Source organism: Nicotiana attenuata, chromosome 6 (assembly GCF_001879085.1).
Source record: "Nicotiana attenuata strain UT chromosome 6, NIATTr2, whole genome shotgun sequence".
Lineage (NCBI taxonomy): Eukaryota > Viridiplantae > Streptophyta > Magnoliopsida > Solanales > Solanaceae > Nicotiana > Nicotiana attenuata.
The window spans coordinates 85,852,445-85,924,533 of NC_031994.1; the positions used below are offsets into that span (position 1 = coordinate 85,852,445).

At 37.6% G+C, this 72,089-nt stretch overlaps 4 protein-coding genes across 4 annotated transcripts in view; 3 read left to right on the forward strand and 1 right to left on the reverse strand.

The window, feature by feature from the left end:
- LOC109227373 (N-alpha-acetyltransferase 16, NatA auxiliary subunit-like) overlaps positions 1-1,261 on the forward strand; it is a 17,383-nt gene extending 16,122 nt beyond the window's left edge. Inside the window, exon 26 of the mRNA XM_019392511.1 lies at positions 470-1,261. Coding sequence (XP_019248056.1) covers positions 470-666 — 197 coding nt within the window. The 3' untranslated portion in view covers positions 667-1,261. The remainder of the gene's footprint in view (positions 1-469) is intronic.
- LOC109227374 (auxin-induced protein 22C-like) lies at positions 15,237-19,488 on the forward strand. Its single transcript, XM_019392513.1, has 3 exons — positions 15,237-15,705; positions 16,788-16,880; positions 19,122-19,488. Exons 1-3 carry the CDS (start codon positions 15,380-15,382, stop codon positions 19,228-19,230), a joined length of 528 nt encoding a protein of 175 aa, XP_019248058.1. The 5' UTR covers positions 15,237-15,379; the 3' UTR covers positions 19,231-19,488.
- LOC109228063 (uncharacterized mitochondrial protein AtMg00810-like) lies at positions 40,409-41,364 on the reverse strand. The gene is made up of 3 exons (XM_019393245.1): positions 41,242-41,364; positions 41,016-41,114; positions 40,409-40,651 (listed from the first exon to the last, which is right to left on the reverse strand). Exons 1-3 carry the CDS (start codon positions 41,362-41,364, stop codon positions 40,409-40,411), a joined length of 465 nt encoding a protein of 154 aa, XP_019248790.1.
- On the forward strand, positions 45,291-48,302 carry LOC109227375 (auxin-responsive protein IAA1-like). The gene is made up of 5 exons (XM_019392514.1): positions 45,291-45,719; positions 46,645-46,835; positions 46,961-47,072; positions 47,848-47,909; positions 48,043-48,302. Exons 1-5 carry the CDS (start codon positions 45,463-45,465, stop codon positions 48,087-48,089), a joined length of 669 nt encoding a protein of 222 aa, XP_019248059.1. The 5' UTR covers positions 45,291-45,462; the 3' UTR covers positions 48,090-48,302.

A 72,089-nucleotide genomic window follows, 5' to 3' on the forward strand; every position in this document is an offset into this window, starting at 1 on the left:
GCCTTTTTTTTTCTGCTTGTTTTCTCTGATTGATTTTAGGTATTTATAAGCAATTACCCAAAGAGAAAAATAGGTAACTATCCCATTCCCATTAAGTGCGACACCTACAGGAAATGACTTTTAGCTGTAGTCGCAACTTCTTCAAGCCTTTATTCTACACACTGTTGTCTGAAGTTTAAGTGCTTCCTTGTTACTTTACCAAAAGAGAGAAAATTAAGTAGAATACATGCTTATTCTTGTTTTTCATTCTCTGTGTCTTTTAGTAATAGTATGTCCCTTCATCATTTTATGCCATTTTCATTAGGGTGTATGGGTCCTGAGTGTGATAGTTCGGTTATGCTACTTACCTATATGTGCTGACATTTTTTAGCAAAACGGATACCCAAAATCCTCATTTATGTTTGACAGACAATTACATTTGATAGTTAATAATTCTCTGGAGAGTGATGTGTTTGACACACTCATGTAGGATGGAAAGCTCGCTGTGCTGAATACTTCCCGTTCTCAACATATTTTGAAGGCATTTGTAGCTCAGTTGCTACACATCAGACACAGAAAACCCCTGAAAATGGAGTCGTCATCTTGAATTCTGGTGAAAATTGTGCTTTGCCTTCGCCAAATGGGAGATTAGATAAGCTGGACAAACTGAAGGATCTACACATCTAATTGTATTTCATGCTGAAGTAAGTTGTCCACAAGAGTACTGGAGAAGCTAACTGGAACCGCATGTTTAACCTCTGAGCGTCTACACACCAATGCGAAGGTTCCAGTTGAATATATAAGGTCCTACCAGGGCTGTGGGACGTCAGATGATTTTTTGCTTTGGATGGACTTCCTTTTGCAGCAGTTCTCCACCCCTGGCTTCAATTTTGTTGGCTTATGTGTATATTTGATCGGATATTGTTACGATGGTATAACATTATCTGGTTGCTCGTGGTCTGGTCAGATACCAGAAAAAGAGTTTCTTTGGCATAGTGCAATGCGATTTCAACAACTTATAGATTGAAGTGAGCTCTCCGGAGCTATTTCAAGTTTGATCTTGTATACCACTAGCAAAGACGTCTGCAAAGGCGTGTGTATTTTTCCATTTTGTCGAGCATTATTTCATGTATAAACGTTCTATGTGAATTTTTTCGCGTTATTACTCAGAGAAGATGACAAATTGATAGAGTTGCTGGGATGATGTTCCGTGATTTATTGGACAAGTCGAAGGTCATATGTCTGTCTATGCGAAGCTTTAACTAGACCTAAGTTGTTCTCCCTTTCTTGTTTTTTTTTTTTTTTTTTTTAAGCCTGTTTTATGCGGTGTTTAGGTGGCTTGACCAGAAGCGCTCCTTTTATTATTATTTTTTTGGTAATAAGGGAAGATATTTATATTTTATATATAAGAGAAATAAGAAAGATTATTACAAACTGGGATTTTCTAGCTCCTAGAGTTCTCGAACATTCCTTATTGAAAGCATGTAAAGCATAGGGTGGGGGAGCTATAAATGGTTGTTCAAGCCAAACGTTGCCGGAGTATCTGCCACATTGTTTGGGATGCAATCAAGAATGATGTATGAGTAAAGATCATTTCCATTTTCTAACATATAGAACACATTGCCTGAGGATTAGTTTCTTATTACGGAATTAAATTTTGTGCCTTAGCTATCTGTAGCCTTGCAAAGTGCATGAACACGACCACTTGAATCTGATGAGCAGTGCGCGGAGGGTCCTGGAAAATGGAACGATAAGAACAGAGCAACTTCCAAATCTGGGCAAATTCAAAATTTAAACTTAGTAGATTCAAGTTTCAAGTTTTTTGAAAATATGGGTTCAGTAATTAATATGGTGGATTTAATTGGTCTCATACTTGACATTCTAAATCCGCCACGTTCTCTACTTTATAATGAGTGGAGAAGTTGTAAACCTATTTGATTTCTACTATCAATTATAACCAGCACAACGGTAGAAGACAAGCAGAGATCTCAAGAATATCAATCTTTTCGTACGTACTATATATGCATGTCTCGCAACACAACAAATCCATGCAAGTTTAAGTACTAGACGCTTCGTGAATCATCTGTAAAACTATAATTAACGTTATGTCGTCATTATGTACGTGGATTTCAGTGAAAACGAAAGGAGATTTTACTATTTTCTATGGACGTACTGTGAAACCTATAGAAGTTACGTGAATGGACTCAGTTCTACCTCAACTTTTGTTTGTCACAATTTTAAAGTGATTTCTCTTCCTATAACCACAAGCTTCTTTTGACATATTGCTAACAGCTAAAGGCTAAAGCAAACCCCATGAGAAAACCTCCATTATTTCAATAGCTACTTATTTGAACGCATGCCCCACCGCCCACGTACACACTCAATAAGGCATGCAATGCAAGGGTACCTCCTCACGTGCTATGAGGGCCTAATAACTTGACTTCCCAACATTATCTTAGCCACACATTTCATATACTCCTTTCGTTCGCAATTTATGTATTACTGTTTGATGAGGTATGGAGTTTATAAAAATAAATTAAGAATGATTTCTGAAATTTATGGTTTGCGATAAGCCTTAAATATTTGTGTGGCAATAAATTATTTTATTAAAAATAAAAAGTATAAAAATTAAATTATTTTTAAATACAAAAATATTACTATTCGTTTTGGAAAAACTAAAAAGGAAACTGTGCTACATAAGATTGGGACCGAGGAAGTAATAAATTAATTGATGGTCTGAACTGAAATCGAAAGAAGAGGTTAACTTCCCACAGTGTGATATATTATTCTATATGTAGCAAATTACGCAGCGTTGGTGAACTAATATCTGGGTTGAATCCAATTTGGATGAATGGAGAAGAAGATGAGATAAGAAGAAACAGATAGAGAGGGCGATAGAAACTAAGAGAGAAAGTAGTGATTCTTATTATCTGAATGAATTACATAGAGGTGTATATCTATATACATATAGGTAGCTTACTAATTAACCATTAACAACTAATTATAAGCTATTAACTAACTAACTAACATTAGGAATGGTTGTTAGTAACAACCTCACCAACTAATATGCAATTACTAGACTGGCCTTTCTAGACTATGTTATATCTTTCTCTACACTCCCCTCAAGCTAGGTGCTGAAAATACATTAAGAACACCTAGCTTGGAGGAAAGATATTCATGCTGCACCTTGTTGAGCCCTTCGATTAAAATATCTGCTGGTTGCTCTTTTGTTGATATGTAGGTTGTTTTGATAAGGCCTTGTATAACTTTTATCCTGATGAAGTGGCAATCAATCTCTATGTGCTTTGTTCTTTCGTGATACATCACTAAATACTTCAACTGGTAACTTGATATCAACTCCCACTTCTCTTAGTAATCCAATTAACAAAATAAGTTCTACCACAGTTGTTGCAAGACTTCTATACTCAGCTTCTGGAAATAGTAGTTGCTTTTTTGACTTCCACGAAATTAAAGAATCTCCAAATTTAACCAATAACCTGAAACAGACTTCCATGAAAAGGGACAGGCAGCCCAGTCTGCATCACAATAAGCTGAAAGGTTGTTGTTATCTTTGCTGGAGAGTAGAATTCTTTGCCTTGGACTGTTTTTGATATATTTGACAATCCTTAGAGCTGCTTCCATATGAGACTTCTTTGGTCTTTGTAGGAACTGACTTAGTGTTTGAACACAAAATGAAATATCTGGTCTTGTCATTGTTAGATATAAGAGTTTTCCTATCAGTCTTTGGTAGGAATTTATATCTGCCAATTCTTCATTCATCAAGGCAGTAAACTTAGTTTTATGTTCATCATATTCTGTAGTTGTAAGCTTCATGTTTACATCAAGAGGTGTTATTGCTGGTTTAGCAGCTGCAATACCTGTCTCAGAAATCAATTCTAGTGCATATTTTCTCTGGTGCATGAGAATGCCTTATTTTGATCTAGCAAATTCTATACCTAGAAAATACTTTAATTCCCCTAGGTCTTTCATCTTAAAGGATTGTTGTAGATGTGATTTAGTTTCCTTTATTAGTTCCAGGGAATCACCAGTTATAAGCATGCAATCTACATATATTAGTACCATTGTGATACCTTCTGCAATTTTCTTAAAGAACAAGGACTGATCATATTGACTTTGCTGAAATTGAGACTTTGGAAGAGCTTCTGTTAGTTTAGCATTCCATTGCCTAGGAGCTTGTTTCAATCCATATAAGGATTTGACAAGTCTGCATACTTTATTCTCCCCCTGACTTGTGAGTCCTCGGGGCAGATCCATATATATCTCATCTAATAAATCTCCCTGTAAGAATGCATTATACACATCCATTTGATGTATATGCCAGTGTTTTGTAGCAGCTATAGCTTATATAGTTCTGACAGTTTTCATTTTGATAACTGGAGAGAAGGTTTCTTGATAATCTATCCCTTCCTTTTGACTGAATCCCTTAGCTACTAGTCTAGCTTTAAATCTTTCTATTTCACCAGATGCCTTATATTTGATTTTGTATATCCACTTACAACCTATAGGAGTCTTACTAGTAGGCAGAGTTACTATGTCCCATGTGTGATTATTTTGAAGGGCTTCAATCTCAGCCTTCATAGCATCTATCCACTTAGGATCCTTTATAGCTTCAGAATATAGAGTTCGTTCAGTAGTATTTGAGGTTTCTGTTAAGTAGGCTTGATATGTAGGACTTAAGTGTTCATAGGTTAAGTACTTTGGTATTGCATATGGTTCATTCTGTTTTGCAGTTAATGACACAAAATCTTTCATCCATATAGGTGGTTTCTTTCCTCTGCCTGACTTTCTTATGTTTAATTGACTAGTACGTTGATCTGTTTGTTGTATGACTGAGATTTGTTGATTGTTAGTCTGTACAACTTCTGTAGAGTTGGGTTCAAAGTATTGTGTGAACTTTTGTGTAATTTCAGGTGTAATTGAATCTTCTTGTTGATTTGAATACATGTGACCTTCTAGAGTTGTAGTTTGTGGTATTTGATCTATTATATGTAAGAGTATGTCTGTTAAGTTTGGTTGAATAAACACAGATTTGTTATTTTCCTGTTTGTTTTTAAAAGGAAATATGTCTTTTCTAAACTGAACATCTCTGTTTACAAAGAATCTTTTATCTATTAGATCATATAACACATATCCTTTTTGATCTGTAGCATATCCCATGCGAACAGAAGGTTTTGCTCTAGGCATTAGTTTATCATTCTGATTAACCAATTTTGCATAGCATAAACAGCCTATAACCTTAAGATGTTGTAGTGTAGGTTTTCTATTATATAGTCTTTCATAAGGACTCTTATTATCAATTACAGAACTAGGTAGTCTGTTAATAATATATACTGCAGCAAGTACACAATATCCCCAGAGTTTGATTGGTATATTTGCTTGAAACCTTATAGCTCTAGTGAGTTCTAAGATATGTCTATGCTTTCTCTCAGCTACTCCATTTTGCTGAGGAGTATAAGGACATGTCTTTTGATGAATCACTCCTAGATTCTTAAAGAAATTCTCACAAATTGAATTAACAAACTCTGTGCCATTATCAGTTCTGACTGTTTTAACAATTGCGCCAAACTGTGTTTTCACAAAGGTAAAAAATTCTTGTACAACCATACACACATCAGATTTCAATTTAAACAAGAAAATCCATGTCATCCTAGAAAAATCATCTACTACAGTTAGAAAGAATCTATTACCATCAACAGTAGGGATTCTGTAAGGACCCCATAAATCCATATGAACTAACTCAAAAATAGTAGAAGTTCTTATGTTACTGATAGGAAAAGGATTTCTAGTTTGCTTTGCACAAGGACAAGTAGTACATAGATCTAATCTTAGCAGATATGTCTTTTGCATTTGCAGATAGTAGCTTCTTGAGAACAGTAGCAGATACATGTCCAAGTCTCCTATGCCAAAGATCAATGTCATTTGAATTAACTTCTTTACTGATTTCTGTCTCCTTAGTGTTTAAACTAATTGCATTATTTCCTGGTAATTTTTGTCTACTGAGAATGTATAAACCACTGTCTTCTCTACCAATCGCTTTCACCCTCCCACTGAAGAGTTCCTGAAATATACAAAAATCAGGGAAGAAAGCAACTGAACATTTCAGTTCTTTTGAAACTTTAGAGACAGATAAGAGATTATACTTAAACTGAGGGATGTAGAACACATTAGTTATAGTGTCCTGTTATGTTAATTCACTAGTTCCAATATGAGTAACTTGAGTAGTTTCTCCATTAGGCGAGTGTACTTTCTTTTGCTGATTTGTTTGTATTAAGGATGCCTTATTTAACAATTCTAAATCCGATACCATATGATTTGTAGCTCCTGTATTTATACTCCATTCTTAAAGATTATTAGAGGCTAATAGAGCACAAGGAATACCTGCTGCATTAGCTGCTGGTGTTGCTGTAGTAGAAGTAGAAGTTGAATTATCTTTGTTGAGTAGTTGCACAATGTGATCATACTGTTCTTTAGTGAAAGTGCAATTTGCCATCCAAGGAGTATTGGTTACTTGTCCAATGTTCTGAGGATTGTTAACACTCATTGCACCGCTTGTTAGTTGAGAATTCTGAGAACTGTTCTCATTCCAATTGCTGCTAGACACCTGATTACCCTGTATACCAATATCAGATAACACATTGTAAGCACTGTGTGTATTTGTGTTCCTTTTACTTGACCTATATTCAGGAGGATAGCCTACAACTTTGTAGTAATTTTCTTTAGAATGTCCTCTCATTTTGCATACTTCACAGAACAGATTGAAAATTTTCCTAGTTAGTCTCTGATTATTTCCACCAGTCTTGGTATACATGGCTACATCATATTGATTAGTTCTAGACGGAGGATTTGCTCCCAGTAAGCCAGCATTATTAGCAACTGATTTTTGGCTCTCATCACTAATCACCATCGCATATGCTTGATTAACTGATGGCATTGGACTCATCAGCAGAATCTGGCTCCTAGCTTGACCATAGGAATCATTTAATCCCATCAAGAACTGAAACAGTTTTAATTTTTGCAAGTGAACCACAAATTCTCTTGATTTTGGACAGTCACACCCAGGTGCAGAGACCAATGCCTCAAGTTCCTCCCATAGATCTTCTAGTCTTGAGAAATATGCAGAGACAGACGCTGTTCCTTGACTCAGTGTTGCAATTTCTTTATGCAAATTATACGATCTTGAGCCATCAACTTTGTCAAATCTCTCATGCAAATCATTCCATATAGCCTGTGCACTTGAGGCATACATTATACCTCCCAGCAACCCACTACTAACAGAATTCATCAACCAAGAAAGTACTATGGCATTCACTCGTTCCCAATGATTCCACAAATTTTCTGGGTGACTTTCTTTGGTACAAGACCCATCAACTAATACCAACTTATTCCTTCCTAACAAAGCCATTCTCATAGATCTAAACCACAAGGAATAGTTCTCAATCCCAGTTAGTTGAAACGATATGATTTGAATGCCACTAACATCAGATGGACTTAAAAACAGCGGATGATTATAATCAAGTACATGCAAACCTCCTTGACTAGAAATTGAAGTAGGAACTCCAGGAGGAACAGTCGGAACTCCAATAGAAATATTTTGTTGTTCATTTCCAGCCATAGCGATCAAGAATTTTCAAGGATTGAAATGATGAAGAAGTGGATTTCAGAACTGTTTCGATTTGTGAATCAAGAAGTTGAATCGAGGTTTCAGCTACTGAATTAGCTGACCTCACTCTGATACCATGAACTAATATCTGGGTTGACCCCAATTTGGATGAATGGAGAAGAAGATGAGATAAGAAGAAACAGATAGAGAGGGTGATAGAAACTAAGAGAGAAAGTAGTGATTCAAAATATTATTTGAATGAATTACATAGAGGTGTATACCTATATATATAGGTAGCTTACTAATTAACTATTAACAACTAATTATAAGCTATTAACTAACTAACTAACATTAGGAATGGTTGTTAGTAACAACCTAACCAACTAATATGAAATTACTAGACTGGCCTTTCTAGACTATGTTATATCTTTCTCTACAGTTGGGCACGTCAAAGGTTTTAAGTAATTTAATTAAAAGTTTAACCAAATGTAAAGAATATTTACACAGCCAGTAGATTTGAAACGGGTATAGAAGAATATAAAATGCACTGTTTAAGTTACCAACTTAAGATTACTATACATATTGTTATAGCTCAGATTTACTTGAACGTGCATGTAAAAAACTATACATTGTCTGCCCAGAAGTTAAACTCTTTAATTGACTCTGGTAGTCGAGCAGGGGCCTCAAGTGACAGAATGGGATGTGATTGACTTGGAGTGATCACAAAAAATATTATGATTTGGGTCAATGTGTTGGGGACAAACTCTATATTACATGCGTCCTTATGTAGGACGACGTTATTAGTCTGTTTCAATTTTCATTGCCTTGTCCAATCCTAAGGAAGAGTATGCTAGTTCCGGTAATTCTAAAATGGAAAATAGTTCACTTTTCGTAAAAAAACCCGAATGGAACGTTGGCGTAATCGGTATGTCAAAACTATCCACAGGGAAGCCATTAGAGATCTCCAAGCTGTTAGTGAAGAAGAAGAATCTAGAGAGAAAATAAAATGGGAGATTCTCATTCAGACTCAAAACGTATGTACAGTGACTATGTATTTATACTAATACACTTAACTAACTAACTAACAATTATACATGTGCTAATTAACTATTCTAACTATTTCTAGAAGTGTACAAGTTAAATAGCTTGCTGTACAAGCACTAGTCTCTACACTCCCCCTCAAGTTGATAATGAAAAAATATTTTTCATTCCCAACTTGGAAACCAAAAATGCATGTTGGCGATGTCCCAATGCTTTTGTCAAAATATCAGCCGGTTGTTCTTGGGTGGCTATATGTGCTGTCCTTATTAGCCCTTCCTGTATCTTTTCTCTAATGAAATGGCAATCAATGTCAATATGTTTTGTTCTTTCATGATATATGGGGTTAGCAGCAATCTGTAGAGCTGCTTTATTATCACAATAGAGGTCCATGGGTAGCTCCACACTAACTCCCAATTCTTTCAGTAATCCATCCAACCATGTTAGCTCAGCTACAGTATGTGCCATGCTTCTGTATTCTGCTTCAGCTGAACTTCTAGATATAGTACTCTGCTTCTTTTCCTTCCATGAGATCAATGAGGATCCCAGCTTGACACAGAAGCCTGTTATTGACTTCCTGGACATTGGACAAGAGGCCCAATCAGAGTCACAAAATGCTTCTATCTTCTCTCCACCTTTGCTTGACATTAGTAGTCCAAGGCCTGGTTGTTTCTTAACATATCTCACTATGTGCAAAGCAGCCTCATAGTGTGATGTCTTTGGTACATATATGAATTGGCTTAGACATTGCACTGCATATGCAATATCTGGCCTGGTGATGGTTAAGTACAACAGTTTGCCAATGAGTCTCTGAAAGGTGTTTTTGTCTTGCAATGGTTCATCCGCATCAACTTTCTGCACACACTCATCATACTCTGTGCTTGTTAGCTTCAAGTTTTGCTCCATAGGTGTGTCTCTAGGCTTTGCTCCTGACAGCCCTGCTTCTGATATCATCTCCAGAGCATATTTCCTTTGGGACATTAGAATGCCTTCTTCAGATCTGGAAAACTCCATTCCCAAAAAATACCTAAGTTCTCCAAGATCCTTCAATTTGAACCTTTTATGAAGGGCAGTTTTAGCTTGATGTATTTCTTCCAAGTCATTACCTGTGACAAGCAAGTCATCTACATACACAAGGGTAAGCACAAATTTGTTATTAGTGATCCTAGTGAACAGGGAATAATCATGTTTGCTCTGCTGAAAGCCTGAAGACAATAAAGCCCGTGTCAGCTTCACATTCCTCTGTCTAGAGGCTTGTTTTAAGCCATATAAGGATTTGAGTAGTCTGCACACCTTATACTCCCCTTGACTACTAAATCCTTGAGGCAGAGTCATATACACTTCCTCAGTAAGATCTCCATTGAGAAAAGCATTATGCACATCCATTTGGTACAGAGGCCAATGTCTAAGGGCAACAACTGCTATAACAGTCCTCACAGTGGTCATCTTAGCCACAAGAGAAAAAGTATCATGAAAGTCAATTCCTTCCTGTTGGGTGTATCCCTTAGCAACTAGCCTAGCTTTAAATCTTTCTACAGAACCATCAGCATTATACTTGATTTTATATACCCATTTACAACCTATGGGGACCTTACCAGGAGGTAAGTCAACCACATCCCAAGTATGATTATGTTCTAAGGCTTCAATCTCAAGATTCATTGCCTGAATCCATCTATCATCTTTAATAGCTTATGAGTAAGAGGTAGGTTCAATATCAGCTGAGAAGGATGTAAGAAAAAACTGGAAGTGAGCAGGAAGATGAGAGTAAGAAACAAAGTGATTGATAGGATAGAGACAAGCATTAGAAGTGGAAGGTAGAGGAGGGTGAATGTAGTCAGTCAACCAAATAGAGGGTTTAAGGGTTCTGTCAGACTTTCTGGGTAGTAAGGAATCATTAGGAGGATTAGAAGGAGTATGAGATGGCAGGGAAGTAGCAGGTGAAGCATTAGGAGGATTAGAAGGAGTATTAGATGGCAGGGAAGTAGCAGGTGAATCATTAGTAGATAAATCAGGAGAAGGAATGGGTGGATTATTGGATAAAGCATTGCCATCAGGAGGATTAATGCTGTTATCAGGTGAATAGTGGGATTCTGGAAGTGGTGTAGGAGCAGAATTAGGAAAGAGAGGGGAAGAAATAGAAGATGGATCAGAAGTAGCAAGAAATTTGGTTCCGGGATGTTTGAATGGGTATTGGTCTTCATGAAATACAACATCCCTACTAATTATGAACTTTTGTGCTTCAATATCATATATTATGTATCCCTTTTGAGTAGTAGCATAGCCCATGAAGACACCAGGAATAGATTTAGGAGTAAATTTGTCATGAAAATCAGGTTTGGTGGCATAACATAGGCATCCTAAGGTTCTAATGTGAGAGAAAACAGGAGGTTTACCATGAAAAATCTCATATGGTGACTTTCCATACAGCACAACACTTGGTAGCCTTTTGATGATGTAAGTGGCAGTAAGAATGCAATCCCCCCAGAATTTCAAAGGTATATTGGCCTGAAATCTTAAGGCCCTTCCTACTTCTAGGATATGTCTGTGTTTCCTCTCCACAACACCATTTTGTTGTAGAGTGTGAACACAACTACTCTGATGAATGATACCTTTGGTTTTGAAAAGATTAGAGCTGAGGGTGTTAAAGAACTCATGGCCATTATCTGATCTAAAAGCTTTAACAGAGGTTGAGAATTGATTTTCAACAAGATGCAGAAATTCAGTCAAAATGACATACACATCACTCTTTAATCTCAATAGAAAAGTCCAAGTCATTCTTGAATAGTCATCAACAAGGGTAAGAAAGTACTTGAAACCATTGTAAGTACAGACTCTATATGGACCCCACACATCCATATGTACAAGTTGAAAAACACAGCTAGATTTGGAAGTACTAATAGGAAAAGGTAACCTAGTTTGTTTAGCTAGTGGGCATACAGGACAATGACAAGTAGAGATGCAAGATAACTGTTTATTCAAATCGGGGATTTTTTTCAACACTACAATAGGGGCATGACCCAACCTTTGGTGCCACAATACACTGGAATTTGATTGAACTAAAGCAGACACATGATTAGAAGCAGAAGTAGTAGCAGGTGTTGAGGGGTTGAGAATGTAAAGACCACCTTTGAGTCTACCAATCCCCTTCACCATGCAACTGAAGAGGTCCTGAAAGACACAAAAATCAGGGTAGAAATGAACTGAGCTCTTTAACTCTTTTGTATATCTAGAAACAGAGAGTAGATTAAAATGAAATTCAGGAACATAGAGGACATCATAAAGAATTTCTGAATTGGGCAAGGTACATGGTCTAGTATGGGTGACTTTAGTATTATTTCCATTTGGTAATTGTACAGTAGGTGATTTAAGTTCAGGTACAGGGTATACTGATGATAGTAGATGCAAGGCAGAAACTATGTGATTAGAAGCCCCAGTATCTATAATCCAAGGACCTTGGTCAGTAGTAGAATTACCTGCCATATTGGCTGAGTCTGTATGTCCCTTCTCCTTGTTCAGCAGATTGATAATTTGCTGATATTGTTCAGCAGTGAAAGGCTGGACAATTGGTACAACATTCCTATGAAGCCCAGTGTTAATCTCTTCTCCAACAATCACATTATGTGCTGCAGCTGTTGACTGTTCATATGGTCCTTTTCTCCTGTTGTTGAACTTGAATCCAGGAGGATATCCAATCAACTTGTAGCAACCTTCCTTTGAGTGACCCCTCATGTTGCAGTAATCACAGTACATCCCAGCATTTCTTTTAGTTTTAACATTGAAAGCATTAGCAGAAGTTTGTGCAGCATGGTCAACATCCATAGGAGCACTCCCTAATATCCCATTTTGTATTGTTAAACCATTGTTCTTCCTCTGGCTTTCCTCCTGAATAATCATGGAGTAGGCTTGATCAAGAGTAGGAGTTGGATGCATCATGAGAATCTGGCTTCTTTGTGGTGCATAAGTATCATTTAATCCCATCAAAAATTTCATGAGTTTCTGTTGGCGTAAAAATTCAACAAATGGCCCTGACTTATCACAATCACAAGGCTCCGGAATCAAGGACTCAAATTCATCCCACAAATCATTTAGGTTTGAGAAATACACAAACACATTAGAAACTCCCTGTACCAACGAGCTTATCTCCATGTTCATATGATAAATCTTTGTTGCATTTACCTTATCAAATCTAGTTTTCAATATAATCCAGACTTTCTGTGCATTTGAAGAGAATACAATACCTTTTCTAAGTTCCTTTGCCACTGAACTCATTATCCACGATTGAACAATTGCGTTGCATCGATCCCACTGGCGCAATTGAAAGGCATTGTTGGTGTACAGGTCTCTGGTACATGTTCCATCAATAAAACCTAATTTGTTCTTCCCAAGGAGTGACATCTTCATAGATCGACTCCATTCCGAGTAATTCTCAGTTCGTATGAGCAATTGTGGAACGATCTGCAAGCCAGGTGTGTCTGAGGGATGTACATACAAAGGATCATTACAATCGATGTTTTGACTGTTTGCATGTGATGTTCCAGCTGTGTTTTCCACTGTATCATTCGCCATTGAAGACAATTTTCGAACTTTTAGGGCTCAAATTTGAGCTTGAGATGCAGATCTAAGTGAGTTTGAAGAAGGAAAAAGGGAATTGAGTTTGGGAGATAAGTCTGAGAGGAATCGAAGAAGAAGAGGAGAGATTTTGAAGATCGGAGTCTCTCAATCAGAATCGCTGAGCACCATGCTCTGATACCATGTCAAAACTATCCACAGGGAAGCCATTAGAGATCTCCAAGCTGTTAGTGAAGAAGAAGAATCTAGAGAGAGAGTAAAATGGGAGATTCTCATTCAGACTCAAAACGTATGTACAGTGACTATGTATTTATACTAATACACTTAACTAACTAACTAACAATTATACATGTGCTAATTAACTATTCTAACTATTTCTAGAAGTGTACAAGTTAAATTGCTTGCTGTACAAGCACTAGTCTCTACACGGTAAAGTTGATGTCATGTGATCAGGAGGTTACGGAGTTCGAGCCGTGGAAACAATCTCTTGCAAAAATGCAGGGTAAGACTGTGTACGATAGACCCTTATGATCCGACCTTCCCGGACCCCATACATAGCGGGAACTTAGTGCACCAGGCTGTCCTTTTTCCCCGTAAAAACCCTAGTATTAGTACCTGTGCAATATACGAACATTATAATTAATGGGAAAAAAGTTATCTTATTCTCTCGTTCTATTTTTCTAAGGTAGACACAATGCTTGGGTATCTTCCCAGAAAAAAGAAAAAAAAAAAAGATGCACGAGGATCATGATTAGAAGTAATCAACATTAGAGGTTTAATGCCCCCTTTTTCTAGCTTTTTTTCTCTTTTGGAAGGAAGAAGGTCAAATTTTTCATTAATTTGCATAAGTCCTACTACTACATCATAGCTAAATAATAGACTAATTTGAGCAATTATGTGGATTCAAGGATATATTATTCAATGCATGATTTTATGTAACAATAGCGGTGGCAGATTCTCAACGAAATAGCTTTTCTAATTTTTTTTTAAAACAGAATTGCATGATATTCTAATTGTTCTTTGACATAAATATTTTGCCTCCTATTTTAGAGATACTATGGTTTCTGAATTTTGGTTGTCGCTGTTCTTTGATAGGATATTGTTGAAAATGTTCATACAGATTTGTACTCGCCACAAGAAGCAATATTCCATAAGTTGCATTTAAACTTCAATTAATTTGAATATGTCAATGTGACTAGGAAATGATAATGTAAGGCCTAAAACTATAATAACTTCTATAAGTTGCATTCCTATCCTCTCAAAAGTATATACTCTATGATATATCACATCATGTGTTGAAACAACCTACTTTTAATTTTTGATACATCTCTTTTAGTGCTTATTGGGTATTTTCATTTCCTTTTGCATTCGAATTCTTTATGATCTCCAAAACCAAACGGTTCACTATATAATTTTCGGTTAAATATTACAAATGGTCATATAACTATGATTATTTTTCACCAAGGTCATATACTATTATGTTTTCTCACACAAATATCATAGAACTTTCAATAACTCAGAAAAAAATTATGGTGACCGAAAAATACAACATTCCAGTAGTATCCAGTAGTATTTTCGAAAATAAGAAATACTAATAAAATCTAGAATAAGAAAATACTACCGAAAAGTTGTATTTTTCGGTCACTACGATATTTGTGTGAGTTAGTTAAAATTTTATGATTTTTGTGTGAGAAAATATAGTTATATGACTTTGGTGAAAAAAATCATAGTTATATGACCATTTATGAAAATTACCCGATATTTTCCATGAATTTTCTCCCAGTCTCACTTTACACTTGTAATAATTACACATTTATTTTGCAGATATATACACGCATGTGTGTGTCTAAATATATGCATATAAATTGGCGAACCCTTCAATCAGGGAGATCACATGGCATGTTTTCTATTTAAAAATATCAAACACTACTCACTAAATCTCCAATATTTATATAACCCAACGTACGATTTTGCTCCCATATAAAATTAGGAAGTTGCCGGTCCATATTAGTGTTTTAGGTAACATATAGTTCCCTACCATTTTTATCTCATGTGACCGACCATTTAGCCTTCATTGACCTGGCATTGCTCCTCTCTATACTATAAATTAAAACTACTACCCTTTTACTACTAACTCAAAAAATTGACTCTTCAAAAAGAGCAAAAGAAATAATGGCGACAGAGCTTGTTATTACTGAGCTAAGATTGGGAATTCCAGGGGAAAAGAAAAGGGTATTTTCAGAGATTGACAGTGATCGAAATAGCAGCAACGTTAACGACGATGATGATGTCAAGTGTCACAACAAGAACCGAGTTGTTGGTTGGCCGCCGGTTTGTGCTTATCGGAGAAAGAATTATAATAGCTCTAAATTAATGTACGTGAAAGTTAGCATGGATGGTGTTCCTTTTCTTAGAAAAGTTGATTTGGGGACTCAAAAGGATTACTCTGAATTTGTCATGAATCTTGAAAAGCTCTTTGGTTGCTATGGCATTTGTAAGTTTGTTGTTTCTTCAGTTTATTAATTATGCCATGCAGAATTGCAAAACAAAAATTTACTTGATTAAGAAATATTAGACTATCAGAAACGTTAGTTCTAATTAAGTATCTTTTTATAGCAAATTAAATGTCAATTGATAACTTGTAAAACATTATAGATGACCTATTACAACTGAAATTATACTGTTAGTAAAAAAAAAAAAAAAACTTTTTGTACTATTTATGTACAATAACAACATACGCAGTGTGATCCTACAAGTAGGGTTTGGGGAGGGCAGGGAGTACGCAGATCTTACCTCTAACGCGTGTGAGGCAGGGAAGTTATTTTTAATAGACTCTCGACTCAAGAAAATCATTTTCAAAACAGGTTTGAAAAATACAGAAGTAAAAAACTATCATGAAAATGCAGAAGGGAAGGGAAGTATAAATTAGAATTAAAAATTAAAATAAGGAAAATTGAAAAGGTGATAGTGAAATTAGTACATTACTACTACAATATTTTATACTCCATTTGTTCACTTTTACTTGTCCACTATGGACTTTGCATTCCCCTTAAAAAATAATAAATAAAGTGCATAATTTATCATGATACCCATATTAATTGATGCATATTATTAATGGATTTGAAAAAATAATTTGAAATGAGTAATTAATACTATGAGTATAACAAGAAAAAAGTAATTGTCTTCTCTTTATATGCTAAAACTGACTCCCTCTGTCACTTTTACTTGTCCACTATGGACTTTGCATTCCCCTTAAAAAATAATAAATGAAGTGTATAATTTATCATGATACCCATATTAATTGGTGTATATTGTTAATGGATTTGAAAAATGATTTGGAATGAATAATTATGCTAAAGGTAAAATAGAAAATAAATTATTTCTCTTTGATATGCAAAGTGAACAAGTAAAAAAAAAAAATCTACTTTTAGAATAATGAACAGGTAAAAATAAATAGAGGAAATAAAAGTAAAAATCTATTTTCAGAATACTAGATAAGTAACGAAGGGAGTATAATAAAGAAGATATAGAAAGTGAGACAAAGGGAATAATAAATGAGATTGGTGGGAAATGTGGACAGGCGAAGTGTGAAAGAAGGAGACAGTTCAGAGTACATTCCAATATACGAGGACAAAGATGGAGACTGGATGCTTCTCGGCGACGTTCCCTGGGAGTAAGTTCACTTCTCTACCGCTTTACTAGTCAAACATATCAAAAATAGTTTGTTTTTTTACTTCTTATTTTGCGACAATTAAAATGCGAATGCAGAATGAAGGTATCTAGTTTATAAATCTAGTATTTTTAGCGCGAAATATATATTATATAATGTAAAAATAGTAGATATAGAACAATTACTTTAAAACTATAGTGGGTTCTATACTAAAAATCTTAAGATTAAATGACTCATAGTGCTTAAATACGGGTAAATTTTACAAATGGTCTACAATAATGTTTTTATTTACCACAGTCATATAACTTTGTTTTCTCACGAAAATTATAAATTTTTTACTAACTCACACAAAAATCATAGTAACCGAAAAATACAACTTTTCAGTATATTTTCTTATTTCACATTTCTTTTGGTTTTTTTTGTTTTCTATCTAATAAATAATAAACCAATTTAAATAGGAATAAACCCAAACCGTTCCACCCGACCTAATATCCATATATATAAAATTAATAATACTCAAAGTGAATCTTTCAAACACAATACCTCTATTTTTTCTTTTTCCTTTTCAAGATTTCATTCAAATTTATAGAATTTTTGTTTCAAATGCTCTCTAGTTATACCTCTTTTTTTTTTTATTAGCAGAATCTCGTACATTCCTAACTAAGTTTTTTTTTTTGTGTGGAAAGGATTAAATTTTATATTTATTTTAAATAATGTATATGGGTATTGGACCGGGTTGAGTTGGGTCATTCCTATTTAAAAAAAAAAATATAAATATGACTAGTTGACCGAAACTAATTGCATTCGCTAAACGAAAAAATATATAGAATATGTATATTACTATATGAATATAATACATACGCACATACATAATGTATATTATATATATATATATATATATATATATATATATATATATATATATATATATATATTATTTTTTTGGAGTGGCTTAAAATATATGTTTCTCCTATTTTAATTGAATTATTATTTATTAAATTGAAAATAAAAAGTAGAAAATCTTAAAATAAGAAAATACTACCAAAAAATTATTTTTCTCGTTTACTATGATTTTTATGTGAATAAGTGAAAATTTTATGATATTAACGTAAGAAAACAAAGTTATTTGATTTTAATGAAAAAAAGCTATAGTTATATAACTATTTTGGAAAATTATCCGCTTAAATCTTAGATCCGCCTTTGCTGACTTGAATATTACGACTAAACTTGTTAGAGAGAGAAGAATTGATTTAAATGACTAAAGGTTATATTTTTTCTTTTTACCAAAGAAACCCCAAATTTTGGGAAGAAATCCCTGAATTATAGGAGCAATTTTTTAAAACTGAAGCAACAAAATATTCAACCATGTATGATAAGTCCGATCCTACCAAGTTAAACTACTTAGCATAAATCAAACTCATTGATTTAAAAAATTCCAAAAATATATTCGAAGACAAAAGACTGGAAGTCTAAAGTATCCCCACATAAAAGTGAAAGGACAGTGGGAAACTGAGTTTGTACAATGATTTTCAACGGCCACATGAGTTTCTTCTCCAGAAGTCAGAAATTGCCGACAAACACGTATTTTTTCATGAAATTGTTGAATCAGACAAGAATGTCCCATAGGACAATGTATTAAGCAGGTCAAGCACTAATTATCACATTAAAAGCTTTTCTGGAGCACGTTTTCTCTTGGACTATCATTAACTCTTAGACAACTTTGCCATCTCGTCCTAGTACACAATCAATTATATTTTGAATAATTCTTACTCTCTCTTTTCTTTCTTGTGTGTATTATTTTCCTTTTATCTGATCTTTTGGTATTACTGGAAGGAGTGGAGTAACGATAAAATTGTGTCTGTGTGCATGGGGCGTAGCTAGCCCATCAGCTATGGGTTCGGTTGAAGCCAGTAGCTTTGGTTCAAACCTTGTATTTGTCTTATGAAATTTATTGAATATGTACTACTTCAATTATTAATCTAGAGCCCGATAATTTAAAAAGATTAGAACTCCGAACCCATAACCTTTAAATCCTGGCTACGCCTTTATATCTGTGTGACCTATAGGTCACGGGTTTGAGCGTTGAAGCAATTACTAATGCTTGTCTAGTATTAGAATAGACCGTCTGCATCACACCCTTAGGGTGCGGTTCTTTTCCGAACCCCGCGTTAATGCGCCTGGTCTTAATCTTTTGGTGGGGAAAAGGTAGAAAATCTAATGAATATATTAAACCGTGATTTTCAGGATGTTTACTGAATCATGCAAAAGGCTGAGGATCATGAAGAGATCTGATGCAAAGGTGATAGGGATTCGAACAAAGGACTTTCTCAAGGGAATGTCCAAAGAGAAATGAGGCTTTTGAATCACTGGATTAGTGAGAACTAGAGTGATTGACCACTGGACGAGTGGCCTCTCATTCAATCAATTACGTTACTGTTTTATGTTCGTATGTTTGTTTTGAGATATACACTACAACAAATGTAGCTGTAATTTTAGTGTTGTATAAGTATATGGTTTCCCTGTTCTAGCACCTTGTTATGAGACGATTTTATTTTTGTTGCTCTATTATTGTTATACTTTTAATCGAGAATGTGCTTAAAGCTCGCAGCTATTGTGTATTAGCTTTTAGGACATGTAACTTCTCTCCTCTCTCTCTTTTTATTTTTTTTATTTTTTTTATTTTTTTGTTTCTTTTCGTTTTTGTCACATTATATATTACTCCCTCTGTCTCATATTATCTGTCATGATTCTCTTGTACACGCCCCTTAAGAAAAATTAATTAGGATGAGATGTTGACTAATTTACCCTTATTCATCTCTTAATATTTAATCTTTTTTCATTGGTATTTGAACAAAATTAGGTGTTGGTAGTCTTCAAGGATAATTATTACTAAGGATAAAAAAAGAAAAAGATAATTAATCTTGTCTTGAACTTCTAAAGTGACAAATAATTTGAGACAATTATTTTTAGTAACCACGACTGATAATATGAGACGAAGAGAGTAGTGGTAACTTTTTTTTTTTTTTTTGGTACTAAAGATAAATATTATATATAACTAAACATGCGTACAGAGTAGTTGGTGCGGATATTGCAGCATATTACAAACCACATTTCTTGTAGTAGCACTAGGCATAGAGCCTAGTAAGTTAGGAGTACTATTAGATATTATATTACAAATACTAGGATTAGAGTTGTCCCTACGTAACCCTCCAACACTGCTTGAAATAAGATTAGGGGTGTTCACGGTTTGACGGAAAACCGAATCAAACCGATTAAGTAAACCGATATTTTTTTTGATTTGGATTGGTTTTGGTTTTAAATTTTAAAAATCGATAATATTTGGTTTGGTTTTGGTTCTATTTTAAAAAACCGAAAAATAAACCGAACCAAACCGATTAATTATATACAAAATTTAATAATTATTTATATACAATATAATATCTTTTTGTTAATAATTTTAATTGTTATTTTGAATTTTGGTTTATCCTATTATATCTTAAAAGATTGCCTAAGCCCAAAACAATAGGATTCGACCAATTTTCTTTTCATTAATAGACTCTAATTCTCTAACCCTCCGCACATACTTTTGCCTAAAAGAAGAGGTAAAAAAAAAACCACCACGAGAGTAAAGAAAGCACATTCAAATTGCAAGACAACAATGGCTAAAGCTTTAGAAAGCAACCTTATAGTTTGTTTTTTGTTCATTCTTTTCATATAAACATGTAAATAAACTTTCAGTTCTCAAAGAAATATATAAAAAGCATAAATTTGGCAAATTATTTTCAGATTGTTGTCTAGCATTGTTTTAATATTATCGACTTATCATTAGCTTACTAAGAACCGAAAAACCGAACCAAACCGAACCAAACCAAGAACAATCAAACCGATGGTTTGTATTTAATTTGGTTTAGTTTTAATTTTAAAATTTTAAGAACCGATTAAATTGGTTTGGTTTTGATTTTAATAAAAAACCGACCAAACCGAACCGTGAACACCCCTAAATAAAACTATAGGGGTTCCTTGCATGTGCTGTAGTTGTTCGCTCTTGACCATCATCTACGTTCTGTGGAATCAAATACAACGTCGAATATGTTGGGCTTAATGTGCAGGTTTCCCAGCCCTCATATTTGAAACTTTAATCTGCATCACAACTGTTTAAAAATATAGAGAGTTTTATAGTTTTTGTTGGGTTTTTAAGGTATTTAATTAATATATTAAATACTTAAAAGAGGGTGAATGGGAAATGGAGGGAAATGAAATTTTTGAGTGAAATTTTAAGTTCCCCCTCCCCTGGCAAATGGGCATTGTCCCATATTGGAAGAGGAAGAAGTTTTTTATGGGTATATAAGCAATTGCTCTTCTTCTAGCTCTTAAAGAGTTGAGAAGAAGGCAAGCCTCGCGTCGTCGTCGTCGCTCGCTCGGCTCGGCTTCGGCTTCGGCTTCGGTCAAATCATTGATTGATTAACTTTTTGGACCAAATTTATTTGTTAATAGTAAAAGTAACTACCCTCTTTAATTTTCCCTCTTTATTTTCCCTCTTTATTATTGAGTAAATGGCCATTTATGTAATGGCATTTATGTTGTGGGCGTTTTGCATAAACAGCCATTCTGAAGAGACCCAACTTTGGCTATAAATACAACACTATTCTGCTCAGAATTTTAACTACAATTTTCTGAGTTTCCTCTCCTTCTTCTGCATACTTTTAGCATCAAAACAAAGCAAAAAGTAAGTGTGATTTGCTACCGAACTTTGTGTTCGCTGAAACACTGGGGTTTGAAGTACCACTACACCAGTGTGTAATTCGTTCTATCCTGGGAGGAAATAATCCATAACCTTGGGTACTAGGAGGGGATTAAATTCCTTAAGGAAACACTGTGAATTCAGTGGGCTCGAATTGGTTTATGTCATTTCTGTTTATATTCATTACTGTTTATATTCATTTATATTTTCAGAATTTATTTTACAAATACAGTGTAATAACAGTTTTACCCATAAATATTAATTAATTATCCTTGCCTACTTATTTATTTTTCTACCCATCAAACTAATTACCGTTCATACCCATTGTAGTATTTGTGGGTAATTGCCTCTTTTTTCTCCTTTTCTTTTTTCTCGTTTTTCTTTATTCTTTGCTCTCTTTTTTTTCTCCTTTTATGTTTATTTTTCAATCATATTATTTTTTATTTTCTTTTTCCATCATAATCTGATTCCTTGCTCAATTTTGGCTTTTCCAATATTTTTCCTTTTATTTATTTCTTGTTCCTTTTCTAATTTCATTTAATTTTTTTCAGTTTATTTCCTTTTTTCTGCATGATCTAATTTTATTCACTGTTTTTGCTCCTTTTCTTTATTTTTTTTCCGTGCAATAATAAAAAGATAATTAATATAGCAAATATTTGTTCAGCTTTTTTAATATCATTGATATAATATATAAGTCTTACTTTTCCCTTCTTTTTTTTTTTTTTTTTCTGTAGATCAGTTATAAGAACACTTATACATTATACATGTTTTCTCTTCTCCTTTTTTCCTTTTTTTCTTCTTTTTTTCTTTTCTAATTTCATTTATTATTATTTTCAGATTATTTTTTCTTTTAAATTTATTTCATAATGTAATTATGCACGTCTTTTTTACTCCTTTATTTTTGTTCCTTTTTATTTTTTTCTCTATTTTTTCACTATATCAACAAATTATAATTGATATTATATATTTTTAATTTATTTTATTTTTATGTATTAATTATTAAAAAATAACTTATTGTAGCATATAGTATACCAAAAATAATATATTACTCAAGTATATTATTGCAACATACTATGACACCCATAAAGTATATATCATATACTGACAGGGTATTATAGAGGACTAGTCATTTCTTCACCAAACAAAATACTCATCAGTCCTGTATGATATCCACATGATATATGTCAAATACTAACATAGTATCATATAGGTCTGGTTCACTACTTCCAGAAAGACACCCAATCCTCTATGATACCAACCTGATATATATCATACACTGACGCGGTATCATAGAGGATTTGTTCATTCTTTAAAAAAATCATCAGTCCTTTATGATACCCATATGGTATATATCATATACTGTCAAGGTATCATATAGTACTAGTTTATTCTTTCAAGAAAATTAGCAGTGTATTGTTATAATTAATGATANCGTCGTCGTTCGATCAAGGAGTATAACATGTTTGTATACAATACAACTTTATCTTCTTTGCTAGTTCTACTTAATTTTGGCCCAAATTCACAAAATCTACTCCGAAAATCTCCACCAAACTTACTCAAAATGTAGCCATAGCCTTCAATCAACATTTCGAACATGACTCGGTAAAAATTTAATCAAAATAACTATAGAGTGAGATTTTTCCTATTATTTTATGCGAACATTGACCCGCAATAAGTAGCACCTGCTGGTGGTCATTAAGCAAATAGCTAATGTTTAAAATAGATAATTTTGATTAAGTTTGGCTAAGTTCGTTCTCTTGTTTATCTGTTCAACATGATGAAAGCTTGGATCAATCAAACCCCTAGAATCCAGTGAAAAGTTTACAATGTCACATGGTATTGGCCTAGAAGAGCTAACAAATGAATATATAAAAAACGAAGTAGTATATATATATATATATATATATAGGTTCATGCATATCGGGTAAAATGGCAAGGTTCCTGTATATCAATCCAACTCATTCCCATGCATTATGTATCTTTCTCTTGGGAATATGAAATACAGATGAACAATGAAAGTTTCCACTATAAGCATAACTTAATTTAACGCTTACATGCATGCCCAGACTTCTAATGCAATCCAAAAATTTATCAGTCAAACATTCATTTTTGAATAAGTAATAGTAGTTACTCAGTCCCAATTTATGTGATGTATTTTTCTTTTTAGTTTATTTTTAATATTCCTATATTTAAAAATAATTTAATTTCAAACTTCTTATTTTATATTTAAAAAGATGATATATAATCACATAAATATCTATGGATTATTCTAGACCATAAGTTTCAATTTTTTTTTCTTTGGGATAAATTTTATGTCCAATCAAAGTGCATCACATAAGATGAAACAAACAAAAGTAATTATTTCTAAAGGACTCGAGAAACCATGGGAAACTTGTAAACCATGTTCTCAGGTCAAGTTTTCAGTTCTCATGCATGTCCAACGTGAATTAGGGGTGTAATACATTATAAAAGTTGAAACAGATAATCAAGAATATAATATTAATTATTCAGTAGAATAATGTAATCAAGAATATTATGGGGTATTCAGTTTATTGCTAAGATCGATTTAGGTTCTTCAGTAGATGCATAATTTAGTAGTAACGTGTACTATTCTAAATATATACCAACCAACTAAACTGCCATCCATTATCTCCTCACAAATACGTCCGACAGAAGGCATTCTTGTGATTAATGTTTAGGGAATAACATGCTTTTAATAATGCTTTTTTTTTTGTTAATCTTAAATGGGATTCGGTTAATTGATCCATAATCACATGATTAAGACTATGTTCTGCTAGAAACTGTGAATTGTGTAATTTGCACTCATTCTCTTTTTCTTCAACTGCAATAAGTACTTCTTGCCTATTTGCATATAATGGTATCTGTCGGGTTTGACTTCATCTCCCTGCAAAGACTTCTCAAAGTGCAAATTCTGTATCATGATATGGAGCTTTTGATCCATGTCAAATCCCCCATCATAATGGAAGATGAAAGCCTGGGTGAATGATATAATAAATAAATATAAAAAAAGAAGTATCATGATAATTCACTAATTAAAAAAATAATATACTAAATCAATGTTCTCATCTATAATCATTTTCTAAACTTTTATTTATTAAAAAATAGTATTATTTAAATGAATTTATAAACCTGCACTAGTAATTTAATTTTGCTCTTTCAAGCTAAAAGATACATGCAAGTTGATCCAAACAAAACAATTATTAAAAAATAGAACTAGAAAGAGATACAACATCTAGTTTAATATCTTTCAGATTTTTGCCTACATATATTTGTGAGTAGTATTAATTACTGAAGTAGATTGTACACGAAGTCTAGACAGCGCATGTGGTTTTATTGTTGTAGGTCTAAATATCACAAGTTCTTGGCCTTTGCAATTGATTCTAACCAATGAGTACGTAGTCTCTGTCCTGTCTGTAATTTTTATAATGAAATTCTTGCCATTTCCAAAAATAACTTACCCACGCACGAGAAAAGTTGATATAATCATCGCCCCTTTTTATGAGAGGTCAATTTAAGTATGCATTCCTTCAGAAAATGGATGATACCATCTAACTGCCAAAATATGCAATGTTCAATCAATTCAAGAAAAATAACCTTAAATGTTGAAACACATCAAGAAGACAGGTCCACGCCTACTGTCCATCCCCCAAAACTCACTTTAATATTTTTTCATGTTCAAATATTAAATGAAGAGTATCTCCACTAGGCCACTACTGAAATTATTATAGGTACTCATGTTTAACCGTAAAGCTACGGATTATATATGACTACATATGCATTAATATATGTGTTCAACCTAAATATGGAGTCATGTGTGGCATGTGCTATTAGTCACATTGTTTTAGACAGTACGAACAAGTACCAAATTACAATTTACGTACAGTTCATAAAAATTTGAGATTAATAATAACTTAAAAAGGGACAGATAGGTACTTTTAGGGACGACCTCAGGATTTTTATGTGACGGGGCACATTATTCTGCTCAGTCAAAACCTCCTAAAGGCTTTGAGTGTTAAGGGTGTCAAGCGCTTTAAATTTACCATTTTCAAGGCATATAGATATACATATACACAGTGGCGGATCCAGAATTTTAAAGTTGTGGGTGCTCGCCGATTAAAATTCTAAAAGAAGAGAAAAAAAGAGTTTAGTTGTGGGTGCTCACTCAATTTTTATCTAAATATTTTTATAGTTGCCTATGCAAATTTACTAAATATGGTCAAAGTTAATGGGTGCTTAAGCACCCATAAATGCCTAAGTAGATCCGCCACTGCATATACAAGATTCCTGCTGAAACTAATGGAGTCCGGTGACCCTTCACTATAACACACAAGTCTGCCTCTAGTAATGTTGACCTAATGCCCAATAAAAGGGAGACTGCGGTACCAATCAAAAAGACAACTGTAGCTACTGGACAGCGAAATGAATTTATTACTTGATATTATATGTAAAAATTCATTAAGAAAGTGAAAATTTTTATATTAGCGGTCTTTATAAGTTAATTTCATTCAATTACTCCATCATAAATTTAGTACTCTAGTATAGTACTAAGTGTTGACGAGAAGTGTTATTTTGTGACTTGAATTATTTCCTTATATTTTTGGAAACTCATAATCCCTATAGATTTAGGAAAACCCATTGTCCTAATAGATTTGAGAAAGGAAAACTTATAGTCCTTGTCAAATTGGGAAACCTTTCTCTTATAGATTGGGACTATTTGGTACCTATATATAGAGGTTGTAGTTGGGGATTCTATAGATTGTATTGTGATTATCTTCTCATTCATAGTGAAAAACTCTCTCTGCTTCTGCCCTGAGGATTAGGCTTAGCTGAACCTCGTTAAATCCTTGTGTTATTTTTATTCTTTATTTGCTATGTGTTTGATTGTGTGCTAGTTAACCCACGATATCTCACAATAATTGGTATCAGAGCAAGGTTCAGATTTCTACATATAATCTAGGGTTAAGATGTCTTCGTCAACTTCAACAAAGTACGAAGTAGAGAAATTTGACGGGGGTTCTAGCTCCAGCCTATGAAAGATTAGGATGAAATCGTCTCTGATGTTACAAGGATTATGGAAGGCAATTGATGAAGATTTTCCTGAAGAGATGAAAGAGACAGAGAAGGCTGACCTGAAGGAGAGGGCTTTGAGTGCGATCTTCATGAGCGTTATAGATAGAGTTCTTCAGGAAATTGTTGAAGAAACCTCTGCAGCAATGGCATGGAAGAAGCTGGAAGATCTGTATTCTAAGAAATCGCTCACAAACCGCCTCTACCTGAAAAAGAGGTTATACAATCTCCGTATGAACGAAGGTACACCTGTTAGAACTCACCTTGATGAGTTTAATTCAATTATAATGGATCTGAAGAACGTGGATATCAAAATTGAGAGTGAGGATCCGACCTTGATTGTATTATGTTCTTTACCACCATCTTATGATACTTTTGTCGATACACTGCTAGTTGGGAAAGATAGTATTTTACTAGAAAATGTTAGTAATGCACTAAAATATAAAGAGTTGAAAAAGAGCTTTCCGGACAGCAGAATTGAGGGTGAGGGTCTCATGAGTAGAGGAAGAACACAACAAAATAATTTTAACAGAAAAAAGTCAACCGCCAGATCAAAGTCTAGAGCAAGGAAGCAAAACTGTTATGAGCGCGGGGAGTAAGGTCACTACAAGAGGGATTATCCTGAGCTGAAAGAGAAAAGAGGAAAGTAAAAAGTAGATAATTCGGCAAATATTGTTGACACTGGCAATAATTCTGATGATAGTGATTATGTAGGGGAAGTCTGTGACGTGAGTTCTAGTCATGGGCGGAATCCCTGGGTTCTTGATTCTGGTGCTATTTTCTACATGTGTCTCCACAAGAATTGATTTGCAACTTACAGGCAGATCAGTGGGACTGTCCACATGGGAGATGACAATCCATTACCAGTAGAGGGGATTGGTAACATCATATTGAGAATGTTCGATGGAATTATCAGAAACAATGAGTGTTGGCATGTTCCTTGAATAAAGAGATTTTTGATTTCTCTTTCGACTTTGGATGATCAGGGATATAAGTTTCACTCCGAGATGGAATACTTAAAGTGTGTAAAGGCTCCATGGTACTCATGAAGGGTAAACTGTATTCTAAATTGCATCATCTTCAAGCCAGTGTAGGTGAAGGGGAAACTGTTGTAGCTTCTAGGAAAAGTGATCTGAATCAGTCTCAGTTGTGGCACTTGCGACTTGGTTATATGAGTGATAAAGGGGTGTCGCGCCCTGTTTTCTCGCGAAAACGGGTTTCGACATTGACAACTCTTTTAAAGGAAGGGTTAAAAGAGAAGCGTTAGGGCACCTATTTGCAGATAACTCTGTTTGACTAGTCAACGCTACCAAAGATCGGGTAAGGGCTCAAACTACCTCAAAGAGAAGGTGTTAGGCACTCATCGAGGTCCACAACTGTGGGTCCTGACCGAACTTGAATTATATGGATTAGTCTAATAAATAAAGAGAGGGAGAGTACAAAGTTTGGGAATTTTATTATAGAAAGGTACATCGACTTGATTCAAATAGAAGAGAAAAGCCTAATGGATCACCCCGTGCAACATAAATAATACTTCGTAACTCCCTCAAGATGGGGTGTTACTCATATTATTCAGCGGGCACAAACTATCATCTCCTGCTACCCGAATACTATGTTAAAGTTGTTACCTTAAAGCATTCTAATTCAATTATAGGTCGTACCCTATGCGTGCACTACCCGTCCCATACCTATGGTCCAGGAGGTATTGGATCTCTATTTGGGTGGTTCTAGACCTCACTTAGGCAGCTCAAAAATGCAAAAAAGCTAGGCGACAATCAAAACATGTAAAGACTTCACCTAAAAAAGCAATAAGGGCTCACATTGACCTTCACACTTAAGTAGCAAGTGCACGCAAACACATATCAATTAGGCATTGGCAGAATCCAGAACTATAAGCCTATGTACATGCTTTCTAGGTGATCAAAGTATGCATGTAAATTTCGGATGCAGGATATTGTTTATAGGCAGAATTATGCAGGATTACAAGCTGATTATTAGCAATTTTAAGTTACCAATCCTATATTTGTTATGACTAGGTGATCTATGCAGTTGAGCATCACAGAATCTGCTGGGAAAAATCCCAGACTTATCCAGATTTTCCTAACAGTGTCGCTCAGGAACAGTGTTTAAGTAGTCTAATATTAACCAATTAACAAACAATTATTTCCTATAGGCAGGATCTCTAATAGTTGATGATTAGAACTCGCTTTATTTATACTTAGTCCTATAAACAAGATTTCCACTGAACAATGTGATACAATAGCAAATGAAGTGATCAAAATCCCATAGGCATGATTTCTAGGGAATAACTGAAGTAAATTGAAGGAAAATTCATTAACACACGTTCCTATAGGCAGGTTTCTAATGCATTTGATAGTAGTCATGCAAATTGAAGGAGTGCTCACTTCCTATAGGCATGCTGTCTATAAACACATATCAGTATTGCACTCATGTTTAATGGTAGACAAGTAGTGTGTGTGTGCTTCTTCTAATGTCATGATCTCTACAGTGCACATATGATCGAACAACACAAATAGCAAACATATTACCCGGTCCTATAGGCATGTTATCTACCCATTGCATATAGGTATTAAATTCTACCCATTCTCTTTTTACTAATACCCCAACTGTTTATATAGAAGATTATTACAAGCCTAATAATGAGTGGAAAGTACAAATGTTACATAACAGTGAACAGGCCTACAGTAGGCCCAAATAAAATAACTAAATACCCAGCATTGTTGGGCCTTCAATATCTCTTACATAGCATACCCAGGCCTTCAACAAAAAAGCCACATTCAATACACGACCCAAAGGTTCATAGAAGAGACCAAACCATTTATGTAACCACAACACCAAGTGTTGCACCACTTAGAACAACCAATATAGATACACAATACATGACGTGAAAATAGGATAGTAGGAACTCTTTTGGAGGTTGAGGGAGTGACTAGGACCAAGCCCCAGTGTGTCAGAGTTCACAAGGGCCTCAATTGGACCCCGAACAGAGCTCATACTAGGGAGGCCAACAATAGAACCTAGATAGCCTTGGCTTTCAGCCGGATAGTGATAGAGGAACATGAATCGAGTAATACACCAAATTGAGCATACAGAGCAACTAGTCAAGCATTCCAATAGATTAATCAAAGTATACATAACAAAGTACCACATAGACAACCTTATATTGAAGGAATTAGGAGAAGAAATAGGTTTACAAGCATACATAAATTGTCATGTACAAATGCAAAGAGTTAAACTAGTTGAGACCTAAAGATCCCGATTAAGCTAAGTACACATCCTAGAGCTATGTTAATCAGTATTTAGACATGATGGGGGACACACATGGTGATAATCACTGAAGGGACAGGTTAACAAATAAACCAAAACATATTAGCATAGGAACAAAGTCACAGTTGATAGAAAAATAGAGGGTTTATCTTAAAAATCAGGACAACAAGGAAACATGTTTAGAGCAAATTTTAAAACAGTATTCTGTAGAGTTGGGATTAATACACAAAGGTCAGTCAAGTGGACACATGACTCATCACTTAAAGGATTCATTCAAGATGGGGGGGGGGGGTTCTATAGAGTTGTAGTGATATCTAAAGCAAAACATGAAGAAATTTAATAACTAATAATATATAGCCACAGTAGTCAGATTCATATCAAAATAGACTTGCATTGAAGCTCAAAACTGAACATATTCAGATGCTAGAGGTACAAAACTCATTCCAGAAAAACAAGGAATCACAGAAGTGCAAATCAAACAGTAAACTATCTCATGGGTTCAATTATCACATAATGACAAAGATTATTGAGCATTATCATAGTTAAATCATGCTCATGCAATTCAAACACATATAGGTATGCATAAAGAAAGAAGGAAATTGAACATTGTAAAAGTTTAAAACTCTAACCAGTAGCAGAATCAAAAGTGTGAATAGCGTAATAGCAAAAACCCCAGGTCTTTGATGCTTCAGAGTTCACAAGAGCCTCGAGAATGGGCTCCGAGCAGTACTTTCAGCGGAGAAGGTCGTTCAATGGCCTTGGCTTTCAGTCAGCCCGGAATTCAGTAATTTTGGAGAGTGTTCGAGTGTAACAGTGAATGAGTGAGTGATAGAGGAGAGTATTGAGAACAATAGCAGTGATTAGGCGATTCAAAAGTCTGTTGAAGGGGATTTAGGAAAGGGGTTTATATAGTAGTAGATTCAACACATAAAATAAGGAAATACGGTAGATTAAACACAGAATAAGGAAAATATAGCATGCGAGAATCAATTAGAATTAATTTTAGGGAAAATAACACATAAAATAAGGAAGTACAGTAGATTAAACAGAAAATAAGGAAGAATTCATTAGTCAAACACAAGTAAGGGAAGAATATCACATGCAATCGAGAATCAGAAGGAAAAGGGAAAATCTCAAACCCTAGTTGGGACTAACGGCCTTGAATCGAACCAATAATGCAAGAATCGTTCATTATAGCGTGTATATAGACGAAAGATCGTCCAGATCTTCACAAAATCAAAGTAAATTGGCGCTGTTCTTGAGACGTAGTTCTTGCCAAAAATAGGGCAAGAACTAAGTAACACCATAGGCATGCGTATAATAGCCGAGTATCACAAAATAGGTAAGTAAATCATGGATTGATTCCATATTTGAGACGGATTTGGAGAGTTTTAGGAAGGCGGCTAGGTTTTCACGGAGAGGAGAGGAGAGTATATAGGGGCGGCGTCTCAGGGGTAATGGGGGTTAGGGTTTCTAGGTTGGATAATTAAAAAGGGGGATTGATTGTGGGCCGTTGATCTCTTAAGATCAACGGCCAAGATTAAAAAGAGGCTGGGGCGGGTCGCTTGAAATGGGTCGCGACCAAGTTTATTAAAGGGATGTTTGGCTTGGGCTTCTGATGAGTGAAGTGGGGTGGGCCAAAGATTTGGGCTTAATTTGGTCCAGAAATAGCCTTATATTGGGCTATAAAATAAATATGCGAAATTAGTTTTTAAAATAATTCATAAAATATATTAATAAATAATATAAACACTATTCATGCAGTAAAATGATTTAGAATACTTGCTTGACATTATAAAAATATAAGTAAAATTGTTTTTTTAGCACAAATAATACAATAAAATGTAATTATGCATAGAATAAATGCTATTCTTTGCAAAATTATGCAAATAGTTTAAAAAAATACAAACATAATTATATAAAATAAAGTAAAATATTATGAAGCATATATAAGGATGCAGAATAATAATTTGGATGATTGAGTCATTATAAAAATAATTTAAAGGATAATTTATAAATATTGAATGATTTAAATGCAAGGAAAATTGATTTTGAAGTTTTAAAATTATAAAAACTATGGGAAAATGTTTGAATAAATCTTGTAAATGAAATAATAGTGCAAAATGATATTTGAAAGTATATATATATTTAAAACAATATGAGTGCAAAATTAGGTATCAACAAGGGGTTGTCTTTGTTGAGTAAGCAGATTATGCTGAATGGGTACAAATATCAAGTTTTGAATTTTTGTGAGCATTTTGTGTTTGGTAAATAGACAAGGGTAAAGTTCAACAAGAAGGCCGAGCACAAGACCGGAGACAAATTAGATTATATACATTCATACTTGTGGGGTCCAAACAGAGTTCCCTCCAAGAGTGGTGTCAGGTATTTTATGACTTTGATTGATGATTACTCAAGGATGGTGTGGGTGTATTTTCTGAAAATAAAAGATGAGGCATTTTCGATATTAGTTAAATGGAAGATGATGATTGAGAGGCAGACGGAAAGAAAAGTTAAGCGTCTTCGAACTGACAATAGGTTGGAATTTTGCAATTCCGAGTTCGATAATTTCTGCAGCAGGGAGGAAATAGTGAGACACCGCACTTGTGTCCGAACACCAAAACAAAATGGTGTTGTATAACGTATGAATAGAATGCTTTGCGATAGGGCACGAAGCATGCTTTCACATAATGTGTTAGTAAGGATTTTTGGGCTGAAGAAATCAATACCGCTTATTATTTGGTCAACTGATCTCCATCCAGAGCTATTGAGTTCAAAACTCCTTTTGAGGTCTGGTCCGGTTCGCCTGCTCATTATTCAAATTTAAGGATATTTAGTTATCCTGCTTATGCTCATGTGAGGGATAAAAAACTTGAGTCGAGGTCAAAGAAGTGCATATTTCTAGGGTATGCAACTGGAGTGAAAGGTTATAGGTTGTGGTGCACAGATCAAAAGACTCCGGGGCTAATTATCAGTAAGGATGTAACATTCAATGAATCTGCCTCAATGGACAATCAGAGGGAGAAGGCAATAGCAGAATCAAATTGTGGTGTCAGTGACCGCATAGAGCTAGAAATTGAATCTCCACTAGCTCAATCCAGTAGTTCTAAGGTAGAGGAAGTGGAGGAGGTGCAAAATATTGATCAAGATGATAATGTTGATGCACCTGCGCAACAACAACCATATAGCATTGCAACAGACAGAGAGAAGAGTGATCAATCTACCATAAAGGTTTGCAAACGTAGTTGACGGGAATCTTCTTGGATACACGAATCCTATGGGATTTTCTTTGGCAGTTGCAGAGACCGTTGATGAGTTTGAGCGTTATAGCTATCCAAAAGCTATTCCAAATACAGAACCAAATCGACGGATTAGTGCTATGGCTGAAGAGATTGAGTCTCTTAACACGTTTAGGCGTTGCCTAGACTTGGTTGATGTGTGCGGCAATGGGTAAAGCCCTGGAGAGGGCTAAGGGCAAGGTAGAGAGACGTTGTTCCTGTTGATGAATAGAATTCAAGCCAAGGGGAAGATTTGTTATTTTGTGGCTTAAATTATTTCCTTGTATTTTTAGGAAACTCATAATCCCTATAGGTTTAGGAAAACTCATTGTCCTAATAGATTTGGAAAAGGAAAACATATAGTCCTTGTCAAATTGGGAAACCTTTCTCTTATAGGTTTGGGACTATTTGGGATCTATATCGGGGTTGTAGTGGGTATCTATAGATTATATTGTGCTTTTCTTCTCATTCACAGTAGAAAACTTTCTCTGCTTCTGCCCCGAAGCTTAGGCTTAGCCGAACCTTGTTAAATCCTTGTGTTGATTTTGTTTGACTCAAAAAAATATAGAATCTTTTTTGGACAAATCAATCAAAGATGAAGGGGTAAATCCTAGTTAAGGATAATTAACTCTAGATCCGAGATGAATAATATGAATTAAAAAAATATAGCCAAATATAAATGTTGACGGCGATTATGACCAGATTTAATGGCATAAAGAAAGATGCATTAAGTAATAAAAATATGAATAAAGAAAAAGATTCACCCGATCTTCAGTGAGACGGATCTTCTTTCTTTTAATAAAGACGAATGATAGACAAATACAAGAACCTTATGACCCATTTTTGGATCTGATGAAGGTATGGGATCACAGATCCTCTCATTTATTTGGAGAGGTGTGTTTACATATTTTCTAGAAAGGGGGAGAGGGAGAGAGAGAGAGCCCCCCTTTTGGGAAGTCCTCTCTTCCTATTTATAAGGGGTTTTCCTAAAAAAACCCTAAAAGAAAAGGTAAATATTCCTTTTGAGGATTCCAAAGCAGACTGGTTGTTTCATCACTGCCCGACCTCGGCCTGTCCGACCTCGGCCTTATTGATGACGGTCTGACCTCGGCCTTATTGATGACGGTCCAACCTCGGCCTGTCCGACCTCGGCCTTATTGATGACGGTCTGACCCACATTAGTCCCTCCGCATATCCAGGTCGTCTCTTGGTCGAGCTCGGTGAGCGGACTTCATTAATCGTAGTTCGAGAAATCCGGATGGGGAGGTTGACATGGCATGTGATGAGCCTGATATTCTGATCCATTTCCGAAGGGTTCATAAAAAGACCAAGACCCCAAGTTTTCCAATGCTCATCATACGATTTGAAAGCTTGTTGCATCAAATCAAGATATATACCATCATGGTTACAAGTACTGAAAATATTTAGGCCACTATAATTAACTGCTCCACTTATTTGTTTCTCCACGTATTTCACCATTAATGGTGGTGGTGAATCTGATCCAGGTTTCATGGATGCAAGTTCTTGCAATATTTCTGCAACATCAGTTGGCTGAGTGACTAGATCAGTATTTAGTTTTGCTTCCAAGATTCTAGAACATACGTCCAGAGCAGAAACAACATAAAAAAAGTACATTTCGGTATTTGGTATGGCAATAACACCTTGAACTACTCAAGACATGAGAATGTCATGAATGACAACAACTCTCTTGACTTTATCTGCCGCAGACAAATTCTTAACAAGATCTGCCACTGGTTTGTCAAAACTCCATAGCAGCGTAGAAAGAGGGTATTAAATTTGATGGGTAAAAGCCGTTGCTATCAGGGGGAATGTTGACGAGAATAGTGTGACCACTAAAATTATATAGGTGCGTTGGGTCATGGGATCAAATTGTAGGTGAGACCAGAACTTGTCTCACTCTCATTTTCTTGTATTCCTAATGTAATTCGGATGCTAGCAGTTATTATCGTTTTATTTTCAAGTTGCCTTATTAAATTCGAACGAGGCCTAGTTGTGAATCAAGTTTGAGCTAGTCGAATGAGATTTAAATTCGAGTGAAGTCGAATTATTCCTTTTGGCGATGGCCTTTAGCCGTAGGGGTGTTATTTCGGGCAAAATCCGGAATGTTAACCCGTTGTGATTCGAGCAAGGTCGAATTCTTCTTTTTAGCAATGGCCTTGGCCGTAGGGGTGTTATTTCGAGCTAAGGCCGAAATGTTGTAATTCGAGCGAGGTCGAATTATTCTTTTTGGCGATGGCCCTTGGCCGTAGGGGTCTTATTTCGAGCTAAGGCCGAAATGTTAACCCGTTGTAATTCGAGCGAGGTCGAATTCTTCTTTTTGGCGATGGCCTTTGGCTGTAGGGGTGTTATTTCGGGCAAAGGCCGGAATGTTAACCCGTTGTGGTTCGAGCAAGGTCTAATTCTTCTTTTTAGCAATGGCCCTTAGCCGTAGGGGTGTTATTTCGAGCTAAGGCCGAAATGTTAACCCGTTGTAATTCGAGCGAGGTCGAATTCTTCTTTTTGGCGATGGCCCTTGGCCGCAAGGGTGTTATTTTGAGCTAAGGCCGAAATGTTAACCCGTTGTAATTCGAGCGAGGTCGAATTCTTCTTTTTTGGCGAAGGCCTTTGGCCTTAAAAGGTGTTATTTTTAACTTATCAAAATGTTAACCCATCGTCGTTCGATCAAGGTCGAACTCTTCTTCTTCTTTGGCGAAGGCCCTTGGCCTTAAAGGGTGTTATTTCGAACTTATCAAAATGTTAACCCATCGTCGTTCGATCATGGTCGAACTCTTCTTCTTTGGTGAAGGCCCTTGGCCTTAAAGAGTGTTATTTCGAACTTATCAAAATGTTAACCCGTCATCGTTCGATCAAGGTCGAACTCTTCTTCTTCTTTGGCAAAGGCCCTTGGCCTTAAAGGGTGTTATTTCGAACTTATCGAAATGTTAACCCGTCGTCGTTCGATCAAGGTCGAACTCTTCTTCTTTGGCGAAGGCCCTTGGCCTTAAAGGGTGTTATTTCGAACTTATCGAAATGTTAACCCGTCGTCGTTCGATCAAGGTCGAACTCTTCTTCTTCTTTGGCGAAGGCCCTTGGCCTTAAAGGGTGTTATTTCAAACTTATCGAAATGTTAACCCGTCGTCGTTCGATCAAGGTCGAACTCTTATTCTTCTTTGGCGAAGGCCTTGGCCGTAAGGTCGACCTCCTCTTTTTTGGTGACGGCCCTTGGCCGTTGGGGTGTTCCCCGGGGGAGTCCCAATTTGGTTAATTTTGCTTGCATTGGAGAGTAGGACGTATTTCTTGGGGGAGTCCCAGTTTGCTTAATTTTGCTTGCATTGGAGAATATGATGTGTTTCCAGGGGGAGTCCTAGTTTGCTTAATTTTGCTTGCATTGGAGAATATGATGTATTTCCTGGGTGATTGCTCCTGCTTCTATTTCACTTAGAGAAATAGTCAGTTAAAACAAAATAAAAGCGTTCGTTACCTCGATTTGATCGGTCGACGAGTGGAGAGGAGTGACCATATTCCCTTCTCCGGTTATGCTTTCAGTGGCCACTACCAATTTTGGCGCGGCTGTCCGCTTTAGTAAAGTTTTTTTTTGTTGTACAGATAACATATTATCTGATAGAGGAACAGTTGGGGAAGAAGAGGGCACCAGATGACCATATCTCTTTTGTGTGCCTTCTTGCAGATCCACGCTATTGTCTCGTATTTTTGGGAGGCTGAGCAAAGCAATCATGGAAATGAAGGCGAAGTAAACCGGCAGCTTGGCCAACATCATCCTTGATCTGTTTTCAAGCCTCTTCCTAATAATGGATTCAAGCTGAGGGCAACTAGTTTCATAAAATTTCCATGAAACACCCTTAACTGGAGCAGGTATCTGAGCTTCTGTTACAAACAATGAAGAAGAAACAAGAAGAAGAAGTAGAAAACTTGAAGTAGTTGACACCGTAGCTGCTGTCTCTTTCTATATTGGTTAGCTAATATTGATACAAAAACAGCAGGACCAAGGGTCACAATTTATAGCCATATAAAGTTATCCACTTGTATATTTTTTGTTCCATGGTTTAGACTTTAAGAGGAATCACGAAATTTTCTACAGTTGAAATATATAATCAAATTTATCCAATGATAAGAAACGCCTTTGATTTGGCATTTAAAGAACACAGAAGTTGTACGAATATTCTCTTATATGGAGAGTATATTAAAAATTTGAAGCTGCAGAAGCGAAAGAGAGTTTAAGAAAGCTATTTCGTCTTTCCATGTTATGGTAGACAGCCGTACTAGGAAATATCTACCATGAATAGAACGTGGAACTGGAATTGAATTCCAGATCTAGAGGAAACTAAAATTTTAACAAGAAAATCCCCACAGACGGCGCCAAATTGTTTGACTCAAAAAAATATAGAATCTTTGTTGGACAAATCAATCAAAGATGAAGGGGTAAATCCTAGTTAAGGATAATTAACTCTAGATCCGAGATGAATAATATGAATTAAAAAACATAGCCGAATATAAATGTTGACGGCGATTATGACCAGATTTAATGGCATAAAAAAGATGCATTAACTAACAAAAATATGAATAAAGGAAAAGATTCACCCGATCTTCAGTGAGACGGATCTTCTTTCTTTTAATAAAGACGAATGATAGACAAATACAAGAACCTTATGACCCTTTTTTGGATCTGATGAAGGTATGGGATCACAGATCCTCTCATTTATTTGGAGAGGTGTGTTTACATATTTTCTAGAAAGGGGGAGGGGGAGAGGGAGAGAGAGAGAGAGAGCACCCCTTTTGGGAAGTCCTCTCTTCCTATTTATAAGGGGTTTTCCTATAAAAACCCTAAAAGAAAAGGTACAATTAGAGGGAATATTCAGTAGAATATTCCTTTTGAGGATTCCAAAGCAGACTGGTTGTTTCATCACTGCCCGACCTCGGCCTGTCCGACCTCGGCCTTATTGATGACAGTCCGACCTTGGCCTTATTGATGACGGTCGGACCTCGGCCTGTCCGACCTCGGCCTTATTGATGACGGTCCGACCTCGGCCTTATTGACGATGCTCCGACCTCGGCCTTGTTGATGACGGTCCGACCTCGGCCTTATTGATGACGGTCCGACCTCAGACTTATTGATGACGGTCCGACCTCGACCTTATTGATGACGGTCCGACCTCGGCCTTATTGATGATGGTCCGACCTCGGCCTATCCGACCTCGGCCTTATTGATGACGGTCCGACCTCGGCCTTATTGATGACGGTCCGACCTCGGCCTGTCTGACCTCGGCCTTATTGATGACGGTCCGACCTCGGCCTGTCCGACCTCGGCCTTATTGATGACGGTCCGACCTCGACCTGTCCGACCTCGGCCTATCCGACCTCGGCCTTATGTCTCCCTCCGCGTGCTGAATTTCTCTGATCTAATTTTGACCCATACAGATTTTATTCTTTATTTGTTTTGTGTATGATTGTGTGCTAGTTAACCCATGATATTCCGCAACTAAAAGAATACTACGTACTGCATAATAATTAGTTCTATTTCAATTTGATTGAGTTTTTGTAGAATAAATGGTAGACAAAAGTAAACATACAATAAAGAGTGGACGTGTCGGTTGGCGTGATAAAGGTTGTCATAAGTCAAAACCCGACAAAGCAACAGGGTCACATGATTATCCTTTGTGGGACCCTTTTTTCTTTCTTAATTTGAGTTTGGGTATTGCACATGGACTCTTCTAGATTGACCTGTTCCCTAAAGTACCCCAGACATGTAGAGCCCACCATCTCTTTCATCACCCTTCTGTACACACGAGTGCCATTGTTTTGCTTCATTCAATCACTTGTTCGTGCAGTGAGTTGGGATATAGAATTCTTGAACTAAAAAATGTACTATTATACATTTTTGTTCTAGAAAATTTTGGACATGTAGCGTTATATCATTTTAAGACTGGAGCTTTGGTAAGACAAAGTATAAATACGAAATGAATTGCTAAGCAAAAAGATAGGAGAGGAGTATTATAGTATGCGCCACAAATTATTTATTTATATATATTTGGCTATTATTTTGAGAGCGACCATGCAATGTTATTTTCCCAAAAAGAGATATGTATTGACCAAAAACGTAAGGAAGAGCAAAATTGAATAATTTTGAAGACAAATTTGATTTTTTCCCTCTATTATTTAACAAATATCCAGCAAGAATCATGATTAGGCGAACAAATAAATTTTGGACATCTAATATGATTAGATAAAAAGAATCTCTTTTTCCAATAATGACTAAACAGCGCAAGCAAAGACATGGGCTCATATAATCCCAGTCGTTTTCAATTTGGTTAATAGACGATTTTTTCTCAATAAGTTCCACCATGTTCGTTATAGAGCTTTCAATAATTACAGAGTATCACCTCACTATTTTTTTAAGAATTAGATTTAGCATAATTCTATTGTAAGTCTGTTTATAGAATTAGCCACTTTATTGCCAGAGTAGCTGTTAATTTGTAGAATCCTTAGCTAAGCTGATCGAGCAGCATGCAGACTAGATGAGCACCGTTACTATCTAGGGCACTGATTCTGTAAGAAGAAGAGAAGAGAGAAAGAAAGGAAGATAGATCATATATTTTAGGCAAAATTAAGTGTTAGTTACATTTTTGGTACTTAATAGTGCTTTTATAATAGAATCTGCACTGTTAAGAAACAACCTTAACTAACTAGTCCTTCTAGCTTTCTAAGTTGCTAAATGACCCCTAACTACACAAGGCATCATTCTTGCATTTCAATGTACTTCAATACTCCCCCTCAAGCCGGAGAGTGGAAGACATCTAACGCTCCCAGCTTGGACAATAACAGATGATGCTGAGCAGCTCCTAATGTAACCCTTTGGTCATCAAATCTGCTAAATGCTATTTGTTGGATACATATTCAGTAGTAATAAGCCCCGTCTTGATCCTTTCCCTCACAAAATGACAATTAATCTTTGTGTGCTTGGTTCTCTCATGAAATATGGGATTGGCTACTAGTTGCAAAGCAGCTTTGCTGTCACAGTATATATGCGCTGGTTTGATCACATTGTTACCCAGTTCTTCTAGCAATCCAATCATCCAAACTGCCTCTGCAACTGGTGCAGCCATGCTTTTATATTCTGCTTATGCTAAGCTTCTGCTGCTTGTTTGTTGCTTCTTGGACTTCCAGGACAACAAGAAGTCTCCTAGTTTGACAATGTATCCTATGGTCGACCTTCTAGTATTTGTGAAAACTGCCCAATCTGAGTCACAAAACACTGTTAAGTTGTTTGTCTCACCTTTCTTCAGCAATATACCTAAGCATGGAGATCCCTTGTTGTATCTCACCTCCCTCAAGACTGCATCCAAATGTGATTGTTTAGGATTCTGCATAAATTGACTCAACGCTTGCACAACAAAACTTATATCTAGTCTTGTGATGGTCAAATAAAGCAGCTTTCCTATCAACTTTTGGTAGCTTCCAGCGTCCTCAATAGCTTATCTCCTGTGTTCCCAACATGGTTATCATAATCTACAGTAGTTAGCTTATGATTGAGTTCCATTGGAGTTGTAATTGGCCTGCATCCACTCAAACCTGCCTTTGAAATAAGCTCTATGGCATATATTCTCTGGTTCAATACAATTCCTCCTTGTGATCTCAAGATCTCTATTCCAAGAAAATATCTAAGTTCCCCTAAATCTTTCACTATGAAATTGTGGTGAAGAGTCTGCTTGACTTCTGTAATCATACTGTGAGAATTCCCAATTTCAACAAATCATCCACATACACCAGGATGATCACAATGTTCTTGCCATATTTCTTGGTAAAGAGTGAATGATCATGTGAGCTCTGAGAGTATCCAGCTTGCAGCAAAGCATTTGTAATCTTAATATTCCATTGCCTCGAGGCTTATTTCAAACCATAGAGGGATTTCAACAATCGACACACCTTATACTCCCCCTGTTTGTGAAATTACAGAGGTAAATCCATATAGACTTTCAGTGAGGTCACCTTGGAGATAGGCCTTATTGACATCCATTTGAAACAATGGCCAACCCTTGGAAGCAGCAACATTGATAACAATTCTCACTGTAACCATTTTAGCTACATGTGAGAAAGTTTCATGGTAATCCAATCCATCTTGTTGTGTGTAACCTTTAGTTACCAATCTAGCTTTGAACCTGTCCACCTCTCCATTTGCCTTGTATTTTATTTTGTAGACCCATTTTCAGCCTATGGCTTGCTTCCCAATGGGCAGGTCTACAATCTCCCACGTGTGATTGTCTTCTAGTGCTTGTATCTCCTGTTCCATTGCTTTTATCCACTGTGGATCCTGTGTTGCTTCTTTGAAGGCTCTAGGTTCCACTAGGACTGAAAAGACTTGTAAATAAATAGACTTGATATGTTGTGGTAAGATGATCATATCCAACACGATTTGAGATTGGAAACCTACAGTTCCCAGACAACTTTGAAGAAGTCACATAGTCTTTCATCCATATGAGAGGAATTGTCTTTCTGGGTTCTCTTAGAGCTGGTTGTGCAGGTAAGTCAGTTGTAGTTGGTGCAGGCACTGGCTCAACAAGAAGAGCCTCTTCTGACACCTCACTTAATGCTGAACCTTGAGTGTCTGTGAAGTCCAACTGCTCCAGTGTTATAGAGATTGGCTCTACTTCTTCTGATTCCAAGTCTGTGGGAGCATCATCACCTGCAGGGGAATCAATGTCATCTTAATTCACAGGTAAATTAGTGTCTTTGACTCACAACTTGTATAGGTGGTGAATTAGGAATATGCTCTTGTGCTGAAATGGGCTGTTGAATGAACATATCATCTGCTTCAACTCCTGTATCCTTGAAAGGAAATCTACGTTCTTGAAACACTACATCCCTGCTTACAAAAAATGATTTTTTTTTCAAGATCATACAGTCTATAGCCCTTTTGTGTTTCTAATTATCCATTGAACACTCTCTTCCTAGCTATGGGTGCAAACTTATCTCCCTTGGGCAAGATTGTTGCTTGGCATTACAACTAAATACCCTTAGGTGATCTACCTTCGGCTCTTTCCCATACAATAACTCGTAGGGAGTTCTTCCTTTCAGAGCTGGTGTAGGTAGCCTATTGATCACATAGACTGCAGTCTTAATACAATCAACCCAAAATCTTACAGGAACTCCACTTTGAAATTTCAAAGCTCTGGCCACCTCTAAGATGTGCCTGTAATTATTTCTACAGTTCCATTTTGCTGCAGTGCATAGGGACAACTAGTTTGATGAATAATACTATAAGAAGCCAACAAGCTATCACACTGTGTATTACAATATTCCGTTCCATTGTTAGATCTTAAGTACTTGATATGACGCCAAAATGATTGTTTATTATCAAAAGAAAGTTTTTCAAAACTACACACACTTCACACTTTGACTGTATTAGACATACCCAGGTGTATCTACTGTAATCATCTACTATTGTAACAAAATAGCATTTCTTGTCATAGGTTGGAACCTTGTATGCCCCCAAACATCTAAATGAAGAAGAGGAAACATAGCAGCTGAGTTTGAAACATTAGTTGGAAATTGTAGCCTACATTGTTTTGCAAGAGGGCATACATCACAATTTCCTATTTCTATACTACTGATTTTATTCTTCAAGGATGACAAGTGCTTCAAAGATCTTATTGAAGTATGCCCCATTCTGTAATGCCATAAGACCGTTTCTGCACTTTCCTCTGTAATTGTTCCTGCCACCAATGCTTTGTTTTCTGTTTCCCTTTGCTTTATTGTGTACAATCCCTCATGTTCTCCACTAATCCCCAATACCTTGCTACTGTAAAGTCCCCGCAACACACAAAAATCAGAGAAAAAGGAGACTAAACAGCTGAGGTTTTTGGTGAGTTTTGACACTGATAGCAAGTTAAATTTATAATCTGGTACATGGAGCACATTCTTCACTTTCTGATTTCCTAGAATCTTTGCATTTCCTGTATGTGTAATGTTTGAAGTCTTCCCTGTTGGTAATTGTACACTTCTGTATCCATCAATGATCTTAAGTCTATCTAGTAAATCCTTATTACAGGTTATAGGATGAGTAGCACCTGTATCCACTATCCAATCCTTTTCTGTGGCATTGGACATTAATGAAACAATACCGGCCATGTTTGTAGAACACTCTGCACCTGTAGGTTTGTTCAGCAATCCTACCAGTTGCTGGTACTGCTCATGTGTCAGGTAATGTCCTTGTGGTTGACCCTCAGTGTTGCTGGTATCTTTTGCATTTGCTTTTCTAGCAAATGTCCTGCCTCCTCCTACAACATGGGTCTTCTTCTTGCTCTTAAAATCTGCTCGATATCCTACTATTTTATAGCAAGTTTCCTTCAAGTGACCCTTATACCCACAATGTTCACGTATCGTTCCTATCTTCTTAGGTTTGTTATATTGAGGCCTTCCTGCCATCATAGTCAGTGGACCTTTGCTCACATCAACTACTCCTAGAGCCCTTTGCCTCTTTTCCTGAGTCACTATGGCATAGGCTTCATTTACACTGATTACAGGACTTTTCATCAACACATTACTCCTCACATTACTATAGCTTTTATTTAGGCCCATAAGAAATTACAACAAACGCTGCTGTGATAGATGTTCAAGAGACGGCCTAGATTCCTCACAATCACATCCTGGTTTTGGTGCTAGTATGTTTAATTCATTCCATAAATCATTCATTTTCGAATAGTATGTGGTTACAGAATTCGTACCTTGTCTTAGTGATGCAATTTCTGTCCATAAATGATAGATCCTTGTAAGACTGCATCTTTAAAAACTTTTCTTAAAGTCACTCCACACCTTCTTTGCACTCGATGCGAACATGATACTTGGTATCAATTCATTCGCAACTGTACTGCCTATCCATGACTACACAATCGTATTACACTTCTCCCATTGCTCTACTAATTTACCTTTATACACGCTTTTCACACAACTTCCGTCTACAAAACCAAGCTTGCTCTTTCCCCTAAGGGCTAGCTTCATTGCCCTGTTCCACAGTGCATAATTTTCTGGCCTTGTTAGCTTAATTGGCACTAGAACTAGTCCCGAAGCATCTGACGCTTGGAGAAACAGCAGGTGGTTGTGTTCCAGCTGCGTTACTTCATTTTCTGTCATTTTTATAGGTTTCGAGTTTCGTCACTGTCAATTTACCAGTAATTCTATCGATTCACCGGAATCTCGCCGTGAACTCGCAGGAGAACACTATAATTTCAGGAGCGCCGCTCTGATACCATGTTAATTTTGTAGAATCCTTAGCAAAGTTGATCGAGCAACATGAAGACTAGATAAGCACCATTGCTATCTACGGCACCGATTCTGTAAAAAGAAGAGAAGAGAGAAAGAGAGGAAGAAGAGATCGTGTATTTTAGGCAAAATTAAGTGTTAGTTAAGGTTGTTAGTTACCAGTGATTTTATGACAGAATCTGCACTGTTAAGTAACAACCTTAACTAACTAGTCCTTCTAACTTTCTAAATTGCTAAATGACCCCTAACTACACAAGGCATCATTCTTGCATTTCAATGCACTTCAATAGTGTTCACTTATACTCGAAATACAAGTAAACACTAATCTGCATTAAAATTTGAAGCAAATTTATAGTGCGAAATATTTTTATGCGGTAAGTGGAGTAAAGAGTAAACTCTTTTTCAATAAGAAAAATGTTACTTTACTATGTCTCAATTCATGTGTTATTTTTTTATTTTTCGAGATTCAAATTTCTTAATTTTGACCATATATTTAAACATTGAATCTTTTAATTTTTCGAAATAAAATTTTATATTTTTAGAAACTATAAAAGAATATTATAAATTACAATAATTGATAATTTAAAATATAAAAAAAATATAGTAAAAAGATAACTCGTTTGATTCTCGAAATTTGAATACGATCCTATAACAAAGAAAATGATTCACATGGGACCCAAGGTGTGGAAGTAATCAAATCGGAGAGAACCCATAATTAATCATGAACCAAACGGAACTGCATGCCCATCTGCCTAAACGTGTTGAGAGGAGAATGGTTAATTAAAATGATAGCCTCCTTCCACATTCCCAAGCTTATATAGTAGCCAAACATCAGACCCAAACACTTCTCGTAATCCATTTTCAATTAGTAGCCACTTTTTAACACCTTGTAGCCTACAGAAGTAGAAGTAAAAAAATGTCATCGGAGAAAACAAAAACAAAGGACTTGTCGGAATCCGATGTGTCCAGTCTTAGTTTCGAGGAAACTGAACTCACTCTTGGGTTACGCCGAGATTCGGAAAAACAAATCTGTGGTGCGAAACGTGGACTCTCATCTGAAGCTGTTGAGTTGAGCCTAGGAAGCTTTACTTCCAGAAATCCTCAAGATCAAAACTACGAAGATGATCATTATTGCAACAATGAAATCTCTACCGCAACCAAACCTTCGGCAAAGTAAGTTCCCTAATTAAAACATAAAGCTCAACTCCTATACTCTTATACTTTTAACTACGTGTAACTAGTTACCTGCAAAATAAAATAGGTTAGCTCCTACAATACACAATATACAGTACATTTTTACACTGCCATATGTATAAGTTAATCCATTTCGAAAAAAGTCTATTTTCCTTTTTTATTTTTTTGTATGTTCTTTTTGTAGTATTTTCTTTTTAATTTGTTGGTTAATCACATAAAGTTAAGGCGAACGGATTAAGAAGTACTCCCTCTGTTTCAGTTTATGTGAACCTATTTTCTTTTTGATCCGTTCCAAAAAGAATGATCCCTTTCTAAATTTGGAAACAATTTAGCTTAAACTTACAATTCTACCCTTAATAAGAAGCTTTTATAACCACACAAATACTCTGGGCCCCTTTTTGACTTGTTTAGGATCACAAATTCCAAAAGTCCGTACCCAGTCAAACAGGTTCACATAAATTTGAACGGAGGGACTACTACTTAATCACAGTGGCAAAACCAGAAATTTTGCAAAGAGTATTCAAAATTTAATATAGATATATAAAAAGTGATTTTTGATTTATATGCAGTATAAATTTTTTTATACACAATATAATTTTTCGATAAAGTATGTTCAGTAAACCACACTCAATTATATGTGGCTACAACACTGCTTAATCATAGATGGTTGTATTTAGGGTTCAGGGTATTTTTTTTTCCAATTACATTGGGGGAAAGGAAACGAGATGCTACGCTATTTATGGGGTTTGAATCCCCCACTTGTGGAAAACAGGAAGCTCACCGAATGAGTTGGTCATTTATAAACCTCTAGATGGTTTGTTTTATTAATCATAATTGTAGATTTTTTTTGTTGTTGTATTTTTAGTGCACTAAAGTTTGGCAAAATTTTGAAAAATAATATTAGGGCACAAGTAGTTGGATGGCCACCAGTGAAATCAAACAGGAAGAAGATGGGAGTAGTAAAGAAGTGCAAATACGTGAAGGTGGCAGTAGATGGAGCTCCTTACTTGAGAAAAGTTGACTTGGAGATGTACAGCAGCTATGACCAGCTGCTAATTGCTTTGGAAAACATGTTTACTTGCCTAACAACTATCTGTAAGTACACAATCTTTCATATAGAGTTTCTCAATTTCTTTTAAGAGAGATATTAAAATAAACAGTGTCCTAGCTCCTTCGGTATAATCATTATGTTTGACGTAATAATTAATATGGGGTTTCAGGTAACTTTGTAAATGAGAGGAAGCTTATGGACCCTACAAATGGTGTGGAATACTTGCCAACTTATGAAGACAAAGATGGGGACTGGATGCTTGTTGGAGACGTTCCATGGAAGTAAGTTTTACAACAATTTCCCTCGTATAAATATTGCAGCATGGTGCATTAAGCTCCCGCTATGCACGAGTTTGGGAAGGGTCGGGCCACAAAGGTCTATTGTACGCAGTCTTACTCTGTATTTTTGCAATAAGTTGTTTTCACGGTTCGAACCCGTAATCTCCTGATCACATTACAACTACTTTACCAGTTACGCTAAGACTCCCCTTCACAGAGGGTAGTCCGGCACACTAAGAAAATTTCCCTCTTCATATCCACCTAAAATTATTTATAAATAACGATTCATAATAAGTGAAATTGATAACTTGAAAAATAAGGGAAGCAACTTCGTTACCTGATAGGATAAAAATTTTCCAGTATTTATAAGCATCGGAGGTCCTTACCTCTAATTAAATGCCAAATTGATACTCTTTCAATTTATGTAAATTTGTTTGGCTGGACACGGAGTTTAAGAAAAAATGAAGACTTTTGGAATTTGTGGTCCTAAACAAGTCAAAAAGGGGCCCAAAGTATGTGTGTGGTTATAAAAGCTTCTCATTAAGGGTAGAATTTAAGTTTAAACTAAATTGTTATCAAATTTAGAAAGTGATCATTCTTTTTAGAACGAACCAAAAAGGAAATAGGTTCACGTAGAACAGATGGAGTATAGTATACCTGTCAGTACTGTAAATAAGTTAAATCCTGTTAGTTTTATCCTTTTCCTGCCTTTTACGTAGGGTTTCTTTTAAATTGTCTGTTGTTAACATTTCTTTTATGATCTATTTTCTGTTGCCAGAATGTTTGTTGAATCTTGCAAGAGGCTCAGGTTGATGAAGAGCTCAGAGGCCATTGGATTAGGTACATTTAATTTATCTTTCTTCTCAATTTGTTATTCCTGCTTCATATAAGAGTTGTGAAATTAGCTTAATTCTCAGATTCCATAGTAATTTACTAAATGGACGAATTATTTTGTTAATGGTGTGTACTGCAGCTCCAAGGACTAACGTATTAATGGCGAAATGCTCGGGTACAAGTTGATTGAAGAAGTTTTCCCATCTTGGCCTGCATGTACATTGGTAGAACCGGATCGAGGATTTTGAGAAAATGGGTGCATTATCATGAAAAGATCGATCTAGGATATAAGTTTTACTGTTTCAACCTATAGGTCTTACTATTGCACCTATTATGCTTTTGGAATTATAAGTTTAAAATTATTATTTTTAAATAGTAATTTTCTTATACTTATATCTATATTCTGTGCCGAAAATATTGAGATAAGTTGAACCCATTGACTATATATTACACCATCAACAAATACTATTTTAATATGCATATATTCCATTTAATTATAAAAAATTTGATGGTGACAATATATATATATATATATATATATATATATATATATATATATATGTTTATACTTGAAAATTTTGAAAGAATAAACCAACAAAGAAAGAAAGAAGAAGAAAAAGCATTTGATTAATACAAAAGAAGTAACACTAGACATGCTCATCGTCTTCTGTCGGTATGCCCAATTCTAGAGAGGTGCGCCTAATAACCATCGCATTATTTTACCTTCTATAGGACATGATTAGGACTGAGTAATATACCTTCCACTAATTACTGTATATTCCTATATTTTGTTCTGGACTATTTCTAGTCTTAATGTTATGTATGTCATTCTATAGTGGCTTGCTAGGTATGCTATCACGTGACACTTGTAGATCGTGTCACAAAATAAGTTCACATAAAAAATTCTGCGATGGTTTTATCTTAACAATATAAAATACATTTTGTCGGTATGATCAAAGTTAAAGAGTAAACGAACACATCTTACTAAGATATTGCTCTAGATTTTAAATTTTCAGTCTGTTAGCAAGGGAAACTTGCAGCGTCCACAAAGGACACGGATGCTATCAAAAAATATATTTAACTATTGGTTGAACATAAGAAATACAAAGCCGGATAAACAAGACTAGGTAGAAATGGATGTAATTAACATGCCATTTCTCAAGGTAACATATATGATTGTACTGATTTTTACGTGGTGAGTAATATATATTTTTTTATTCTATGACGATCGATACGAAGGACTATGATTTGTGCCTTAGAAAATTTTCTTATATATGTTCAAGCACTAAAGACCATACGATTGAGGAATATTTGCAGCGCACTTTATTCCTATTACATTTACATCTAAGGATTTCGCTCACGCCATCTTAAGGTAAAAAAATTAAGCTTCTGATACTACTGCTACGAGCAGATACAAAAAGAGGAGTTAAAAAAATTAACCTAATTAGTCGTTAAAAATATTAATATATGTATAATATCTGTATAATCATATATAATCAGCGTAATAGATGTATAGTGGCTAGAAAAAATAAATTGGTGAATCTGATGGGCTATTTATGTAAAGACCCCGAGCGGCTATGACTTGTTAATGTAATGGATAGGACCTCCCTGAGTCAAGAGCATTGGGCTCTTAGAGATCAACAGTTCGTAAACCCAAAAAAGAGTTACGGATTCTTTCCAGCGAGCCTGAATTCAATCCTCTGAGCTCCAAAGTAATCCCCCCGAATTTTCTCAATTTATTTTCTTGGAACAGTTTTGTGGTTTGAGCGGATTTTTATGCTGTTTTTTTGCACTGTGAATTTGACTGTTTTCTATGTTATTTTATGGATTGCTGTCTGGGTTTCGTTGGATTTAGTTAGAAAAGTGTACTTTCTAATTGGTCGAATCTTAGCTGAAAGCCAGCATCTTTTGTTGTTTCATTCATTTGAATGGACAAGTCAGTAGTACAAATCAATGATACTGGGAGTTGGATTTTATTACTTCTAAGGGATGTTCTGGTCACGTCTTAGCGCGTTCAGCTTAACTACTAATCACTAAACTAAGACCTCATTGGCAATTTTTAGTTTAAAATGAAATTCAGAGTTTTCTTTTGACTCTTAGTTGTTGATGTCTATAACAGAATTCCAGGGGCGTATCAAGTAGTGTTTGGATGGTTCTAGTGTTTGTAAGAAGAAAGAGCATAGAGATAACACTGTAACGACCCGATCGGTCGTTTTGAGCTCTATCGCGTCGTTCGGCGGTTTGAGGTCTTAAGTAGCTTCACTCCATGTATTATGACTTGTACGTGTGGTCGGAATTGAATTTCGGGATGTTCGGAGTTGATTCAGATGGAAAATTCTCAATTCGGAAGCTTTAAGTTGGAAGAGTGTACTAAGGTTTGACTTTTGAGTAAACGATCTCGGAATCAGCATTTGAAGGTTCCAATAGGTTCGTGTGATGATTTCGGACTGGGCGTATGTTCGGGTCGAGTATCGGGTCGCCCGGGAGCATTTCAGCGCTTATTGTGGAAAGTTGACATTTTGAAAGTTTTAGAAATTTCTAAAGTTTGACTTGAACTGGACTTTGGTGTTATCGATGTCCGTTTCGGATTCCGAGCCTTGGAATAGGTTCGTATTGTGATTTACGACTTGTGCATAAAGTTTGGCGTCATTCTGGAATGTTTAAGTATGAGTCGGACGCGTTCGTCGAAGTTTGAAAGTTTAAAGAAAGGTTTCGATTGTCCATTTATAGTTTTGATGTGATTTGAGGCCTTGAGCAGGTCCGCATTATGTTATGGAACTTGTGGGTATATTCGGACGGGGTCCCGAGTGGCTCGGGTGAGTTACAGACGTGGTTCAGATCGTTTCGTCGCATGATTTCTCTGCTGAAGGGGTTCTGGTGCTGGTGAAGCCGTTTTTGCGGAATTTTAGACGCAGAAGCGACTTCACAGAAGCGGGCTGCTCATTGTAGAAGTGGTGAAGGCTGGGTGGTGAAGGTTCGCAGAAGTGACGTTTAGACCGCATCTGCGATGGCACAGATGTGGCTTCTTGAAGCGCAGAAGTGGAGGGAAGCGCATAACTAGGATTGTTTGTCGCACCTGCGATGTCGCAGGAGCGGGACCTTGTCCGCAGGTGCGGTCCCCAGTGCTTTTCGTAGAAGCTGACTTGTTGCCACAGAAGCGACATCGCAGAAGCGGCCCTTAGCTTCGCAGATGCAAAGATCGCCTGGGCAGAATATATATGTTAGCCAAATCGGGTTTTGGCTCATTTCACCTCATTCCTCTCATTGGAGCCGGCCTGTAACGATCCGGCCGGTCGTTTTGAGTATTTTAACCCCCCCTAAATTATGCTTCATCTATGCTATATTGTGGTTACTTAACTTGTAGGGGTATTCGGTTTTGGTTTCGGAGTGAAATGGGACGCATAATCCCTAAGTTGAAAGTTTAAGTCGTAAGGGTTGATCGTAGTTTGACTTTTATGTAGACGACCTCGGAATGTAGTTTTGATGATTCCAATAGCTCCGTATGATGATTTTAGACTCAGGAATGCGACCGAGATGTTGATTTGGAGGTCCGTAGGTCGTTTCGGCGTAAATTGGCGAAAGTTGGAAAATGGGCGATTTTTGGAAAAGTTTGATCGGGAGTTGACTTTATTGATATCGGGGTCGAAATTCGATTCCGAAAATTGGAGTAGCTCGAGTATGTCATTTATGACTTGTGTGCCAAATTTGAAGTCGTTCCGGATTTATTTAGTACTTTTTGGCACACGTTTTGTTAATTAGAAAGTTTGAAAACTCATAAGTGGATTCGAGATGCAATTCGTAATTTCAATGTTGTTTGATGTAATTTGAAACCCCGAGTAGGTCCGTGTTATGTTACGAGACTTGTTGATATATTCAGACGTGTTCCTGAGTACCCCTAGTGTGATTCGGATCGAAATCGGTGTTCGATGGGTTCGATGTTTATTCTTCATTTTTTCGATTTTGGGAGCTCGGGTGAAGCGCTTTCGGGAGATTTTCGAGGAAAACATTGGGGTAAAAATTCCTTACTCAAGTTTGGTTAAATTACCCCGAATCCATTGTTATTTTTAACATTTAATTGGTGTTTTAGGTTGAAAAAATTATGAAAACCCTTAAGGTTAAGATTGAGGATTTGAGGGCCGAGTTGTTATCGGAATTTAGTAATTTTGGCATGGTTGGACTCGTCATTGAATGGGGTTCAGATTCCGGTACTTATGTAAATTCGTGACGTGAGCCCCGCGTTGACTTTCCAAGTTGAATTTTTGATTTATTTATTCATATCGTAAATTTTATCGTTCGAATTAGTTTCCTATAGTTATATTTATCGTATGAAATTATTTTGGCTAGATTTGAGCCATTCAAAGCTGGATAATTGAGGAAAAGGTCTACTATTGGATTGAGATGGTGTGTTTTGAGGTAAGTGACTTGTCTAACCTTGTGTGGGAGAAATTTCCCTTAGGATTGGTATTGTTATGATAGTTGTGATGTGTTGAAAGCCATATACGCGAGGTGACGAGTGTGTACATGGGTTAAATGTGGAAATTCTGGCTTAAAGTTGTGTAGATTCCTGTCACATATTAATTGAACTATTTTATCATGTTATATTCATCATGGTTATTCTATTTTCACATGTCCTACTTGCCTTACCTTTTTCCTGCTAATTGCTTTACCTATTTAGTTGAAGTTTTGTTCCCTTTATTCTGTGTTCATTAACTGAAAGTTGAATTCCTTAATTGAGTTGTTAAATTATGAAATATTGATTGTTGAAATTGGTATTAAAATATAAAGGCCGTATATCATATTGAAATAAAAGTGTTAAATTGTGAAATATTATTCCGTTGAGTTGTTCACTCCTGAATATTTTATTGAGATTTTTGTATACATTGTGATTGGGCCGTGAGCTCCTTATTGTGGAAAATAATGTTATTGTTGATTTATTTGGCAAGTTAAAATATTTGGTCACTTGAGGTGCGACTTGTGATATATTGTAATATTGATACGCATGCGGTGGTATAAGGTATGCGTGTTGAAACGCATGCAATGAGATAAGGTGGGCTTGATACGCGTGACTAGTAGGGGAACTACTAGAAGACATGCGGTGTGATAGAGTGGGCTAAAACACAGGATGCTATTTTGAAAAAAATGATTTCTTTTAAAAACCAAATGTGAAGGCTCTCGCGGTGATATAAGGAAAGATTGTGAATTTATTTATGATTTGGGACTACGAGGCGGTACCTCGGGAGTGCCCTTGTTGATATGTTTCCATTATTTGTTTATATACAACTTGGGACTACGAGGCGGTACCTCGGGAGTGCCCTTGTTGATGTTTTTCTATTAGTGTATTCGTCTTGCTTGTTTTGTTTTTCCCTAAATATGTAAATTCCTGTTTTCTTCCGCGGTGCATTATTTGCCCTTATTCTGTGTATTCAAATTGTGACATATTCCTTACTTGATTCACTTCCATTATTGTTGTTGTTGTTGTTGTTATTATTATTATTATTATTATTATTATTATTATTATTATTATTATTATTATTATTATTATTATTATATTGTTTAACTTTTCGTCCTACCTCTTATTATTTCCAGTAGGGCCCTGACCTGACCCCGTCACAACTCTACCGAGGTTAGGCTTGACACTTACTGGGTACCGCTGTGGTGTACTCATGCTACGCTTCAGCACATCTCTTTATGCAGATCCAGGTACTTCCTATCAGACCAGGTATCAGTGAGCTAGTTCGCACGTGGAGACTTCAAGGTATATCTTCCAGTGTCCTCAGACCTCGGAGTCCCCTCTATCTTTATTATGTTGTTTTCTTATCTTCATTAGACTCTAATGTATAGAGATATTCGGAATTTCTTCTTAGATCTTGTGACTTGTATTTCGCCGGGTTTTGGAAATTTCTATATGTACTGAGTTGTTGACTTTTAAGAGTATTTATTGTTATTTTAATTATTACGCATGTTGATAGGCTTACCCAGTCTTAGAGACTAGGTGCCGTCACGATATCCTACGGAGGAAAATTTGGGTCGTGACAAGTTGGTATCAGAGCAAGTGGTTCATAGGTGTTGTGACTCACAAGCAGGTTTAGTCGAGTCTCGCGAATCGGTACGAAGACGTCTGTACTTATCTTCGAGAGGCTATGGAACTATAAGGAAGCTTCGTTTATTTGATTCCTTATCGTGCGAATTTATTGACCTCAAAATTTTAAATTTATGTCTTCTATTCTTTCACAGATGGTGAGGACACGCACAACTGGATTTGATGATCAACCACCCTCTCCCCCTACTAGAGTTGCGAGAGGCCGGGGCATAGGCAGAGGACGAGGATGGCCACGTGGTGCAGCCAAAGTTCCTGCACGAGCTGCTGCAGAGGAGCCACCAGTAGCTCCAGTTGGAGAGCATGCACCTGAGGCGCCTATTACTACCCCTGCACTTCAGTAGACTCTCGCCCAATTTTTGAGCATGTTCGGCACTCTAGCTCAGGCAGGGTTGATTCCACTTGCTCCTGCCAAATCTCAGGCTGGGGGAGGAGCACAGACTCCTTCCACCTGTACCCCAGAGCCACGGGTTCAGGTTGATCAAATCTTAGAGGTCATACCAGTGTAGCTAGTTATCCCAGTTCAGCTCGAGGTTAGGGCAACAACTTTTGAGGGGGATCAGCTAAGGCTCGAGAGGTACCAGAAGTACCAGCCTCCTACTTTTAGTGGTTTAGCGTCAGAGGATGCCCAAGGTTTTCTTGAGTAATGCCACCATATCCTTCGCACTATGGGTATTGTGCAATCTAGTGTTGCTTTCACTACGATCCAGCTTAAGAGAGCGACTTATCAGTAGTGGCGAGCGTATGAGTTGGGTAGTCCGGCCGAGGTAGCTTCGCTCACCTGGGATTAGTTTTCAGATATGTTCTTGGTGGAGTTTCTTCCCTGGAGTCTCAAGGATGCATGGTGCGCCGAGTTTGAGCAGTTGCGCCAGGGTTCTATGAGTATATCGAAGTATGAAATCCGATTCAGTGATTTATCCAGGCATGCACCGGCCTTGGTTGCTACTGTCATAGAGCGGGTTCGTCGATTTATCGAGGGGCTCAAACCTAGTATCAAATTCAGTATGGCCCGAGAGCTAGAGATGGATATCACATAGCAGTAGGTAGTGGAAATCGCTAGGAGATTGGAGGGTATGTGGGCTCGGGAGACAGAATAAAGGGAGGCTAAGAGGCCTCTAGATTATGGTACATATAATAGTTCCTGTGCCCTAGCTGCAACCCGTCATGGTAGAGGCCATGCGAGCCGTCCTATTAATTCAGCACTTCCAGCTTCCAGTGGTATTCTGCCTATTCCCAGACCTCAGGCTCCTTATTATGCATCGCCATTGTCTAGTGTACCTCCTGCACGGGGTGCTTCCAGCGGTTAGTCCAGCCGATCAGGCCCGGGCCAGTCACAACAGCCACGTCCTCTGAGAGCTTATTTTGAGTGTGGTAACACTCGTCACATGGTAAGGGATTGACCCCGACTCAGGAAGGGTGCACCTCCACACATTAATCTGGACCCACGTATTCCACAGGGCCCTAAGGTTTCCCGGGTCATGGTTACCACACCAATTGCCACTCCACCTGCACAACCAGCTCGAGGTAGAGGTCGGGCAGGTAGAGTTCGTCGTAGAGGGGGAGGCCAGGCCAGATATTATGCTTTTCAAGCTAGGAGTGAGGCAATTTCATCTGACATAGTTATCACAAGTATTATTTCGGTTTGTCATGGAGAGGCATCAACTTTGTTTGATCCAGGCTCCACCTATTCCTATATGTCCTCATACTTTGCTCCATATTTGGGGGTATTTCGTGATTCTCTGAGTTATCCTTTATACGTGTCTACACCCGTGGGAGATTCCGTTATTGTTGACCATGTGCATTGGTTGTGTCTAATTAGTATTAATGGTTTTGAGACCAGAGCTGATCTATTATTGCTTAGTATGGTAGATTTTGATATTGTTTTTGGCATGGACTGGTTGTTGCGCTATCATACTATTCTCGATTGTCACGCTAAGACTGTGATGCTGGATATGCCAGGTATACCACGCATATTGTGGAGAGGTGCCTTAGACTATGTTCCTAGCAGGGTTATCTCATTTCTAAAAGCTCAACGTATGGTTGGGAAGGGGTGCGATGCTTATATATCCTTCGTGAGGGATGTCAGTTTGGATACCCCTACCGTGGAGTCTATTCAGATAGTAAGGGATTTTCTAGATGTATTTCCAGCGGATCTTCCGGGCTACCGCTCGACAGGGATTTTGACTTTGGCATTGATGTATTGCCGGGCACTTAGCCCATTTCTGTTCCACCATATTGTATGGCACTTGCAGATTTGAAAGATCTAAAAGAACAGTTGTAAGAGTTGCTTGATAAGGGTTTTCGGCCTAGTGTATCGCCTTGGGGTGCTCCAGTCTTATTTGTAAAGAAGAAGGACGGTTCTATGCGCATGTGTATTAATTATCGGCAGTTGAACAAGGTTACTGTGAAGAATAGGTATCCATTGCCATGCATTGATGACCTGTTTGATCAGCTACAGGATGCCAGAGTGTTCTCGAAGATTGACTTACGTTCAGGCTATCATCAGTTGAAAATTCGGGATCCAAGTATTCCGAAGACTGCCTTCAGGACTCGGTATAGTCATTACGAGTTCCTTGTGATGTCATTTGCACTGAACAACGCCCTAGTAGCATTCATGTACTTGATGAACACTGCATTTCAGCCCTATCTGGACTCATTCATCACTGTGTTTATTGACTACATCTTGGTGTACTCCCAAAGCCGGAAGGATCATGAATAACACTTGAGGACCGTACTTCAGACATTGAGAGAAAAGAGGTCATATGCAAAATTTTCAAAATGTGATTTCTGGCTTGATTCGGTGGGATTTTTAGGTCATGTAGTGTCGAGCGAGGGAATCTAGGTAGATCCAAAGAAACTTGAAGCAGTGCAGAGTTGGCCCAGACCGTCTTCAGTTACTGAGACTTGGAGTTTTCTTGGGTTGGCGGGGTATTACCGTCGATCTGTAGAGGGTTTTTCATCTATTACAGCACCTATGACCAGATTGACCCAGAAGGGTGCTCCATTCAGGTGGACCGAGGAGTTTGATGAGAGCTTTCAAAAGCTCAAGACTGCTTTAACTACAACCCAGTATTGGTATTGCCTACAGGTTCGGGGTCTTATTCTATATATTGTGATGCGTTGCGTATTGGTCTCGGCACGGTGTTGATGCAATACGGTAGGGTGATTGCCTACGCATCTAGATAGTTAAAGGTATATGAGAATAATTATCCAGTCCAAGACATTGAGTTAGCAGCTATTGTTCATGCCTTGAAGATTTGGCGGCACTACTTGTACGGTGTCCATTGTGAGGTCTATACAGACCATCAGAGCCTATAACATCTGTTTAAACAGAAAGATCTTAATCTGCGACAACGGGGGTGGTTAGAGCAACTTAAGGACTATGACATCACCATCTTGTACCATCTCGGGAAGGCCAATATGGTGGCCGATGCCTTGAGTAGAAAGGCGGAGAGCTTGGGCAGTTTAGTATATCTACCGGTAGAAGAGAGGCCATTAGCATTGGAGGTTCAGGCCTTAGCCAACCAGTTTGTTAGATTGGATGTCGCGGAGCCCAGTCGAGTTCTTGTCTGTGTAGTTTCTCAGTCCTCCTTATATGATCGTATCAGAGAGCGTCAGTATGACGACCCCCATTTGTTTGTCCTCAAGGATACAGTTCAACACGACAATGCCAAGGAGGTTACCATTGGGGATGACGGTGTGTTGTGGATGCAAGACAGGTTATGTGTGCCCAATGTAGATGGGTTGCGTGAGTTAATTCTCCAAGAGGCTCACAGTTCGCGGTACTCCATTCATCCGGGTGCTGCCAAGATGTATCAAGACTTAAAGCAGCACTATTGGTGGACGAGAATGAAAAAGAACATAGTAGAGTATAACTCGGTGCCTAAATTGTCAACAGGTGAAGTATGAGCTCCAACGACCAGGTGGATTTCTTTAGAAGCTAGAGATTTCAGAGTGGAAATGTGAGCAAATTACTTTGGATTTTGTTGTTGGGCTTCCACAGACTCAAAAAAAGTTCGATGCAGTTTGGGTAATTGTCAACAGGTTGACCAAGTCTGCTCATTTCATTCCAGTAGTGACTACTTATTCCTTAGAGCAGCTGGCTAAGGTTTATATTCGCGAGATTGTGAGACTGCATGGCAATCCGGTATCCATCATATCTGATCGGGGCATGCAATTTACATCGCGGTTCTGGAGGGCTGTACAACATTAGTTAGGCACACGGGTTGAGTTGAGCACAGCATTTCACCCCCAGAGGATGGACAATCCGAACGCACTATCAAGATACTGAAGGATATGCTTCGTGCTTGTGTGATGGTGTTTGGAGGTTCTTGGGATCAGTTCATGCCACTTGCGAAGGTTGCCTACAACAACAGTTACCAGTCGAGCATTCAGATGGCCCCGTATGAGGCTTTATATGGGAGGCGGTGTCGGTCTTCGGTGGGTTGGTTTGAACCGAGTGAGGCTAGGCTAGGCTATTGGGTACAGACTTGGTTCAGGATGCTTTGGAAAAGGTTAAATTGATTTAGGATCGACTTCGTACAATCCAATCTAGACAGAAGAGTTATGCGGATCGGAAGGTTCGCGATGTTGCATTGATGGTTGGGGAGCTGGTCTTGCTCCAAGTTTCGCCCATGAAGGGTGTTTTGAGGTTCGGTAAGAAGGGCAAGTTGAGTCCCAGGTATATCAAACCTTTTGAGATTCTTGAGAGGATCGGAGTGGTGGCCTACAAGCTTGTACTACCATCTAGTCTAGCTGCAGTTCATCCGGTATTCCATGTTTCTATGCTCCGGAAGTATCACGGTGATCCGTCTCATGTGTTAGATTTTAGCTCACTCCAATTGGATAAGGATTTATCTTATGTTGAGGAGCTGGTGACTATTTTGGATGACTATTTTGGACAGGCAGGTTCGAAAGCGAAGGTCAAAGAACATTGTTTCAGTGAAGGTCCAGTGGAGGGGCCAACCAGTCGAAGAGGCGACTTGGGAGGCCGAGCATGATATTCGTAGCCATTATCCACATCGTTTCACCACTTCAGGTATGTCTCTATACTCATATAAGGACGAACGTTTATTTAAGAGAGGGAGAATGTAACGACCCGACCGTTCGTTTTTAGTATTTTAACCCCGATCCCCTAAATTATGCTTCCTCTATGCTATATTGTGGTTATGTAACTTGTCAGTGTGTTTGGTTTTGGTTTAAGAGTGCGCATAGTCCATAAGTTGAAAGTTTATGTCGTAAGGGTTGACAGTCGTTGTCACACCTCCTTTTTCCTACACCCCCGAAAGGGTATTAGGCGAGTTTTTCCAACTTAAAGTGACACTCGAAACGGGATTTATTTATTTAAAGATTTAGAGTCGCCACTTGAGATAGTTAATGCTGTCCCAAGTCACCGGTTTAGAATCCCGAATCGAGGAGATTTGACTCCGTTTAATGTCCACGAAACACAGAAATCCGGGTAAGAAATTCTGTTAACCCGGAAGAAGGTGTTAGGCACTCCCGAGTTCCGTGGTTCTAGCACGGTCGCTTAGATCATACTTGGCTTATTAAATTGTTTAATTACTGATTTTAGAACCTATGTGCCTTTGCTTCTTTCACCGCTTTTAATTAGAAAATTATCTTGAAACGGGTTACGCGTACGTATACCCATTTGTTTGGCGCGTAAAAATCGTGTCACGCGAACGTGTCCACAATTAATAACTCTTTATTATTATTAAGAGAGTTTGGCCAAAGTTGCGCGAACGCATACTCTGATTTTGTTTTTAGAATCGCAATCATGTCACGCGAACGTGTCCACAACCGCGATAGTATATTAAACTGACCTAAAGGTTTTTCTACGAATATTCCTTATTAATAACTAATTAAAGTGTTTGCGAGGGCCATAAAAATTTGTGTTGTCTAATATGGCTCGCCCCCAATCGACTACAAAGATATATATTAAAAAAAACTTAAGGGAATTAAAACTATTTCTATCTAGAGTTGAACTCTTGATTATTCACAGGATACCAGGCCTGATGACAGGCCCAACGCTTGTCGAATCTACACAATGGCTGAAAGCAGCCCATTATAAACGCATGCCATACGTGAATTAAACCAAAATAAATCATCGCCAAACTTGGGGCTCGAAATGGGCCCTAATCCAGACAAAACTCGATTGAGTCAAGCGTCAAGGGGGTTGCGGATCAAACCCATATGACAATAAGGCTACCAAGATATAAAATGTAATCAATAGGATAACACTACTGGCTTAATTGAGCAAACGAAGAAGGAACATTAGCTAAAGAAAGAAATAGAACTGAAACGTGAATGTAACCAAAAGAATAAAAAGGATTTTATATTTTTTGCAAAACCATTATGTTACTAGGATTACAATAGAATAAGCTAGCCATTTGATTAATCACTTCCAGAAATAATTACATGCTTACTTCATTCATAGATCGAAAACAATCCACCGCAGATTAACAATCGCTTCTTTACGATTCATATTTTGCTTTGAATTATTATTCCAAATGATCCTAGGCTAGGAAATAACATGTAAATCTTCTACTTCTGGTCATAATAAAGCTATTTTATCAAAGTCCACAACCATAGGCATGATAGTTACGACCCTATTGAATCATGTGATAGCAAGTTAATAACATAAATCACCTCATGAATACAAGCCAAACTCTGAAACAATAACAAGTGCTAACTCAACAACAAAATCATCAGGAAGCCATTATGCTAACTAACATTATCTAATCTTCAATTACAACCATTCTTCGACAAATACACTAGTCAAAATTCCAAAGTTACACAGTGATCATGAAATTGAAAGAACAAGAGGTCAAGTTCACAAATAACTTCACATTTTATACCATCCTCAACCCATACTTCAGTTTACACACCAAGTGATACTCATAGAGGACCGAGATATACCTGGAATAGAAAGAAATGAGTAAGAAGAGTGAGGTCAACAGTCAACAGTAGCAAGAACAAGAATCAGCAACATTGACAACCCAGAATGGCCAAATTTAAACTAGAAGAGATTCAAAATCGACCCAAACTTGCTCAAAATCTCTAAACCAACTCTAAGACCTCCAAATTCGAATTGTTTCAACCAAAACAAACCAGTAGTTACTTCAGGGATTTAGTGAATGAAAGAACCTCAGGGAAAGTTCAATCAAACAATAACCAAAACACAGCAGTCTATATTTTATCCTTTCTGAAATTGTGATCTCTCCTCCTTCTTTTCCAAAGCAAGATAGGGATGCCTTTATAGGCAAGCAAATAGGCAGACCTGTAAGTTTAGTTTTGCACTTCTAGTCCCCCCTAATTTTCATTTTTTGCCAGTTAATCCCCCATTTTCTGACTTGTTACCCAAGCTAAATTCTAAAAATTTCATAAAAGACCCCTACTGGAAGCTTCTAAATCAGTTACCCAAGAGATTCCCTAGCTAGATTACCTATACTGGCTTTTAAAGACCCTGAAACTACCCTAGTATCACCCAGGTCAACTGGTCAAGCTAATTGGGTCGAGCTGACCCCATTTAATGGATCTAAAATCCGAGTTAAATTCCTACCTGGGCTAATCCTTTTCCATTTGGACCCAACTTAATTCAAGAATTCGAACAAGAAGGTTTAGGGGCAGAAAGATAGGGGAACAGCGGAATCAACTAAAATTTTGGGCCAAATGACCTCCTTGACCCAAAACTAAAGCAAAGACCAAACCCATGACTATGAGCATTCTAAGGAAAACAATAATTAGTCAAATAAACTGAACTCAAAGGAATACATGCAAATGACGATTGTGAGAAGACAAGAGACAAGAAGAAGAAAAACGTGGAAGAGGGTAATAATAAAAGAACGGAAAAGGGGAATCCAGGAATACCTATCGAAAAATGGACGAACAAACATCTTGAACCAAGATTTCAATGAACCCTTAATTTTGCGGCTGAGACGGACCTTAATTGTGTGTTCTCGACTGAGAACACACGGCTAAAATCGATTTCATCCTCAAATTCTTAAACCTTCGCTGACTTAGGCTTTCTGCGGTTCAACTTCTTAACATTCGAACAGCTTGGAAGAAATTTGAAGCAGACGGAGTGGGGTTCGGAATGAAGGAGGCTTGGGGATTATTTGGTGTTAATTTTGGTGAATGTTTGGGGTTGAATCACCTATATCCATGGCAGATTAGGGTTGAGGGACTGAGATGGAGATGAGATGTGGGAGATGAAGTTGACCGTCTCTGAGGATGTTTGGACATATTAATGTAACGGGGAGGGAATTCTGGCCGTTGGATGAGCCAAAACTAAAAGGCTCAGATCACTTTGAGCCCCTAACTCGAAACGTCGTCGTCCAGTTTGAATGAGGAGAATTTGGGCTTAACGGGTTTGCAGGGCGAAAGATTGGGCCTGTGTATTTGATTTTTAAGAACAACCCAAAATTTCTCATTTCTCTTCTTTTATTCGTTTCTTTTTTTTTTCAAAATTAGATAAATTCTTAAATTATTTCTTAGAACCTAATTAACTTAAACAAAATACTAATTAAACCTAAATGATAATTAACACAACTAACAAATTAAAAGGAAAACTACTAAAATCAAAAATTAAAGTTAAAAGTGCAAATTAAACTTCTTTTGTAATTTTCTTCTTCCTTTTTTTTTTATAAAAATAACTAATTACTAATTAATCCTTAAAAAATGCAAAGTTAAATCCTAAAATGCAAATGCACATATTTTATATTTTCATTAATTAAAATGCACAGACAAAATGCAAACAATTAACAGAAAATGCCACAAAAATCCACGAAATTGCAAATACTGAAAGAAATTATTTTGTTTTGAATTTATGGGAGTAATTCATATAGCGCAAAAATCACGTGCTCACAGCTGCCCCTCTTTGCTCGGAAACACGAAGAGTTTCCGTGCAAAGATAAAGTGAGCGGATACGAGCGATTTTTGACCGTTCGAATACTCTATGGGAAGCATTTTTGAAAGATTTTACCGCACCCTGCTTCCGAGGTTGCCTACATATCCTTGGCTAAATAGGAATCAGGTCAGTGTAGTTCAGGAATGTTTGGTAGCTGGGACTACCATGAAGCTGTGATTTCACTGTTGCTGCTGCTGCTGCTGCTACTGCTTACTGAACCCCCTTATTACACCATGTCAAAATAAAAAGAAGCTAGACTAGGCTATGATCTATGCATTACAAAAATCCTTTCTATATCTTCAAACTTGCTCTTGTGGTTCTTGTTGCCTTGTTGACTTGTATTCTCCCGGTGGAATCCCCTTGTTGCCGCCTTGAAATGTAATCTGATGTTTTCCCTTTCTCCAGGTGGATGCCTGACTGCTGAAGTCGAATTGTATTCCCTTACTCTCCAGGTGGGCGCCTGATTGCTTAACTTAAAATGTATTCCCTTGTTCTCCAGGTGGGCTCCTGATTGCTGAAACTTGAATGTATTCCCTTGTTCTCCAGGTGGGCTCCTGATTGCTGAAACTTGAATGTATTCCCTTGTTCTCCAGATGGGCTCCTGATTCCAACAAAATAGACAAAAACAAAGAAAAACTTCTGCCCCAGTTTGGTATCTGGTCACATATGTGAATGTAAACTGAATCATGTTACCAAATATCAGTAAGAATTCGAAAGCTGAAACTTGAATTATACTCCCTTGTTCTCCAGGTGGGCGCCTAATTGCCAGACTTGAACTGTATTCCCTTGTTCTCCAGGTGGGCTCCTGATTGCTGAACTTGAAATGTATTCCCTTGTTCCCCAGGTGGGCTCCTGATTGCTGAACTCGAAATGTATTCCCTTGCTCTCCAGGTGGGCTCCTGATTACTGAACTTGAAATGTATTCCCTTGTTCTCCAGGTGGGCTCCTGATTACTGAAACTTGAATATATTCCCTTGTTCTCCAGGTGGGCTCCTGATTGCTGAAACTTGAATATATTCCCTGCTTTCCAGGTGGGGTCCTGATTGCTAAACTTGAATGTATTCCCTGCTTTCCAGGCGGGCTCCTGACTGCTGACTTGAATGTAGTCCCATGTTCTCCAGGCGGGCTCCTGATTTCAACAAAATAAACAAAAACAAAGAAAATTTCTGCCCCTGTTTCAATCAAAGGAAAATCTTATCAGTTTAAATTGGTGGTTAGTTGATGGCATTCTTGCTGAAGGCCTTTCTGCTGCCGTGCTTTGTTTTGACCTGCTTCCCCTGAACTGGCCCTGGACCGCTTGACTCTCTGACTGACCTCAAACCTCATGACCCTCGATGACCCGAGTGTTCCATACCCAAACCGTTGTTTTACCTCTCTGACCCCTTTTCACTGAACCTTTGCATCTCCCATGAAATTACCAAATCATTCCACCGATGAAACTTCCGGTGATTCCTTGTATCCCACTTTACATCATGCTATCTTTGGTATGTTCTGGCCACACTGTGCTTTGCAATTTTGGAAGCCGGTAGTGAGCTTTGAAATCCTTTCTTATTTGCTTTGAACAAAACTAACATTGAAACATCTTAGAGAGACAAACCCCAAAAGAAATGAAATGCAATGACCTTGAGAGTTAAGGATAAAGAAAATCCAAAACTGGACGACTTACTAAAAGGAAAAAGGGAAAGAGACTTATCTGAGTGGAACAGCTGGTACCACTGATCATGACATGCATTTTGGATTAACCGGCCCAATCTGTCCAACCAATCAACTTTCAATTGCCGTACTTTGTTGCCCAGAATTTCATAACCTGATTTCTTCACCCAAACCTTAACCTTGTTCATCCTGCGGTGCCCTGAAAGGTTTTCACCTACAGACCTCTCTCATTTGTTCATCTCTCAACTCACTTTCGCCTTAAGGTGCCCGTGAGGGTTTTCACCAATAAGACTCTCTCATTTTTCCTTTTTCTCAGCTCCCGTCGCCTTACGGTGCCCGTGAGGATTTTCACCAATAAGACTCTCTCATTTTCATTATTTTCCTGCTTGGACCAGAGTATTGCCCTTGAAATGAGTCACCTCTACTTGCCCGACTTGGCATCTCTTGAAGATTGATCAGAAGGTCTTTCTTTGGACCGTAATGTGGGCTTTTGGATAGGGTTAGAAAGAAAGGGTATCAAGGCTCAAAACAATTCAACATGGGTTCAAAAATTACAACTTTCGGAATCAGATTTCTTACAACAACCACAACTTCTGCCTCAGTTTCTTGCTTGGGGACTTTTGGATCTTATTTTGATGGGACCGAACCGTGAGGCTGCCTACGTATCTTTAAAAGGAATCAGGTCGAACGTAGTTCATGACATAGGAATCACTTTGTATGTTGTGATTCTTCTTTTCTTTTTCTTCCACTTTCTCTTCTTTTCTTTTCTTTCTTTCGTTTCTCATTTTTTCTTTTTTTTCTTTTTCTTTTTCTTCTCTTTTCTTTTTTTTTCTTTTTCTTTTTTTTCTTTTTCTTTTTTTTTTCTTTTTCCTTTTCTTCTTCTTTTCCTTCTGTCTCTTTTCATTCTTTTTCTTTTCTCTTTTCTTCACTTATCTCTTGCGCTTGCGTTTCTGATCTTTGCTACTGATTCCAAAAGAGGGGGTATGAAAGGAAATAAACAAGGCTCAAAGGGGTAACAAAGGGTAAAATGTTTAGATAGCAGAACAAAATGCCTTCGTCATTCCAATCTTCAAAACATGCCAAGTACAAACAAATACAATTTAACCAAAGAAAATCATACATAGTATCTTTTGACCGCATTGGAATTGATAGCCATGTCTACACACTTGCCCTCTGTATCTGTTAAATACCAAGCACCATTGGACAACACTCTCATCACGATGAACGGCCCCTGCCAATTTGGGGCGAACTTGCCTTTGGCCTCAGCCTGATATGGAAGGATATGTCTCAACACTTGCTGACCCACTTCAAACTTACGTGGACGCACCTTCTTATTATATGCTCTTGCCGTTCTCCGTTGATACCACTGGCCACGACCCAATCTTTTCTCATCAATCAAACTCAATTGTTCCAGGCGGGTTTTGATCCACTCATCATCATCATATTCCAATTCATCATCACACTCAATTTCTTGTATTACTATTTCAGAATTAGATTGGCTTTTAGGACTGGGCCGAAGATTCCTCATGCATGTCATGTCATTGAAACCAGCATAGAAAGAACTGTACAAGAAAGAAAAGAAAAACAAAAATAAAACTATCAGGAATGAAGAAAAAGGGAAATTGCATTTCATTGAAATTAAAAATAACAAGGTTTAACACATCCAAATGGACGGAACATAGAATCTGAATTACAACCCTGGAATAATCCAGAAAAACTGAAAGAAAATCAAAGTCGACTACCAAAACTCCCTCTGAGTAGGAAGAGGAGTAGCTTCCCAATTGTTAATCTTTGCACTTGGCCCGATAAATTGCACATCCGCCTTGCTCGATCCCTCTTCAGCTTCCACCATATTCACCTCGTCGAACAACTTTTCAAACCTTTCAAGCAACTCCTTATCAAGACCAACTACAGAACCGGGAACTGTTGTTACAGGGCGTTTCTTGGTACCAGGCCTGACAAAGGATCGGGAGAGACGTGGGACGGGCTTTGGAAGAACCCATGCCCTCTATTTCAACTTTCTAGCTCGCCTTATGTCTGCAGCTGTAGGCTTGAACCCCAAACCAAAGGTATTCAAGTTTTTGGGAAGAGACACCGACTGTACGATACCTTGCAGAGACGCATCCAAACCCTTGCCAGGTACAAAACCATTCTTCAACATTTCGGAGGCTACTATGACTGATGCGGCTGCTACTTTCGGAACTGGAACACACTCCCCTTCTGGGATTTTCTCGACTGACACTGTGTCAGAAAACCTAATAGACCCACGGCCCCTTGTCGTCTTCAACTTCGATGAAAGGTATAATGGCATCATTCTGGGCACACAAACTATCCTCTCTGTGCATCACAATTTCCTGTCTGTCCCATTCAAATTTGACCATCTGGTGCGGGGTAGACGATACTGCCTTGGCGGCATGAATCCAGGGTCGACCTAGCAAAAGATTGTAAGAAACCGCCACATCCAGCACCTGAAATTCCATAGTAAATTCAACTGGCCCTATTGTCAGCTCCAACACTATATCCCCGACTGAATCTTTCCCTCCACCGTCGAACCCCCGAACGCAAATACTGTTCTTGTGAATTCTTTCATTGTCCACTTTCAATTTGTCTAGGGTGGATAGAGGGCAAATGTTTGCGCTGGACCCATTGTCAATCAGTACCCGGGTAACCATGGAATCCTCACACTTCACCGTAAGATAAAGGGCTCTGTTATGCTCCGTACCCTCCATGGGCAATTCATCATCAGAAAAAGTGACTCTGTTTACCTCAAAAATCTTGTTTGCTATCTTTTCCAAATGGTTTACAGAGATCTTGTCAGGAACGTGGGCCTCGTTCAAAATTTTCATCAACGCCCGGCGGTGCTCGTCCGAATGGATTAACAATGAGAGTAATGAAATCTGAGCAGGGGTCTTCCTCAACTGCTCTACAATAGAATAGTCCTGCACTTTCATCTTCCTCAAGAATTCTTCTGCTTCCTCTTCGGTCACAACTTTCTTCACTAACACTGGGTTATCGTTGGCGGTTTTGGCTTTTCTTAACTCCTCGGGGGAAAAGCATATCCTCGAGCGAGTCAATCCATGTGTCTCGCAGACTTATTCTTTGACCTCTTTCCCTTTGTAAGTCACTGTCATTCGGCCATAATTCCAAGGGACGGCCTTGCTGTTGACTATTGGTAGCTGAGTTACTGGTTTGATAATGACCGGCTCTGTGCGAGCACCTTCCACAACTACAACAGGCTTGTTTTCTACCCCAGGTACCACCACTTTTGCTTTTTCCTGTTTCACTGCAACCCCACTTGAGGACTCTTTATCAACTACCACAACTGGTTTACTGTCTGTCCCTTTCAACTTGATCAATGACTTTCCACTTGTTAACTTTTCACTCGGCCTGACTTCACTAGACCGGATCATCATTACAGTCTGTGAGGGCTTCTTAGGCTCTCCTCCTTTATACACTATCTCAATCATATTGGTCTCATGATGGGCCGACAATGGATTCTGGTTGATATTGGGCGCCTCTGGGGTTTGAACCTCGATCCGATAGGTATCAATGAGCTCTTGAATAGCTGTTTTCAAGTGCCAACATTTCTCTGTGTCATGCCCTGGAGCACCTGAACAATACTCACAATTCACCGAGTGGTCAAGATTTCTCGGGGGAGGATTTGGCAGTTTAGGCTCAATCGGATTCAACATACCCAACTGTCTCAACCTGTAGAATAGACTAGTATATGATTCTCCCAATGGAGTGAAAGTCTTCTTCTTCTGCGGCCTCTCATTCTTGAAGGCTTGATTTGGTCGGAAACCTATTCCAGGGGGATTTCGGTATGCTCTTGGGGGTGGGCACGCATTTTATGGAGCTGGGTAGGTATTCTGTGGAGTTGGCGCACGCCATTGTGCATGGGCAGGAGGTTGAGTGTATGCTTGAGCGTGATGGACATAAAAATGGGGATCTGGCGGTGGGTAGTAGTGTTGTGGTGGGCTATATGGAGTGTGGGGGTAAGTTTGGTGGTGGGGTCGAGGCTGGTTATAGTAAGGTGATGGGCCCCAAGCTCTTGACTCAATTGTTGCAACGTCCTCTCTCTTCTTCTTCCCCAGTACACCCCCAGTGCCGTTTTGAATGGCCTGGGTGGTCGCCTTAATTGCTGAATAACTCATGATTTTGTTAGTTTTGAGTCCTTCCTCTACCATGCTTCCCATTTTTACCACTTCGTTAAAGGACTTCCCTACCGCTGACACCAAATGACCGAAATAAGTGGGCTCTAAGGATTGCAAGAAATAGTCAACCATTTCACTTTCTTTCATCGGAGGGTCAACCCTCGCTGCTTGCTCTCTCCAACGGAAGCCATATTCTCTGAAGCTCTCACCGAGCTTTTTCTCAATCTTCGTTAATGACAGACGATCTGGAACAATTTCAAGATTATACTGAAAATGGCAGGCGAATGCTTGGGCTAGATCATCCCATGTGTACCACCGACCATGATCTTGTCGGGTGTACCATTCCAACGCTGAGCCACTTAAACTTTGACTGAAATATGCCATCAGTAATTCATCTCTCCAGCCTGCTCCTCTCATCTTGCTACAGAAACCTCTCAGGTGTGCCACTGGATCACCATGCCCGTCGTACAAATCAAACTTGGGCATCTTAAACCCTGCTGGTAGTTGAATATCTGGGAACAGACACAGATCTTTATATGCCACGCTTACTTGACCGCCTAGCCCCTGCATATTCCTGAAAGATTGTTCCAAGCTCTTGACTTTCCTAATCATCTCCTGCTGCTCAGGATTCTTAGGTGGCTTTTCAGTTTCTGTCGGGAGATCAAAATGAGGAGTGTAAGAACATGGTTATGGAGCTTTAAAGGTAGGTTCTGGGGGGTAATAATAGTTGTCATGAGTCTGGAACAGAGGCTCACTGGAAGATTGGTGTAATGCAGCAGGTGGAGGTGCCACAAATACAGGAGTGATTGGTGGAGGAGGGTGTGAGACTTGTTTGGGTCGTGGAGATGGTGGTGTTTGGGAGGTAGTGCCATAGCATTGTTGGTATGTGGGAAAGGCCGGGGATGAATTCACAGTAGCAAGCTCCTGAGGTTGAGCCAATGGTGGGATATAAGCAGGGTTGGCGGGGTAAACTCGTGGTGGGTGCCCTTTTGCCCAGGCCTGGTACATTTCAGCCATTTGCTGCTTTAACTTATACATCTCTTTTTCATCGCATTAACATCCAATTCTTCCACCTCTTTTGACGGATCGACAATACTTGCCTCTAGTTCTTGGTTAGCCATGTTCAACTTGTCTTTTGACCGGGTGTTGTAGGAGTGAGTTGCCAGAATGTCAATCAACTAACCACCTGCCTGGACTCAATACATCAACAACAATCTTGTTAGCGATTAGGACTTTAACAGATTGGTAACCGCACATTTGGGGCATGAATGCACCTAAGCAGTTAACCGTTTCTATTATGCATTCGATCGGTTGCATGCGTCATCCCAGCTTCTCTTATTTCCATTTGCAACTTCTGCTTCTTTCTCTTTTTCTTTTCTTTTCTTTTTCTTTTTTTTTTCTCATTTCTCCCTTCTTGTTTTGTCCTAATGTTTCCTTTTCTTGTCTTTCTTATTTTCTCTTCNTCTCTTTTTGTGTTTCTTTTCCACTCTTGCTTTTCCTTTTATTTCCTTCCCTCGTATTTCTTTTTTTTGTTTTTTTAGGGTTACGGTCGAATCCTATGGAGATGGCCTACGTATCATGACCCCGCATGAATCAAACCAAGCGTAGTTCTTGGGATAAAAATAATAAAACATCTTGGGATTTTCAAATTTCATAAAAATAAAATATTTTGATTACAACGACTCATCTTACCGAATTTTTACCATAAAAACCAACAGACTCAAAAGGAAACTGACAGGAGAAAAATCAAGACTCATTTTGACTCAAAAAGTTATCACTATTTTTCAAAATATTCATAAAAATATCCGGCTTTGCCAATACGGCCTTTCAGCACTCCGAGGAAGAAGATTTTAAGGCTGTGTTCGCTAATCGGCCAAAACCTTGACAAATGACCAAAGGCGGTTGTTCTTGCAAAAACAGCCTTCCGACGCCCTTTTGGGGACATTCGGCTATTTTTGACAAGAATGGCATCACCTTACTTATTTAAAATAATTTTTTTATACTTTTGGGCTATTTTTCAAAAAGGAAGTTGGACCCGATGGGGGTTGCCTACGTATCTCACACCCTGTGAGAATCAAACTGGCGTAGTTCGGGCAGCTTTGACTCTTTTGAAATAACTCGTTTTATTACTCTATTTTTTTGAAAAAGTTTTGGCAGAGTTTCGGGATATGTTCAAATATTGGGTTTTTCTTTAGAACCAGGCTTTATTTCTTCCTTACACCACTCTTGGTTTTCTTTTGCTTTATTTTTCCTAGCCGGTCAACATGTAAGTCGAAATAAATAAATGTTCACATAGCACGTAGAATGCATCAGGATGGTCTGTTATTTTGGGTATACGTGTCCTAGACGGACCCAACCCCTATGTTGAGTCCCCTAAGTCAAATGCACGTGATGTAAACAAGCGCTCCTACTAGGGATCCGGCATGAAGCTGTGTTTTTCTAAGTTTAAATCCTGGGGTTTTGTTCTAGACTTGGGTTACCCAAGCGGACAACTGGGGCCGAAGAGGGGGCGACGTACCGAGAGCACTAAAGTCTACCCGACCTTGTAGCTGGCCCAGCCTCGTTCTATTTGGTATAATTTCTATAGAAAAAGCGGGCCACGCGAACGTGTGCACCATTTTCAGAAGACTCACAGGGGTGGCGTAAGAAGACAGTTATATACAATTCAAACAATATTAAAGCGGTAAACAGATAACATTTAGCACAAAAGGTTCACAGAGTACAGTAATATGAACAATACATAAAGCCAAGCAAAATCACACTAACAAGCTCGAATTCTAAACCCTAAACCAGAGATTCTGGGTTCTTATCCCCAGCAGAGTTGCCAGAGCTGTCACACCTCCTTTTTCCTACTCCCCCGGAAGGGTATTAGGGGAGTTTTTCCAACTTAAAGTGACAATCAAAACGGGATTTATTTATTTAAAGATTTAGAGTCTCCACTTGGGATAGTTAATGGTGTCCCAAGTCACCGGTTTAGAATCCTGAATCGAAGAGATTTGACTCTGTTTAATATCCGCGAAACACAGAAATCTGGGTAAGGAATTCTGTTAACCTGGGAGAAGGTATTAGGCACTCCTGAGTTCCGTGGTTCTAGCACGGTCGCTTTGATCATACTTGGCTTATTAAATTGTTTAATTACTGATTTTAGAACCTATGTGCCTTTGCTTCTTTCACCGCTTTTAATTAGAAAATTATCTTGAAATGGGTTACGCGTACGGATACCCATTTGTTTGGCGCGTCAAAATCGTGTCACGCGAACGTGTCCACAATTAATAATGCTTTATTATTATTAAGAGAGTTTGGCCAAAGTTGCGCGAACACATACTCTGGTTTTGTTTTTAGAATCGCAATCATGTCATGCGAACGTGTCCACA

Excerpts from the sequence above, each read along its gene's own strand:
- LOC109227374 (XM_019392513.1), top strand. The coding sequence starts at position 15,380 with ATGGCGACAGAGCTTGTTATTACTGAGCTAAGATTGGGAATTCCAGGG. Across the intron at positions 15,706-16,787 it reads GGTTGCTATGGCATTTGTAA|GCGAAGTGTGAAAGAAGGAG; the intron begins GTTTGTTGTTTC and ends AAATGTGGACAG. Across the intron at positions 16,881-19,121 it reads CTCGGCGACGTTCCCTGGGA|GATGTTTACTGAATCATGCA; the intron begins GTAAGTTCACTT and ends CGTGATTTTCAG.
- LOC109228063 (XM_019393245.1), bottom strand. The coding sequence starts at position 41,364 with ATGGTTACAGTGAGAATTGTTATCAATGTTGCTGCTTCCAAGGGTTGG. Across the intron at positions 41,115-41,241 it reads GTCTATATGGATTTACCTCT|AGCTCACATGATCATTCACT; the intron begins GTAATTTCACAA and ends GGATACTCTCAG. Across the intron at positions 40,652-41,015 it reads TGAAATTGGGAATTCTCACA|AATCCTAAACAATCACATTT; the intron begins GTATGATTACAG and ends CAATTTATGCAG.
- LOC109227375 (XM_019392514.1), top strand. The coding sequence starts at position 45,463 with ATGTCATCGGAGAAAACAAAAACAAAGGACTTGTCGGAATCCGATGTG. Across the intron at positions 45,720-46,644 it reads GCAACCAAACCTTCGGCAAA|GGCACAAGTAGTTGGATGGC; the intron begins GTAAGTTCCCTA and ends AAATAATATTAG. Across the intron at positions 47,910-48,042 it reads CTCAGAGGCCATTGGATTAG|CTCCAAGGACTAACGTATTA; the intron begins GTACATTTAATT and ends TGTGTACTGCAG.